This window comes from Bos taurus, chromosome 5, assembly GCF_002263795.3.
Source record: "Bos taurus isolate L1 Dominette 01449 registration number 42190680 breed Hereford chromosome 5, ARS-UCD2.0, whole genome shotgun sequence".
Taxonomy (NCBI): Eukaryota; Metazoa; Chordata; class Mammalia; order Artiodactyla; family Bovidae; genus Bos; species Bos taurus.
The window spans coordinates 45,212,522-45,276,621 of NC_037332.1; the positions used below are offsets into that span (position 1 = coordinate 45,212,522).

General features: G+C 39.2%; 1 long non-coding RNA gene across 1 annotated transcript; it reads right to left on the minus strand.

Annotated features, from left to right (window-relative positions):
- Nucleotides 1–38,768: 38,768 nt before the first annotated feature.
- On the minus strand, nucleotides 38,769–43,009 carry LOC104972428 (uncharacterized). Its single transcript, XR_806694.4, has 2 exons — nucleotides 42,326–43,009; nucleotides 38,769–41,205 (listed from the first exon to the last, which is right to left on the minus strand). It is a non-coding gene; the product is annotated as an uncharacterized lncRNA (long non-coding RNA).
- Between the last annotated feature and the right edge of the window lie 21,091 nt (nucleotides 43,010–64,100).

Genomic DNA, 64,100 nt, shown 5'->3' on the forward strand with positions numbered 1-64,100 from the left:
TGGGAGTCAGAAGCAGGAACTTCCAGTGTTTGCTCTCTCTCATTAGCACAGTTTATGACATAAGCTTGTTGTCTCCTGGAAAGCCTAGAAAGACTACTTCTGGGAAAACACACTTGACAAGCAAGTGTCACCAGTGCTCCAGGATCCCAGCAGGTCTGGATAGGGATCCTGAAACCCACATAATGATGGGGCCGACTGTGGAACCTGGGACAGTGTGGGCCTCAGTCACAGCTGCCTGGGATAATGATGGTCTGTTGGTTGTAAATAGCAGATACTAGCCTGAGGTACCTTAAGCAGAAAGGGAGCAGATTAAAAGAACAGGGAGGTATCTCGGGAATCCTGGAATTATGGGGCAACCAGGTCTTAGGAAATTCCCTTGTGGCTCAGATGGTAAAGAATCTTGCCTGTAATGCAGGAGACCCAGGTTCAATCCCTGGGTTGGGAAGATCCCCTGGAGGAGGGCATGGCAACCCACTCCAGTATCCTTGCCTGGAAAATCTCATGGACAGAGGAGCCTGGTCCATGGGGTTGCAAAAAGTTGGACACGACTTAGCAGCTAAACCATTACAGATCTCAGGAAAAGAGGAACCAAGGAAGGTTCTGATATGACAGTGGTAGTTGGTAGAGGTCCCAGCCTATAGTAATCAGTGACTTTACTTGGCTCCTGATTCCAGTGTATTTTAAGCCTCAAGTTAGAGTGAGAATACTGTGTTCAGCTTAGGTGACTGTTCACAGTTGACTTGATCACCAATGGCTGTGGGGGCAGGAAGGGGCAGGGATCCATACAGTGACAAGTTCACACAACAGAAACAGGAACCCTCCCCGAGGGCAGTTTCCAGAGAAGAGGGGCTGGGCTAACACTGTATTAGAGAACTACCACACATTCCTACAGATGCAGATTTTATCTAGGGAGTCATTCTGTATAGGGAGTTGCTTGGACAGAATAGTGTGAGGTGGTCAAGAGCACTGGCTCTGGAGCTGCATTGCCTGAACTTGAATACCAGCACCGTCACTTCCTGGGCAACTTGCTTACGTATTCTGTGTGTCTGTGTGCTTTTCTCTAGAGTGATGATAGTAATAGTATTTACTACATGAGAACATCAGGATTAAATGAGCTAGTACCAGCAAGGAGCTTAAAACAGTGCCTGGCACACAGGAAGCCCTGGATAAATCACTATCATTATCTAGCTTTTGAGGCATCATAATATTCACTGAAATTACCAAATGGGCTCTCCTCACTTTAAAAATACCCAGTGGGGCTCTTTTAATATGTAACTTTAAGAAAGAAAGAGGAACACAATCAGATAAACACTTCATTATGAAATACCTATTTGGCTGAACTCAGGCATAAATACAGATGCAACAATATCAGATATCAAAAAAAGAAGTAAAACAAAAATAAAAACAATAAAAGAAAAAATATGGATGCAACATCAAAAGCACAATCCACAAAGAAAAGAATTAATAAATTGGGCTTCATCAAAATTAAAAACTTAGGCTCTTTAAAAGGTGCCATTAACTGATTCATGATGTTCGGCAGAAACCAACACAATTCTGTAAAGCAATTATCCTTCAATTAAGAAGTAAATAAATTAAAAAAAGAAAAAATAGAAAATAGGCTAAAATGGTTTAAAAAAAAAGGTGCCATTAAAAGAATGGACAAGCCAAATACTTCTAGAAAATATTTGTAAATCATATATCTAATGAAGAACTTGAGTCCAGAAGAAAAGAGCACTTAAAATTCAATGATAAAAATAATAAGACAAACTGACTAATTGAAAAATGGGCAGAAGATTTGAAAGGTATTTCACCAGAAGCTATCTGAATGGCTAATAAACACATGAAGAGATGCTTGACATCCTTGTTTTGGGAAATGCAGATTAAAAATCACGATGAGATACCAATATAAACTCTTTGGAATGACGGTGATGAAGAGTGACTTTATCAAGTATAGGAGGTGTGGGGAAACTGGAATGCATTCACAGTACTGGTGAGAATATAAAACAATACATCCACTTTGGCAAATAGTTTGGCAATGTCTTAAACAGTAAAACATACATTTAGCATATGACCCAGCCATGCCTTTCCTAGGTACATGCCTAAGCGAAATAAATAACATGTGTTCACACAAAGACTTGTCTAAAAATGCTCACACAATCATTGTTCGTAGTAGCTAAAAAACGTATCAGGTGGCACTGGTGGTAAAGAACCTGCCTGACAATTCAGGAGACGTAAGTGATGCAGGTTCAGTCCTTGGCTCAGGAAGATCCCCTGGAGAAGGAAATGGCAACCCACTCCAGAATTCTTGCCTGGAGAAGCCTATGGACAGAGGAGCCTGGTGGGCTACAGTCCATAGGATTGCAAAGAGTCGAACTTGACTAAAGTGACTTAGCATGCTCACATGCATTGGCTCTTGGCAAAATATGGATACAATCTGAATGTCCATTGACTGGTTAAATTGAATGTGGTATTATTATATAATACTATTTAGCAATAAGAAGAAACATATTATTGATATATGCACAACACAGGTGAATCTCAAAACCACCATGCAAAGTGAAAGAAGAAAGACACAAAAGATTATATATTGCATGATCCTATTTATATGAAATTTCTGGAAATGGTAAAGCTACAGAGACATATAAACAGAACAGTAATTGCCTGGGCTGGGCATGGGAGTGGGGATTAACTACAAATGGGAATGACAGAAATTTTGAAGGTGATAGAAAATATTCTTAAGCTATATTGCTGTGATGGTTGTACAAATGCATGGATTTACCAAAATCATTGAAACATATACTAGTTAAAGGGTGAATTTTATGGTATGTAAGTTATATCTCAATAAAGCTTTTTCTGTCTTCTATTCAGTCATTTTGACTGAGTTACCAGTAAAACCTATAGGTAAAAATAATTAAGAAAGAAGAAATCTCTATTTTAGTCCAACATTATTTGCTGAACCTTGTTTGGGCTTCGTAATGTTTTATGCTCAGTCCCATTCCATCCCCTCACTGATCCACCCTGCTGCTGCTGCTGCTGCTGCTGTTAAGTCGCTTCAGTCGTGTCTGACTCTGTGTGACCCCGTAGACGGCAGCCCACCAGGCTCCCCAGTCCCTGGGATTCTCCAAGCAAGAACACTGGAGTGGGTTGCCATTTCCTTCTCCAATGCATGAAAGTGAGAAAATAAAGTGAAGTCGCTCAGTCGTGTCCGACTCCTAGCGACCCCATGGATTGCAGCCCACCAGGCTCCTCCGTCCATGGGATTTTCCAGGCAAGAGTACTGGAGTGGGTTGCCATTGCCTTCTCCACCCTACTGTAGTGAATTTTTCTTATCAGGACTGGTAAGTCATGTATAGACAATGGAGTCTAAGCATTGGACACTAAGCATTGAAACTTTAGGGAGGGAGTCTTTTAAGAATTATATTTACATAGCTCTAGCTATTCCCCGGAGAAGGCAATGGCACCCCACTCCAGTACTCTTGCCTGGAAAATCCCATGGACGGAGGAGCCTGGTGGGCTGCAGTCCATGGGGTCGCTGAGGGTCGGACACGACTGAGTGACTTCACTTTCACTTTTCACTTTCATGCATTGGAGAAGGAAATGGCAACCCACTCCAGTGCTCTTGCCTGGAGAATCCCAGGGACGGGGGAGCCTGGTGGGCTGCCATCTATGGGGTCGCACAGAGTCAGACACGACTGAAGCGACTTAGCAGCAGCAGCAGCAGCTATTCCCATTTTTATTTGCTATTGTACAAATTCAGGTATTACTGGGGTATAAGAAATCATTCTCCAAGGAAAATGCTGATTTCTACAGTTGCCTGCGAATACCCTGAAATTTTTCTGTCTCTTCAATGTGTCATACTGCAGTAACCGTGACAGGAAGAAAACAACTTTTAGATTGAGTACGACATCAAAAGGCTTCTCCTGATACTAAAAAAAAAAATCATCTGCTTGATAGCTATTTCCTGTGTCAAACTAAAACTATCAAATGTTTCTGCAGCCATCTGGGGGTTTGTTGTTTATTTCATGCCAATGCCAACATGTTAACACAAAGGACCGGAAGGGAACAACATTCATTCATCCTCCCATCCATCCATCCATCCATCCTCCCCCCATTCATTCATCCTTCCATCCATCATCTACACATTCAATAATGATTTCTTGAGTTTCAGCTGTGTATCATACACTCTGCTACTAAAGTTTCAAAAATGAGTAAGAAACATGGTCTCCACCCTCCCAGAGGTTAAAGTCTTTTTTGGATGACAGCTAAAGGCCAGCATGAAGACATTTTTCCACTTTCCAGGTTTTCTTGGGCTGGTCTTGGTTCCTTCATTGGCTGCACAAGTGGCATTTGTGGTGCCTTGGTGATTAGGCAGCACCTCTGATAGTGAATGCAAGGAGACCCCTGTTGCTGGTAACGCTTTTTACGCATTGGCAGTGGTCACTTTGATGGGCTTTGAAAGAACAGGCTTTGAAGCAGTCTGCTTGCTAATGACAAGTGCAGAAGTCTTAGGGGTGGCCACAAGAGGTCTTTGGGTGGTAGCTGTGGCCTCTAGCACCTCTGCAAATTACATGGAAGTCAAATGCAAGTAAGGATATTTTTAAGTGAAAATATGCCTTCTGTACTTACTTGGAAGTGTATTAGATCTGAAGGTAGTGATGAGAATTATTTATTTCTCAAATATTTCATATTTCCATGAATATGTAGTAAATCAAGATCACTCTACAACTCTTGCAGCATTTTCAGTTCAGTGGTATGAGGTAGCTACCCAAAGTCGTTATATAACATTGTTTTTAGAAAGGGAAATTAAAAATAATGTGTTCAGTTAGGGCTCTCCAGAGAAAAAGACAGTAAATAATCACCCAGTTTATAACTAGGACCAAGAGGTAGAGTTCAAACGTTTACTCTGGAAAGAAACAATAAGAAAAAAATATAAAAATGGAACAGTGCTTCAGATAATATGTTAGTTAAAACCTCATAAGAACATTGTATTTGCTGGATAGCCTTTCTGGTCTAAACTGATTCTGCATATGGTAAAGTCTGAGGCTTCTTGAATGAAATAATCTGCAGAAAGCCATAGAGTCTGATCTAGTTAAATACGTCAGTCACATGGAACTGCTATGATAGTTCCTTTTCTCCTGCATCTCTGGAGATTCCCTCTATTGAAAGTACTTCCTTGTGGTCAGGGATGACCAACACATGGCAGACATGCTCACTCCCAGAGCACCGACTCAGTATCCACCACTGAGCCTAGGTATGTCCTGAGCACCCCGACAAGCCCAGCATCCCAGGCCCCACTAACCAACCAGCCGGAATTAACAAGTGAGATGAAACCTACTTGTCATCCTTGGACTAGAGAATGACAACAGTGGCCTGAACTTTAAAAGGTTATAGTAGAATGAAAATGTGTTTCCTGGCAAGGAAGAGATTGCCTTGACCAGGAGTAAGAGCTTCATTTGGAGAGGGAAATGGCAACCCACTCCAGTATTCTTGCCTGGAAAATCCTATGAACAGAGGAGCCTGGCAGGCTACAGTCCACAGTGTTGTAAAGAGTCGGACACAACCGGGGCAATTTAGCCCAAAAGAGCTTCTTCGCTATGAAACTAATTGCTGGTTCTGAAGAATCTGAGTGAGGAAGACAACAATGACAGTGACAAGGTGTGGCAGCATGAGGGGCAGTCATGGCCAGGAAGGCAGCACAGAGAAGAGTGGGAAATCAGAGAAAAGAGCGGCTTATTTCACAGTTCCCTGGGGTCATGATGCTCTGGCTCTGTCTCTCCTTAACACTATCCTGAGAAGTTTGGTGGAGAATGACTCAGGATGAGGGCTCTGAACAGTGAGTCACCTGCAACTTCCTGCCTTACCTGGACTTTTGGGAAGCCTTTTACTAAATACTGGTTAGTGAGCCCAGCCCCTTCCACCTTATGACAACTGACAGCACTGTGCTTTGAGGCAAAATGAGTAAACGGTCTAACCTCCATGTGGCCATCATTCCAGTAAATAAAGCTTTTAGAGACCTCAGAGGTGGTGAGGTTTGTGGTTTTACCATGAATGGCCTGAAGTCATGTGAGCACAGCCAGGCAAATCTGGGAATGTCCCTTTAAAGTCCTCTGATAAAGTAACTCAATGATGGGGATAATTTTCTTGGCCCATTTAATAATAGAATGATAAACACCTTAAGGCTATCTTGAAAATTGGCACTTTCTTTTTTAATCAGTTTGTAGCCCTGGGCAAGTCTTTTTATTTCTTCATTTTCTTTTCTATAAAGATGATACCTTTCATAAAAAGAAAAGTAATAGCAAAATGCATTGAATATATACTGTCTGCAAGACATAGAGGTTGGTCCTGGGGAGTCATCCAAGATGGAATAAGAAGGGCTTCCCAGTGGTTCAGTGGTAAAGATTTAGGTTGGAAAGGTGTTCAATAAGAGTTGTCACAGGATTTTATTCTTTTTTATTTTTAATAGTAGAGAAATAAAAGGCTGATTCCACTTGTTCTCTTATGCATTATTCATGGAAGAAAAAAAACCAATACAGTATACTAACGCATATATATGGAATTTAGAAAGATGGTAACAATAACCCTGTGTACGAGACAGCAAAAGAGACACTGATGTATAGAACAGTCTTATGGACTCTGTGGGATAGGGAGAGGGTGGGAAGATTTGGGAAAATGGCATTGAAGCATGTATAATATCATGTATGAAACGAGTCGCCAGTCCAGGTTCGATGCATGATACTGGATGCTTGGGGCTGGTACATGGGGATGACCCAGAGGGAGGGTATGGGGAGGGAGGAGGGAGGAGGGTTCAGGATGGGGAACACATGTATACCTGTGGCAGATTCATTTTGATATTTGGCAAAACTAACACAATATTGTAAAGTTTAAAAATAAAATAAAATTAAAAAAAGAAAAGAAAAGAAAAAAAAAAACACATACACCACAGCCTCATATGTATTCATTTCAAACTATTTACCAGCTCACTGTTTTTTGTTTGTTTGTTTGTTTTAATTTTATTTTTAAACTTTACAATATTGTATTGGTTTTGCCAAATATCAAAATGAATCCGCCACAGGTATACATGTGTTCCCCATCCTGAACCCTCCTCCCTCCTCCCTCCCCATACCCTCCCTCTGGGTCATCCCCATGTACCAGCCCCAAGCATCCAGTATCATGCATCGAACCTGGACTGGCGACTCGTTTCATACATGATATTATACATGCTTCAATGCCATTCTCCCAAATCTTCCCACCCTCTCCCTCTCCCACAGAGTCCATAAGACTGTTCTATACATCAGTGTCTCTTTTGCTGTCTCGTACACAGGGTTATTGTTACCATCTTTCTAAATTCCATATATATGCGTTAGTATACTGTATTGGTGTTTTTCTTTCTGGCTTACTTCACTCTGTATAATAGGCTCGTTTCATCCACCTCATTAGAACTGATTCAAATGTATTCTTTTTAAGGGCTGAGTAATATTCCATTGTGTATATGTACCACAGCTTTCTTATCCATTCATCTGCTGATGGGCATCTAGGTTGCTTCCATGTCCTGGCTATTATAAATAGTGCTGCAATGAACATTGGGGTACACCTGTCTCTTCACCTTCTGGTTTCCTCAGTGTGTATGCCCAGCAGTGGGATTGCTGGATCATAATGTAGTTTTATTTCCAGTTTTTAAAGGAATCTCCACACTGTTCTCCATAGTGGCTGTACTAGTTTGCATTCCCACCAACAGTGTAAGAGGGTTCCCTTTTCTCCACACCCTCTCCAGGTGTATGTTGCAAAGTGATAAAGCGCTCAACCACAATACATTAACGCTGGGAATGGTAAAACTTCCACCAACATAAGCCAGAGGTTGGGAACTAGTAACGAACAGAACAAACAGAACACAGGTCTGCTGTCTTTAAATCACACTGTCTGGTCATTAGAACCAGGCTGCCAATGTGAAGGAAACTTTCACCTTTTATCACTTTTAGACATTTATTCTTCTTTTGACATGAAGCAGAAAGAAGAACTAAGGAATTTTAGAGCAACAAGCTAAAAATAATCTTATCTAGTCTTCTTTTTTTTAACAGTAGGAGTCTAACCCAATTAACAAACTGACTTAAAGAAAAATAAATTGTGGTCAGTTTGGTTACTTTTTCCTTCTCCCTGCTATTGAATTTCACTATAATTAGCATTAAAAAAAAATCTAACTTTAATCAAGAAAACAAAATTGAGGATGTAGGCTAGAACTTTTATTCTTGATTAATATACCTCTCATCTAATGGACTTCATATTTCTTCAATTTTACACACTTTTCCCCCCGCCTAGAACATGAAGAGTAACCCCAAGAGAAGAGACCCATTAGTAAGAATTCACTATATACACCTCTTCTTATTTGCCATAAACATGAAGCAAATTGCCATATTTGAATCTCACCTGAAATACATTGAAAACAAACAGAAATGGAAGAAATCATGTCGCTGATATTTCCTTCAGACTACTATTTCTAAATTAAGAGTTTCAAATGCACTCCATAGCCTAATTGTGGTTGTATCATCATTTCTAATGCATTCAAAGAGTTTAAACAATTTACTGTAAACCACATAGTAACTTAAATAGCAAGGCTGAAATAGAGCCCAGAACTGGTGATTTCTGATGAGAAAGGGCATGTCTACCCTACTGTATAAGATGTCATGTCACAGTGCTTGTCCAACTGTCCACAGCCACAGCCTGCAGACTCCTTTCCCAGTTCCTACTAAGTAGCTGCATTTGATAGCCAATGAAACCTTTACTTCCTCTTCTCATTTACAGCACTAGACTGGTTCCTTTGTCATCAAAGCTACAGAATGTAAACCTGAATTTTAATGTGTACGATAAATACACAAACAGTATGTTTGTGTCTCACTGTTTCATTTATTTATTTATTTGTGTGTGTATGTTTCATTTAATTTTGCTTTTGAAGTATTTGATGGACGTTATCTTTCAAATTTATTTTTGAAATACTCTCCTATTGATTTGGAGGTCTGTGGCTATATTCTTCTGCCTTAGCTTGAAGCTCCTCCCTCCCTCCTTCCCTCTTTCTCTTTCTTCCTTCCTTTTTTCCCCTTGTTTCCTACCTTCCTTTGTGGGATTTCTATTATTTGATAAAAATCCAGTAACAAAAACTTAGAAATCTAATAAGGGTCTCTAATAATCTAATACTTTCCCTTAAATGTGACTAACCTTGCTTCACATTGCATTCAAGTTCAAGGGTCAAATTCAGGCTAAATTATTTGGTGTCAAAACAAAAACGATATCACAAGTCTATTTACCAAATGTCTCGCGGATAAAGTAGTGGGTGAGGTGCCCTCTCTCTCTCTCTCTCACACACACACACACACATACACTGGTAGCTCACTTGATAAATGGTTGGCAATTTTTGTGGTGAATACTCTAGGGCGTGCTATTTAAAACAGACCTTATTTAAGGCTTCTTTACTCGAAGTAGGTCATGCTATATTTTCCAACATTCTGATACAATATTCTCTACAAAATCCAAGGTTTTTAAGGTTAGAAATTAAATTCACCCCATCAAATAATGTGTTGATCAGTTTCTTACTCTAAATCTTTAAAAATTTTTATAGGTGTGAAAGAAATATGTCTTTATCAAATTTCTCTTCTATGTCAGGCACCTTACTCTGGTCTGGCCCCTGAAGATAGACTTTGTAGATTGAAATCCAAGTGCCACCACCCTCACCTGCATGACTTGGGCAAATTACTTAATCTTACATATCTTGATTTTGCTATCTGTGAAATGGAGATAATGACAGGACATAGTTCAGTTGTAGTTGTGAGCATTAATTAGATAATGCTGCTGCTACTGCTGCTGCTCAGTCTCTTCAGTTGTATCCGACTCTGTGCGACCCCATAGACGGCAGCCCGCTAGGCTCCTCTGTCCCTGGGATTCTCTAGGCAAGAATACTGGAGTGGGTTGCCATTTCTTTCTCCAATGCAGGAAAGTGAAAAGTGAAAGTGAAGTCGCTCAGTCGTGCCCAACTCTTAGCGACCCCATGGACTGCAGCCTATCAGGCTCCTCGGTCCCTGGGATTTTCCAGGCAAGAGTACTGGAGTGGGGTGCCATTGCCTTCTCCGTAATTAGATAATACAGTACAATATTTAGCATAGTACCTGTCCTTAACCGACATTCATTCTTAATGTTGTAGCTACCTATCTCCACTTTCATTAACAGCCTCGGTTTTTATTATTACTCTGTGAGACAGGCATTATTGCATCTATTTAACAGATGAGTAAATGCATAACCAGTGAAGTCTAATAACTGACCCCAAGTCTCAGAACTTTGCTCTGAGTTGGATTTGTGCTTCAACTATCTAGTTCCAAAGCCTATGCATCTCACTGCACTTTCTCCCTCTGCTTATGGACTGTGACTCAATACAGGATATTTTCTATATGATTTTTGACTTTTAGGATAAATTAATAAATTTGAATTTATCAGGCATTCCAACAACTAATTAATTCCAGTTACAGGAATATTTGTGGCTGTCTAAACTTTTATTTTGTAAGAAAGAAACAGATGATCGAAAAAGTCAGTTTACAGAGAAATTTATCTGAAGAAGAGGGAAAAAAGAGAGGAGGAGAAGGAGGAGGAAACACACATAAGCATACACACACACCAGACATGAAAAACCCAAGGTATATTTCCAACTTGGGACAGATTCAAACCAATCTCTTGCCTCATTTACATTTTGCAAACTTATTTTGAAGGCATCACAATGTGGCTTGAAGAACAAAGACTTTGGAACCATATAGAATCCATATAGTTAACTGAATTCCAGCTCAGTTGACTTCAGGAGCATCAGCCTCTGTTTTCTTATCTCTAAAATCAGGGCAATAGTACATACTTCATAGGTTTGTTGGGAAGATTAAATGAGACCGTTTTGTGAAATATCAGGGATAGTGTCTATGATAGACATAACGTCCAGTGGATGTCAGGCTATCATAGCATGTTTGTTGCTCAGTCATGTCCAAACCTTTGGGGCCACATGGACTGTAGCCCACCAGGTTCCTCTGTCCATGGAATTCTCAAGGCAAGAATACTGGAGTGGGTAGCCATTCCCTTCTCCAGGGAACCTTCCTGACCCAGAGATCGAACCTGAGTCTCCTGCATTGCAGGTGGATTCTTTACCATCTTTACCATCCACCAGGAAAGCTCATGATAGTACATGTAGCTTTTATAATAATTTTTCAAGATTGTGTAAGAGTCTCAAAAGTCTTAATAGTCTTAAAGGATACTCAATATTAGTGAAATCACAACATTGTGAAATTCTAGAGATGGATGGTTAATTAGAGAGCTTTATAGTTCATCCTCTTCTTAGGATGGCAAGAAAAATAGACATTTCAACTGCACCTTTAGATTCGCAATCAGGTTGATGGAAACAAATAGCCCCAGGTCATTCACCTTAAAATCTAAGTAAAGAAACAAACAGTCGGCCAACCAGAGGTGTAGAATTGGTATAGAATTTAAAGGCTCAAGAGACAGCTTTCTATAACAGTTAACCTGGAGTATCCTCTAATGCACATTAATGAAGTCTCCTTTATGTACAGTTGGGAAGGTCCCCTGGAGGAGGAAATGGCAACCCACTCCAGTATTTTTGCCTAGAGAATCCCATGGACAGAGGAGCCTGGCGGGCTACAGTCTATGGGGTCGAAAAAAATCGGACACAACTGAGCAACTAATAGTTCAATTACGTTGTTTTATGTTTGAGGAAATAAAGACCCAAAGAGACTAAGGGAATTGCCCCAAATCACACAGCTAATTATAATCAGAGTTGGAACTAGAACCTGGCCTCTTAATTAATGGTTCCCCTAATATTTTTAAAGTTCTGAGTGAATGATCATACCACTTGAGCAATAAATTACCAAATATGAATATCTCTGAACAGTTTAGGATTCCAATCAAAGGACATTTATAATAAAGTTAGGCATATATTTAATGATAGCTATAATTATTATTGTGCTACATGATAACACAGCATAAATGGTAAGTAGTTCATTTTAGAGTATTGTATTTATTTTGTACACCAAGCCAAGAGAGTGAAAAATAAAATGAAGAGCAGAAAACTGCTCTGAGGGCCTTTTTGAAGACTTGTGAATCTGAGGCTTAGGTAGCTGTGGTTTTCTGACAAAAGGCAGAGGGCTGAGAGGTGGTTTTGGAAGGAGAAGGGACAGGAAGCTCTCTTGACTTCTTCTTCCCTTGGGAGGAGTGATAAGCACTCATCTACTTCTGTATCAATGGAGGAATCAGCCAGTGTGCTCCTCCTCTTTCCTCATCAGTTTCTTGCTGGAATCTGAAAGGTTCAACTACCAGAACCAATCCTGGTAGAGTCAGAGTCAACACTCAGCATGGAGTGATGGACAAGCTTTGTTTTAGCAAAACCTGTTTTCTATTATTGCTGTGTCTGGACTCCCAATACTTATATACTGAGGACCTCCAAGAACACGTGGGCCACGGAGCGCTCCCCCACCTCAGCCACGTGGGGAGACTTGGCTGCATAATTACCCCCGTGGTTCTTGAAGAAAACCCTAGGTGCTCCAATTCCTTCTTCTCTTACTCTCACCAGGTGTGGGTGAGACCGCCCTGTCTCTACTCTCCGTCAGGACTCACGCACAGATGTGCTCGAGGGAAAGGCCCTCGGCTCAAAGCTCTTTTCTCCACAGTGCTTCCCTGCTTGCTATCAGACATTCATCTGGAGGAGTCCCTGAAGCAGGATGTCTATTATTTACACTTGGGATACATGAGTGTAATTAAAATGCTTTTCGAATTCTTGAACCAGGGGAAGGGACTTCTGAGGAAAGTGGGGGAAATGAGGGAGAATGAGCAAGAAGTACATTTTGAGTAGTGGGAGTTTCAGGGGAAAAGAAGCCTTTACTGGGGGCCCTCGAGGGAAAACTTGGGCACCAGACAGCAGGGATGAAAGAGAAAGTGTGCGGAGAAACAGGGACGTGCTGACGTGCAGAGAAGAAAGGGAGAGTCTAAAGACAAGATTCTTTCTACGACCTTCCTTTCCCTCCCTTCTGCCTCTTTCTGCTCTTCCTAAGGAAAAATTTTAAAAATCTGATATTTAAATCTGGTTGAGTCCCTGACACACATCATTCCTGGAGGGGTATACAAGTTGCTCACTCAGGGATGATTTGTATAAAGATCTTTGCAGAGACAAGCCCAGGACGGCTCTTGGGCAGTGGGTGAGTCTATGTCTTACAAAAGCGAATGAGGATGTTCTCTGTCTGTGCCTGGGTGCAGTGCAGCTGACTCTCACTAATGACACTTCTTCAGTACCTTGCTATTTGGGTGGAGTTGGGGCTTATGCTCATTCATAGGCATCGACCTAGCTTCCTGATTCAGGTCACTCAGACAGTGTTTAGGTAACTAAGTGGGCCGTGGGGAGAGCCGACGTGAGTATTCACTTTAGCTCTGCACTCTGGGTCCCCTCTGAACTTCAAGACTTGGGCCTGGTGGCAACTCTAGCTTCCCACAGCTAATGTTACTATCCTGGCCACTTGCTGTGACTCCTGTTGCACAGGCTGTCATTTTTACTGTTCTTGCTTTATTCTCCCTTTTCCTGCCACCACTAGCAATGCTGTCAGTGTGAAGGCACTGGCTCAGCTTGGCTGACCCTGGAATCAGAAGAGAGATTTGCCCAAGAAGGTGATGGCTTATCTTGTTGACCTGGGCTAGTCTTTTGAATGAGGGATGTAAATGTAGGTTTGGGAACTGGGAAGACCTAGGTTTGATCTTAGCTTTGGGTAATCCTGTGACCTTGGGCAAATCATTCAAAATTTGGAACTTTCTTTACTCATAAGTTGGAGACATTAATGCCTCTACACAGGATTGTTGAGAAGCAGGAGCACTTTATGAAAAATCCCTGGATGTAGTAGATATTTAGTCAATGGTGACTGAGATTGGTGTTCAAATGGGCATAGTTCTTTTGGCCAATATGACAGAGAGAGCTCAGGGTTCCTGAAGTGGGCATGGAGACTAGGACACTCCTCAATACCTTGTTATGGTTGATTGATGATTTATGGATGGAGTCTAGGATCATCTCTGTGTCCAGGAAATGTAGCTAACTTTAAGATCTTATTTCTAAGTCATTCCAGATAATGGGATTTTATGCAAAAATTTTTTTCACCACTAACAAATTAATAAAACATTGAACTGTTGAACCATTCCTTAATGAGCCCAGCTTGAGCACAAAAACAGCTAGTCTTTTCGGAGCTGGTCTTGTGGCTGTAGGGACCAAAGGCAGTGACTGACTCAGGCATGTTTAGTTCTTTGTCAGCAAGATTCATTGAGAGAGATGTATTGTTAGTGTTACATGGCCCTACTGTCTGAACCCAGAGGCAATGGCACTGAGTCTGTGGCCATGGCTGTATGTAGCCGTGGAATTGTTGGTTTGGAATCCATATCTAAAATATGCCCAAAGAAAGATGGTGGGTCCCAGCCCTCATCTTCTTTGATGCAAGACAGGAAAGGAGTTCCTCAGAACAATAGCATCTTAAGGAGGGGCTCCACAACCTGGTAGGTGTTTGTTTTGGGATAACATCATATACTGATACCAATATTGATATCCAAACCAATACAAATACCCTTACTAATCCTAGTATTTTATTAATGCTGGTGCCAATACCAATTCCAATATTATTAAATTCCAACTTTAATGCTTCTACTATTTCTGACAGAAACTATCTAATACAAACTATCATTTACTGAGCACTAAGTATATGTCAGACACTATGTCAAGAACTTTGAAGTTATTATCACATTTAATCCTCACAAGACTTTTTTGATGATAAAATATATAGTACTTAGAATATACCAGGCATGGTTCTAGGCATTAAAGTTATTTACTTACTTAATTCTCCACACAACTCTAAGAGACAGGTACAATTGTTATTCCTGAGGATCAGGATATTGAGGATCAGATTGGCTAAGAAAGTTGCCCAAGCTCACACAGTTAAATATGTGGTAGAGGAAAGATTTACAATAGGTTTCTCTGACTCTAATGACCTGGTCATAAAACACTCTCTTCCAACAACACAAGAGAAGACTACACATGGACATCACCAGATGGTCAATACCGAAATCAGATTGATTATATTGTTTGCAGCCAAAGATGGAGAAGTTCTATACAGTGAGCAAAAACAAGACTGGGAGCTGACTGTGGCACAAACCATGAGCTCCTTATTGCCAAATTCAGACTTAAATTGAAGAAAGTAGGGAAAACCACTAGACCATTCAGGTATGACCTAAATCAAATCCCTTATGATTATACAGTGAAAATGACAAATAGACTCAAGGGATTAGATCTGATAGAGTGCCTGAAGAACTATGGATGGAGGTTCGTGACATAGTACAGGAGGCAGGAATCAAGACCATCCCCAAGCAAAAGAAATGCAAAAAGGCAAAGTGGTTGTCTGAGGAGCCCTTACAAATAGCTGTGAATAGAAGAGAAGTGAAAGGCAAAGGTGAAAAGGAAAGATATACCCATTTAAATACAGAGTTCCAAAGAATAGCAAGGAGAGATAAGAAAGCCTTCCTTAGTGATCAATGCAAAGAAATAAAGGAAAACAATAGAATGGGAAAGTCTAGAGATCTCTTCAAGAAAATTAGAGATACCAAGGTAAAATTTCATGCAAAGATGGGCACGATAAAGGACAGAAATGGTATGGACCTAACAGAAGCAGAAGATATTAAGAAGAGATGGCAAGAGTACACAGAAGAACTGTACAAAAAAGATCTTCACAACCCAGATAATCATGATGGTGTGATCACCAACCTAGAACCAGACATCCTGGAATGCAAAGTCAAGTGGGCCTTAGAAAGCATCACTACGAACAAAGCTAGTGGAGGTAATGGAATTCCAGTGGAGCTATTTCAAATCCTAAAGATGATGCTGTGAAAGTGAAGCACTCAATAAACCAGCAAATTTGGAAAACTCAGCAGTGGCCAGAGGACTGGAAAAGGTCAATTTTCATTCCAATCCCAAAGAAAGGCAATGCCAAAGAATGCTCCAACTACCACACAATTGCACTCATCTCACACACTAGTAAAATAATGTTCAAAATTCACCAAGCCAAGCTTCAGCAGTATGTGAACCATGAACTTCCAGATGTTCAAGTTGGATTTAGAAAAGGCAGAGGAACCAGAGATCAAATTGCCAGCATCCACTGGATCATCAAAAAAGCAAGAGAGTTCTCGAAAAATATCTACTTCTGCTTTATTGATTATGCCAAAGCCTTTTACTGTGTGGACCATAACAAACTGTGGAAAATTCTTCAAGAGATGGGAATACCAGACCACCTGACCTGCCTCTTAAGAAATCTGTATGCAGGTCAGGAGGCAACAGTTGGAACTGGACATGGAACAACAGACTGGTTCCAAATAGATAAAGGAGTGCATCAAGGGTATATATTGTCACCCTACTTATTTAACTTATATGCAGAGTACATCATGAGAAATGCTGGGCTGGGTGGAGCACACGTTGGAATCAAGATAGCTGGGAGAAATATCAATAGCCTCAGATATGCAGATGACACCACCCTTATGGCAGAAAGTGCTACTGCTGCTGCTGCTAAGTCACTTCAGTTGTGTCCGACTCTGTGCGACCCCATAGATGGCAGCCCACCAAGCTCCTCCGTCCCTGGGATTCTCCAGGCAAGAACACTGGAGCGGGTTGCCATTTCCTTCTCCAATGAATGAAAGTGAAAAGTGAAAGTGAAGTCGCTCAGTCGTGTCGGACCCTCAGCGACCCCATGGACTGCAGCCTACCAGACTCTTCCATCCATGGTATTTTCCAGGCAGGAGTACTGGAGTGGGGTGCCATTGCCTTCTCCAATGGCAGAAAGTGAAGAAGAACTAAAGAGCCTCTTGATGAAGGTGAAAGAGGAGAGTGACAAAGTTGGCTTAAAATTCAACATTCAGAAAACTAAGATCATGGCCTCTGGTCCCATCATTTCATAGCAGATAGATGGGGAAACAGTGAAAACAGTGACAGGCTTTATTTTTTAGGGCTCCAAAATCACTGCAGATGGTGACTGCAGCCATGAAATTAAAAGATGCTTGCTCTTTGGAAGAAAAGTTATGACCAACCTAGATGGCATATTAAAAAGCAGAGACATTACTTTGCCAGCAAAGGTCTGTCTAAGCAAAGCTATGGTTTTTCCAGTAGTCATGTATGGATGTGAGAGTTGGACTATAAAGAAAGCTGAGCACTAAAGAATTGATGCTTTTGAACTGTGGTGTTGGAGAAGACTCTTGAGAGTCCCTTGGACTGCAAGGAGATCCAACTAGTCAGTCATAAAAGAAATCAGTCCTGAATATTCATTGGAAGGACTGATGCTGAAGCTGAAACTCCAATACTTTGGCCACCTGATGTGAAGAACTGACTGATTTGAAAAGACCCTGATGCTGGGAAAAATTGAAGGCAGGAGGAGAAGGGGATGAAACAGGATGAGATAGTTAGATGGCATGACTGATGCAATGGACATGCGTTTGAGTAAACTCTGGGAGTTGTGATGGACAGGGGGACCTGGCATGCTGCAGTCAATGGGGTCACAAAGAGTTGGACATGACTGAGCAACTGAACTGAACTGAGCTGACTCTAAATCTGGCCTTGTGTGGTGCATTTCTGTGTTTAGAATTGTCAGGACACATTTATACATTTTCTGTATGTTTCTGCCTCTATTAATGCAATTAATGACACATTATCTCAACAGAATACATCTTTTATTAAAAGATAATTTTATCCTCAAGTTTCGTTCCATTTAAAAGTATCTTTTAAGTGAGAAATATTTTCTCTTGGTTTTTCTTAATTTCACTGAGTTTACTGAAATTTAGGCTTTCAAAATTTTGCTAAGGCTGGGTTAGTGTCCATTTTTATAAACACCAAGGCTATCTCTTTAGATTTCCTATATTTTTGAAAAAATTTCAAGTGTTTTTTTGTGTGTGTGATGAGCACCTCATCATCTTTTACTTGGGTGTGTCTCTTTAACAGTAGACAAAGATACTACAACTGCTTCTTGAACTGTTCTTATAAAGTACCACTTCATGGCAGAATTTTCTTTCACTAAATTGGATTTTGGGGAAAGCTTAATGTTTATGGCTTCCCAGGTGGCTTAGAGGTTAAAAGCCTCTGCCTCCAATGCAGGAGACCCAGGTTTGATCCCTGGGTCAGGAAGATCCCCTGGAGAAGGAAATGGCAACCCACTCTAGTATTCTTGTCTGGAGAATCTCATGGACGGAGGAGCCTGGTAGGCTACAGTCCACGGCTCCCAAAGAGTCGGACACGACTGAGCGACTTCACTTTTACTTTAATGTTTATGGGGAATTTTTGAAAGAATGTGATTTTTACTATTTTTCTTAGTTTCATATTTGATTTTAATGTTCAGAAGGATATTTCAAAGAAAGTCTTTAACTGCAGATCAGCCAAAACAGAATCTTTCCAAAGTGAATACAGAGACATTTTCCTGGGTCTCAATGCACCCTCAGAGACATCCTCAGGGGCTACCTGGTAACTCATTTTTCCTTTAATCCATACACTGAATCGGGAAGATCCCCTGCAGAAGGACATGGCAACCCCCTCCAGTATTCTTGCCTGGAGAATCCCGTGGATGGGGAGCCTGGGGCCGCAAGAGTCAGACATGACTTAGTGACTAAACCACCACCACCACGCACTGGCCCATCACTGCAATCTGATGTCATTCGTCATTTACAATGGAATTAACATGGTACAATGCAGGCCTCCCCGGATGACAGTGACTGGAATCAGATATCCATATATGACAGCTTTCACAAGGTTCCTGAACTGTGAAAGGAGCTAAAATCCAGGACCAATCCTGTCAAGTGTTCAAAATCGTCTTATAAACCAAAACTCCTGTGTGGTCTCCAATAAAATGCAGAAGTCATGAGGATTCTTTCATGATTTAAAGTAGGGTTCTTAAACTGGGAATCACAGATCCCCACGGTATCTGTTTAGAATTAAGTAGACTTGACTGGAAAAAAAATCAAAACATATATTTATTTTCACTAATCTCTGGCTGAAATTTAGAATTTTCTTCGCTTATGAAGGTAGGCCACAAACCACAATAATATTAATATTACCCATTGATAATACCTGTGATTCTGTCTTGGAAATCATAGGTATTTTCCCTTTACATTACTGTTGTTACCAATGTCACAAAATATCATTCATCCCTCTCTCTAAAGTACAGTAATTGCCAGATATTATTATACATCTTAAAATTGAATGCTTTAATAAAGAAGCACATATCTTAATATAATATTAAATTTAAAAATGTGTTGATAACTGTACTTTGATGTTATTGGCTTATAATCTTATTACTTTAATTTCATAGATTTGAAAATATTTTTCTAAAAGGGCTCCACCAGAGAAAAGGGAACCCTCATAAACATAGGAATGTAAATTGGTGCAACCATTAGGGAAAATATTGTGGAAGTTACTTTAAAAACTAAAAATAGGCACAAAGACAGAAATATAGATCAATGGAACAAAATAGAAAACCCAGAGATAAATCCATGCACATATGGACACCTTATCTTTGACAAAGGAGGCAAGAATATACAATGGATTAAAGATAATCTCTTTAACAAGTGGTGCTGGGAAATCTGGTCAACCACTTGTAAAAGAATGAAACTAGAACGCTTTCTAACACCATACACAAAAATAAACTCAAAATGGATTAAAGATCTCAACGTAAGACCAGAAACTATAAAACTCCTAGAGGAGAACATAGGCAAAACACTCTCTGACATACATCACAGCAGGATCCTCTATGACCCACCTCCCAGAATATTGGAAATAAAAGTAAAAATAAACAAATGGGACCTAATTAAACTTAAAAGCTTCTGCACATCAAAGGAAACTATTAGCAAGGTGAAAAGACAGCCTTCAGAATGGGAGAAAATAATAGCAAATGAAGCAACCGACAAACAACTAATCTCAAAAATATACAAGCAACTCCTACAGCTCAACTCCAGAAAAATAAATGACCCAATCAAAAAATGGGCCAAAGATCTAAATAGACATTTCTCCAAAGAAGACATACAGATGGCTAACAAACACATGAAAAGATGCTCAACATCACTCATTATCAGAGAAATGCAAATCAAAACCACTATGAGGTACCATTTCACACCAGTCAGAATGGCTGCGATCCAAAAGTCTACAAATAATAAATGCTGGAGAGGGTGTGGAGAAAAGGGAACCCTCTTACACTGTTGGTGGGAATGCAAACTAGTACAGCCACTATGGAGAACAGTGTGGAGATTCCTTAAAAAACTGGAAATAGAACTGCCTTATGATCCAGCAATCCCACTGCTGGGCATACACACTGAGGAAACCAGAAGGGAAAGAGACACGTGTACCCCCATGTTCATCGCAGCACTGTTTATAATAGCCAGGACATGGAAGCAACCTAGATGTCCATCAGCAGATGAATGGATAAGAAAGCAGTGGTACATATACACAATGGAGTATTACTCAGCCATTAAAAAGAATACATTTGAATCAGTTCTAATGAGGTGGATGAAACTGGAGCCTATTATACAGAGTGAAGTAAGCCAGAAGGAAAAACACCAATACAGTATACTAACACATATATATGGAATTTACAAAGATGGTAACGATAACCCTGTATACGAGACAGCAAAAGAGACACTGATGTATAGAACAGTCTTATGGACTCTGTGGGAGAGGGAGAGGGTGGGAAGATTTGGGAGAATGGCATTGAAACATGTGAAATGTCATGTATGAAACGAAAAAAAAAAAAAAGACTTTTATTGCTTCTAAAAAAAAAAAACAAAACTAAAAATAGAACTATCATATGATCCAGCAATTCCACTTCTGGGTATATATCCAGGAAAATCAAAAACTTTAATTAGAAAAGATACATGTACCAGTGTTCATAGCATCATTATTTACAATAGCCAAAGAACAGAAGCAACCCAAATGCCTAGCAAAGATGATTGACTTAAGAAGATGTAGCATATATATATATAATGGAATATTAAGTCAGCGATAAAAATGAATGAAATATTGCCACTTGCAGCAATATGTATGGACCTAGAGCAAATAATGCTTAGTAAAAGAAGTCAGACAAAGACAAATACTATATGATATCACGTATATGTGGACTCAAAAAAATAGTACAAATGTGTCTATATACAAAACAGAAATGGACTCACAGACATAGGAACAAACTTATGGTTACCAAAGGGGAGCAGGAAGGTGGGGAGGGACAAATTAGGAGTATGAAATTAAGAGACATAAACTATTATATACCCAATAGAAAAGCAACAAAGATTTACTGTATAGCACAGGGAGTCATACCTGAGGGCGCTTTGGTCAAATGTAGCCTGTAAGCCAAACTCTCTGTGTGGTGTCCAGAGAGCCTCATTTACCTTTCCAGCTTTCAACAAGGATGACTGACCCTCAGTCTAACAGGTCTGAGTCAGAACTCTTGAACATAAGGAAGACCAGCCAGCCCATGGCCAGGGATGTGAACAGGTCCCAGTAGTCAATAGCCAAACAAGATATACTGTGTTTCTATCTACAGTATATCAGGCATGAATTCAGGTAGACTGTGGATTTCTGCATAAGTCCTCCTGTACCAAGATTGAGAGGGATACATAGTATGTATATAGAAAAACATCTATTTCTGCTTTATTGACTATGCCAAAGCCTTTGACTGTGTGGGTCATAATAAACTGTGGAAAATTCTGAAAGAGATGGGAATACCAGAACACCTGATCTGCCTCTTGAGAAATCTGTATGCAGGTCAGGAAGCAACAGTTAGAACTGGACATGGAACAACAGACTGGTTCCAAATAGGAAAAGGCGTTCGTCAAGGCTGTATATTGTCACCCTGTTTATTCAACTTATATGCAGAGTACATCATGAGAAACGTTGGACTGGAAGAAACACAAGCTGGAATCAAGATTGCCGGGAGAAATATCAATCACCTCAGATATGCAGATGACACCACCCTTATGGCAGAAAGTGAAGAGGAACTCAAAAGCCTCTTGATGAAAGTGAAAGTGGAGAGTGAAAAAGTTGGCTTAAAGCTCAACATTCAGAAAACGAAGATCATGGCATCCGGCCCACCACTTCATGGGAAATAGATGGGGAAACAGTGGAAACAGTGTCAGACTTTATTTTTCTGGGCTCCAAAATCACTACAGATGGTGACTGCAGCCATGAAATTAAAAGATGCTTACTCCTTGGAAGGAAAGTTATGACCAACCTAGATAGCCTATTCAAAAGCAGAGACATTACTTTGCCAACAAAGGTTCATCTAGTCAAGGCTATGGTTTTTCCTGTGGTCATGTATGGATGTGAGAGTTGGACTGTGAAGAAGGCTGAGTGCCGAAAAATTGATGCTTTTGAACTGTGGTATTGGAGAAGACTCTTGAGAGTCCCTTGGACTGCAAGGAGATCCAACCAGTCCATTCCGAAGGAGATCAGCCCTGGGATTTCTTTGGAAGGAATGATGCTAAAGCTGAAATTCCAGTACTTTGGCCACCTCATGCAAAGAGTTGACTCATTGGAAAAGACTGATGCTGGGAGGGATTGGGGGCAAGAGAAGGGGACGACAGAGGATGAGATGGCTGGATGGCATCAGTGACTCGATGGACGTGAGTGTGAGTGAACTCCGGGAGTTGGTGATGGACAGGGAGGCCTGGCGTGCTACGATTCATGGGGTCGCAAAGAGTCGGACACGACTGAGCAACTGATCTGATCTGATCTGATATTATGCTACTCAATTTAAGTCCTTATTCTTCAAGATGCATACAGGAGAATCTAGCTTTTACTTTTCCAAATTTAATATGGATCTGACAGTACATCCAGAGGTTGTCTCTGAACTTGGGAATGGCTATTATCTTGAGAAAATCACCCCATTCTCTGATTACTCATGGGAAAAAGCATCTACTTAAAAGACTATAACCTTAAAATAGAAACAATTTGGGAAAATTATAGGTATCAATTAGGATTAAGATCTGCTGCATATAATTGGAAATACCAAATCACAGTAGCTTAAACAAAATAGATATTTACCATATTTTCTCTTGTGTATAAAAAAGTCCCGAGGTAAGAATCTAGGAGCAGTGCATCTCTGTAAAGTTACTGTCCCAGTCTCCCTCTCTTTTTGCCACTCCATTCTTATCGAGCAATGTCTAGTCTTATGATTCAATGCAGATGTTCTTGCCATCACATTTGCATTCAAGTAGCAAAAAGGGTTTGAGGAGAAAGATGTTCAATTTGGGACATCTTGGATTGAGGTGCCTGAAAATATCCAAGGAAACGGTTAGAAATGCAGGCTCAAAGCTCAGAGGAATTGCCTGGTGAGAGGCACAGGACCAGGAGTTGACTGTATGTAAAGTGATGAGCACCAAAACCAGGGGCATGTGAGATGGCCCTGGTTGAGTAATACCACTAAGAGAGGGCCAAGGAGAGAAACCTGGAAATACTAATAAAAATTTTTTTTCAGACAGAAAGATATAAAGTTCTTCTCTCAGCCAACTTAGCTTCTTTTTAGCAGCCTTCTCAATAAGTAAGCCATTCAACATTTCTGCTTATATTTCATTGACCAGAGCTTAGTCACATGGTCCCATGCAGGTTTAAGGCAGTATGGGAAATGTAATCTTATAATATGGTGTCTTGTTGGCTCCAATTAAACTGGAGTTTCATTTCTAAGGGAGAAAAGAGAGTGGATATTAGGTGGCAGCTATGATGACATTATATACCTGGGGACTTAGGTATACCCATATTCAGAGAAAGAGCATCAGACTAGCAGACAAATGCCCTGGGTCCTATCCCTGCATCCACTTTGTATCTGCAACACCTTCAACAAGTGACTGAACTTCCCTAAAGGTTTAATTCTTTTATTTTAAAATGTGGATGTGACCATTCTTTTCCTGGTGCTTCCTGTTTGTTGTGAAATTTAACTGAGGCAATGTTTGTGAAAGCATTTTTACAAGTAACTATAAAAGTATTGCATACATGCAAGGTATGTTGTACCTGCAGGATGCCTGAAGCTATAATCAGAGAAGAGTAAGTGTAGCAGATCCCCCAGCAAACCAGCCATACCTGAAACCCTGAGCAAAGAAACAATCCCATCTCTATATTAACCTGTCAACTTCTGATAATGCATTTTCTAAGTCCAGGTAGAAATTAAATGGTTGTGTCATGGAACCATTAAATGATGCCAGCTACATGTCCTATAATTGTGACATGGGTAAAGAAAGTGATTTTCAATGATGGTATCATGTATGATAAACAAGGCCTTAAATGCAAGTCTTGGTTACTGTTAAGAGGGCAGGGTCAACTCTTACCAGCAGAAGGATTTTAAAAGGCCTATGGAAGCACTGGGGACAGGAAGGTGAAGAAATAGCATAGGCCCAGTTTCCACCAGTACTCTTGCCTGAAAAATCCCATGGGCGGAGGAGCCTGGTAGGCTGCAGTCCATGGGGTTGCTAAGAGTCAGACACGACTGAGTGACTTCACTTTCACTTTTCACTTTCATGCATTGGAGAAGGAAATGGCAACCCACTACAGTGTTCTTGCCTGGAAAATCCCAGAGATGGGGGAGCCTGGTGAGCTGCCGTCTATGGGGTCGCACAGAGTCGGACATGACTGAAGTGTCTTAGCAGCCGTTTCCACCAACAACTATCAAAGTTCCCAGAGAATTTCACTGCTGTTCCTGCCATGATCAAGAAACCATCTGTAAAATCAGCAGTCTTGCTTTAGGGCCTAACTCCAGCATCACACAGCTGCCGCCTATATCAGATCCAGCGTGATCCACACTTTAATGGTGCCCCGTGCTCTTTCTGGCCTTGCTTAACTCCATTCCAAAACCAATTCACACACAGTTGGATCTGACTGGTGGAGCCTCAGTTAACCCAGAACCCTAGCTTCAAGTAGCTTCCTAGGTGGTGCAGTGGTGAGGAATCTGCCTGCAATGCAGGAGGGGCCGGTTCCATCCCTGGTGGAAAAGATTCCCTGGAGTGGGAAATGACAATCTACTCATGTATTCTTGCCCGGAAAATTCTCTGGAGAGACCTGGCAAACTAAAGTCCTTGGGGTCTCAAAGAGTTGGACGTGACTAAACACACACACACACACACATCTAGCTTCAAGCATCTAAGAAATAGAGCTTTTGCCTTTACAACATATGAAGAGAAGCGATGTTGGTATATATTGCTATATGGGCCAACTGTCAATCCAGTGTCTGTCAGAATGTGCACCTGTGACATGAAAATTGCTATGTGAGGTCCCAAAGTACTGGCTACAAGTCTTAGAAATGAAACAATCTCAATGCAACATAATAGAATTAGACCAGAGGAAATTCACTTTACTCAAATATGAATTGAATGAATAGGCAGAAAGCACAGGAAACATTCATGTATCAATACATATATCTGTAGCAAGTGACTTAAGTTAAAACATTTGCACCAGCATTAAATGCAAGTTAAGCATGTGGATGTTTCATTAAGGATATAATTTGCTCATAAGTATAAATTTCTCTTTACTCATTAATTAGGACTAGAACAACTTACTCATTTGAACGTATTTATACATATGGCAAAATCACAATAATTAAAGTTCAACAGGTGCATGGTGATGATCTAATGAAATTTTATGGACTAGGAGATGTCCCAATAAATATCTTTCTGCTTGAACAGCTTAGCTAATGCAACAAAGATGCACAAAAGTAAGAGTGGGCTGCTGCTGCTGCTGCTAAGTCACTTCAGTTGTCTCCGACTCTGTGTGACCCCATAGACAGCAGCCCACCAGGCTCCCCCATCCCTGGGATTCTCCAGGCAAGAACACTGGAGTGGGTTACCATTTCCTTCTCCAATGCATGAAAGTGAAAAGTGAAAGTGAAGTCGCTCAGTTGTGTCCGACCCTCAGCAACCCCATGGACTGCAGCCTACCAGGCTTCTCCGTCCACGGGATTTTCCAGGCAGAAGTACTGGAGTGGGGTGCCATTGCTTTCTTCGAAGAATGGGCTAGAATCACAGAAAAATGGCCACAGTTCTTAATAATTCCAAAAATATTGTGGGAGAAAAATGTATTCATTATAAAGAGAAAATACTTCTGTTGTAGCAGATCAGAGCAGCTTCTGAGGACAGGTTCTCTGTTTGATAATGCAGAGCTTCCTCTGTAATAGAGCCATGACCTCCCACTGAATAGTATATAGGAGAAGCAGACAAAGAAGGCCAGTGGCTCGAAGGACTAGGTTGATGTTTCTACAGATTGCTTAGGCAGGGGTTTGTGTGAAGACAGGAAAGAAGGGAATACTAGAGGGCAATGGGGCAGTGAGGAGATCCTTCTTTCTAAAACCTGCTTTGTTTTTCCCTAAGAGAAGGTTCTCAACCTCTTTAGTCTCAAGTTCCTTTTAAATTCTTAAAAATTATAGAGGCCTCCATAGTTTTTGTTTTTGTAATATTTATCATGTCAATCTGCTGCTGCTGCTAAGTCACTTCAGTCGTGTCTGACTCTGTGCGACCCCATAGACAGCAGCCCACCAGGCTCCTCCGTCTCTGGGATTCTCCAGGCAAGAACACTGGAGTGGGTTGCCATTTCCTTCTCCAATGCATGAAAGTGAAAAGTGAAAGTGAAGTCGCTCAGTCGTGTCCGACTCTTCGAGACCCCATGGACTGCAGCCTACCAGGCTCCTCCATCTGTGGGATTTTCCAGGCAAGAATACTGGAGTGGGGTGCCAGATCTAGATCAGCATAATTAACAAATTATGGGGAAATAATGCTACATTTTAATACATTACAATTGCACAATTCTTTTCTAGGTTTGATTGGGTTTCAACTGGCCTCATCTACCTACCTCTCTTGTGGAAGCAGCATCACATAGTGGCTTATAAAGGGTCCTTGAGCTGGGATGAGGCCAGTAAGAAACTGTCTTCAAACAAAATTTCCTTTTCAACAAGGATGGCCGAGGTACTCCTATGTCGTAGTTTCCAACTGCTTGAGGTAGGCTGGGTAGTGTAGTGTTTGGATAAGGGAAATCTTATCATTAAGCTTAATCCTAGAGAGAAGAGAATCTAAAAGGTGGGGTCCTTTTCCCTTGCATGTCTGGGAAGGCTTGTTGATAGTGCTCTCCTGGAGATCAAGGCATTCGTGATTACCGTGAATGGGCTTCAGGTTGATTTTCATTCTGCTGCTGCTGCTAAGTCGCTTCAGTCGTGTCCGACTCTGTGCGACCCCATAGACGGCAGCCCACCAGGCTCCCCCGTCCCTGGGATTCTCCAGGCAAGAACACTGGAGTGGGTTGCCATTTCCTTCTCCAATGCATGAAAGTGAGAAGTGAAAGTGAAGTCATTCAGTCGTGTCTGACTCTTAGCGACCCAATGGACTGCAGCCTACCAGGCTCCTCCGTCCATGGGATTTTCCAGGCAAGAGTACTGGAGTGGGGTGCCATTGCCTTCTCTGTGATTTTCATTCTATCTGTTCTCAGTTATGGCTGAATCGTAGAAATGAGAGGCAGAATTAGGAATTCTACCAGGGATGGAATGTGACAGCCACGTTTGGGAAAGCTTCTTGGAGACTCAGAAATAAAGTGCATGTATGTTCTAAATGGGGACTTCCCAGGTGATGTTAGTGGTAAAGAACCCGCCTGCCAATGCAGGTAGACGCAGGACATGTGAGTTCAGTCCCTGGGTTGGGAAGATTCCCTAGAGGAGGGCATGGCAGCTCACTCCAGTGTTCTTGCCTGGAGAATCCCATAGACAGGAGCCTGGCGGGCTACATCCATAGGGTCGCAAAGAGTCAAACACAACTGAATCTACTTAGCACGCACGTATACACGGATATCCTGAAAGAGCGTCATTAGGAAAATCTTATAGTCTTAAGTTTTCTCCTGTGAATTCTTAGAAACACACAGAAATTATTTCTAGAGTGTAAAGAGTCTTCAGCGTTTCATAGCCTGATGTTTAGAATTTATTTTATCTGGTTTGGTTTAGCCACAGCAAATTCCTACTCAAAATTAAAAAGCCTCTCTTGTGAAGCAGAGAATTTTGTGTCAATAAGCAATGTTTCTGACTTATCACTGGGAGGGTCCTGGTTGGGTTGACTATGGAAATCTTCTGATATTTCAGAAAGCTTATCACGATCTTTTCTTTGGCCTATTTTTTCTTCCCTCCTCACCCTTAAAAAAAAGTCTTCTTCAGGACAGTCCCTCCTTCTTTATACTTTTGGTCACAGGATGATGAAAATATGTTTTTCCCACACCTTTGTTTACTTGAATACACTATCTTACACAAAGCTACATCTTTCCCACAGTAAATACTTAATTTTAATTCAGGATTTTTGAAAATAAGGTTCCTCTCACTTTCAAAAATAATTAAATTTACTTTTTAACCTTACAATATGTAAGGTTACATATGTAACAATATATGTTCACTTTTGTTGCTCTAGATGTGGTTACATATACAATTTTTTTTTTTTTTTTTTGGCTGTGCTGGGTTCTGTTGTGACACGTGGGATCTTTGTTGCCATGTGTTGGATCTTTAGCTGTGGGCATGTGGGATCATAGTTTTCTGACCAGGGATCGAACCCAGGCTCCCTGCACTGGGAGTGTGGAGTCTTAGCCACTGGATCTGTATATTTTTTAACTCTTTTTTTGGGACTCTTGAATGACTATTCCGTCTATCAAATGTGTTTTTGATGGTATTTTTGGTTTTTGTATAATCACTTAATGTGGAATAATGCCTCACCTGACAGTAACTCTGTTAAATCATGTCTTAATATTATTTTTGTAATTTTACTGAAAATTTTCTTTAATCCCTAAATATAGATTTTGATTCCCCAACACATTTTGTTTTCTGTTTTTTTTAAATTAATTTATTTTTTAGTGAAGAATAATTGGTTTACAGAATTTTGCCGTTTTCTGTCAAACCTCAACGTGAATCAGCCATGCTGCTGCTAAGTTGCTTCAGTCGTGTCCGACTCTGTGCGACCCCATAGACGGCAGCCCACCAGACTCCCCCGTCCCTGGGATTCTCCAGGCAAGAACACTGGAGTGGGTTGCCATTTCCTTCTCCAATGCATGAAAGTGAAAAGTGAAAGTGAAATCGCTCAGTCATGTCCGACTCTAGGGACCCCATGGACTGCAGCCTACCAGGCTCCTCCGTCCATGGGATTTTCTAGGCAAAAGTACTGGAGTGGAGTGCCATAGGTATACAAATATCCCCTCCCTTTTGAAACTCCCTCCCATCTCCCTCCCCATCCCATCCCTCTAGATTGAAACAGAGCCCTTTTGAGTTTCCTGAGCCATACAGCAAGTTCCCAGTTCAGTTCAGTTCAGTCGCTCAGTTGTGTCTGACTCTGCGACCCCATGAATCGCAGCACGCCAGGCCTCCCTGTCCATCACCAACTCCTGGAGTTCACTCAAACTCATGTCCATCGAGTCGGTGATGCCATCCAGCCATCTCACCCTCTGTTGTCCCCTTCTCCTCCTGTCCCCAATCCATCTCAGCATCAAAGTCTTTTCCAATCAGTCAACTCTTCGCATGAAGTGGCCAAAGTATTGGAGTTTCAGCTTTAGCAGCAGTCGTTCCAATGAACACCCAGGACTGATCTCATTTAGAATGGACTGGTTGGATCTCCTTGCAGTCCAAGGGACCCTCAAGAGTCTTCTCCAATACCACAGTTCAAAAGCATCAATTCTTTGGTGCTCAGCTTTCTTTATAGTCCAACTCTCACATCCATATATGACCACTGGAAAAACCATAGCCTTGACTAGACGGACACTTGTTGGCAAAGTAATGTCTCTGCTTTTGAATATGCTATCTAGGTTGGCCATAACCTTCCTTCCAAGGAGTAAGCGTCTTTTAATTTCATGGCTGCAATCCCCATCTGCAGTGATTTTGGAGCCCCCAAAAAATAAAGTCTGACACTGTTTCCACTGTCTCTACATCTATTTCCCATGAAGTGACGGGATCAGATGCCATGATCTTAGTTCCCATAGACTATCTATTTTACATATGGTAATGTAAGTTTCCATGTTACTCTTTCCATACATCTCATGTTTTCTATGTTTTTGTATCTCAATTTGTATAGTATCTATATATGATATGGTTTATACAACTACTTGAAACAAAGTGCTCATAGAACATCAAATAATGTTACGAGAAGAAAATGCATAGAACTAAAGTCCCCCTGCATTTCATTGTGTTATTGACTTAATGGTAATCTCATTAACTGTGCTACTTTCCAAAGTGACCACAAACATCACTTCATATTGCTAAGAAGAGAAACTGTCCTATAGAAATGAGTACAAATAATTTCCAGAAAAGACACAGTCATTGTAAAGCATGGTTTAATTAGAAGCTAAAGCAAATAAAATCTGCAAATGAATCAATAAAAAAGAAAAGGATTTGCAAAATAAATCCTGTGATACACTCAGGGAAGAGCTGTATGACATTTCCTTTTCCTGTAATAATGGTACTCTATTAGGTTGACCAGCTGGCCAGTCAGTCCCTAAAGCCTTCATATCCTGTTTTCCAATTATAGGACTACAAATTAATGCATCTCCAGTGTTGAGCAATGATATTTTGGATCATTTAACTAACTCCTTTGTACAGGTTACCTTCATTTATCAGCACCATAAAAATGAGACTGACATCTGCATTTATAGTCACTGCGAAGAGTAGCCCAATAAGCTGGTTGAGTCATAAACTCATTCTTTTCTGTTGCCCAGCATTTCTAGTGGAGCTGAAAGGTTGAAGAAAAATGAACCATACATTTTATAAACAGACAGATGAACATGGTGATAGATTGACTTTGACAATATCAAAGCTAGGATGAAAAATCATTTGTTCACCATATTTTAAAATTAAGGAAACCATTGCTTAATAGTGAGGCTCAAATTTATATAATTAGGTAGAATCATGATATGTTTCAACTGGCAAATATACTGAAAATTATCTGGAGCCATAAATATTTGTACAATATTTTTCCTCTTAGAAAAATGCCTCATAGGCAGTTTATTTTATATATTTCTATAATATTTTAATAATTTAAGAAAGATAAAGTTAGGTTATTACATTTTTGTGTTGCCATTATTGTAACATTTGTTAAATGAATAATATGAATACACTTGTGCTCTGCCATTGACATGACTGGCATGGTAAAGGCTTCTTTTGTTTTCAGTGTTTAAATCACTGGACTGGCCAGTGTGGGAGAAATAACTGCATGCTGCATAATAAATTCTTCTTGATAGGATGATGTTTTCAAAGGAACTCAGATTTAAGCTCCCCTTTTCTGAGATTTGAATGGTCAAATTGGAAATCCAGAATACAAATATGCCCTTTTCTTCCTTGTTCTAGAAGAAAGCACATTGTCAAATGTTTTTTGTTTTTTGTTTTTTTCCCTCATAGGGAATAAGGTCTTATTATGGCTGGGGACAGTCATATTCACAAATAGTATTAAATTTGGATTTTTGGTATACCACTGCCAAACAATGTCACATGTAGAGTCTCATTGCCAGATGCATTCTACAATGTTAAATGTGTATCTTATCACTGGATTACATTCCCATGAATTATTGTTTTAGAATAAATCTTGCAATTATCTTGTGACTATCACATTGTTCTGTGGGTGGGTGAGGTGTAAAGAGTGTTAAAAGTATGACATTGCCAAATGTTAACATTTATGTAATTTTTGTAGCCTTGTTCAGGTATTTTTTCTATTTTAATGAGACAAGGAACTCTAAAAGAAAAAAGAAAGTGGCTCTTTTTTTTTTTTTAAACCTCTGAGAAATTTCAAGAATAAATACAAAGAAAAGATTGATGACCAAATGATATCCCTAGAAATAGTTATATGTTTTTAGTCCTCATATAACTAAAATATAATTCTATGTTTTTAGAGGAGTGAAGTGATATTTGAGGAAAGGCAATTAGGGAGAAGTTGGAACCAACACAGACACACACACACACACATATATATATATATATATATATATATATATATATATATATACACATACATACATATATGAAAATAAAAAAAAGAGAAAGTACTAAAACTATCAAAGTATAACCACTAGCTAGCTATGATTTCAAGAAGCATTCTTCACCTTTTGATCATCCCAGCACGGCTGAGGACACACCCGAACAGTTTACTCTCCCCTGTTTAACCTGGGAGTGCCCTCTTTCAGCAAAACACAAATGCAATTCATGTGTGGACCCTAAACAGTGATAGTATTCTCAAGTTTAATACCAGGAACGCTATTTTACTTCTTATAAACTGCTTCATCAAGCATCCAAGTTGTAAATTGTAAGTGGTGATATTCTTCTCACAAGTACTTTCTCTCATTGTGCCTGCAGTGTTTCTTATTCTTTTTTTTTGCTGCTGCTTCCTAGTTTCTTTTACATCTACCCTGTCCATGACATTTTGTTTCTTACAGCATATAGCCCATATAGCCCAGCTTGTGGTCCCAGACTTATATTTCCCCCTGATGGCAACAACTGTGGTATCACCCCAGATGTTCAGAACTGATATATACTAAGTTCTCAAAGTGTGGTCCCTAGACAAAGAGCATCAGCATCACCCAAGGACTTGTGAGAAATGCAAAATTGGGGGCTCTATCCTAAAGAATGGGAAACTCTAGACGTGGGGCTTAGAAATCCGTCTTTGAATAAATTATTCAAAGTGATTCAAGGTGATACCAATGCATGATAAAAAGTGAATATTCATGTTTTAATAGGAGGCAATATCTTTGCCCAAAGAAACAAATTTTTTCATAGAAGAATTTCACAGTTCAGGTTATTAAGGCCAAAGGGAAGTTATTCTACTGTCTTCAGATTATAGCACTAACTCCACCTGTCCATAAAATGAATGTTGCTTTGGGTGTAAATGCTAAAATAAATCATTTAAAGCTGCAGTCATTCAGGTGGTAGGCAGATAAGAGTGGATATAGTTGCTTAGAAGTAGGCTGGGAATGGAGAAGGAAATGGCAGTATTGCCTGGTGAATCCCATGGACAGAGGGGCCTGGCAGGCTACAGTCTATTGGGTCATAAGAGTCAGACACAACTTAGTGACTAAACCACCACTAGGCTGGGAAAGACTTGGTCTCTGATAATTGAAGTAGGGAAAAGATTGAAAGGAAATTTGCTACTGTTTTTGCAAACAGGGGCAAGCTTTGTTCTTTTTCTGCTCTTTTTGCTTTTGACCTTGAATGATTACAAGAATGGCTACAAAGCCTCTTAAAATTAAAGCTTATTTTTACTACAAAGAATTTTTATGCAGTAACTTTAATGTTGAACTTAAATTGAACTAGATTCCAGACTGCATACTGTTATTAACTTTCTTGGTAGTTTTATGTAAATGAATTAAATTTTCCCTCAATTTCTCTTTCAACTGTAGATCTTTTCAATCTATGGACATAGCATGGGAATAGAGACTGTTAATAAAAACTATGAAAAAGTGTTTTTTATTACATGGTACTCTTTCTAAGACATGATCATGAATATCAGTGTGTAGATTATATTCACATAAAGCATATTTTCTCTTCTTTTTTTTTACACAGATATCACTTGTTAACTGAAATTGGACAACCTAGGTAACCCTGGGGTTACCTATTACTAGTCAAATGATAACTGTGGTTGAGAGTTTAGGCACTATTTCTGGCTCTGGTTGTGTATTGCAATAATATGTAGATGAAAAAAATATATAAATGCACAGCCTTCTTAATAAGAACAAAATGTAAAGACAACTTCAATGGCTAATTGTTTGATGGGAACCAATCCCTTCTCCTTGTTTTTCTCTGGGAACATGTAACTGGCACACAGTAGTAGGCTTATGAATTGAATAATTGAATACTTTATTAAAATAATAGCAAATTAAACAAAAAGCATTTAGTTTAAAACATGAGTGAGCTCTGGAAGCATATGTTACAGGGACAGAAAAAAAGTGATTACCTAAGCGATCAAGGATATGAGGATCCATGAGATTTTCACATGATCTCCATAAAATCCATGAGGTTTCCATAGTTCCCACAGAGTCCAATTTGATAAGTTATGTGATTGCATTTTTTTACCTGCTTCTGAAAGGGTGTTCAGAGAAAGAACAGTTTGAGAAGTAGGGGAGAATGAGAAGAACACCAAGTTTCCCAGAAGCTGGCAAGGTAGTGACCATGGCTGAACTGCTTTTAATATCTTGCAGGGAAATCTAAGCCAGCAGCTTCACATGAGGACCTAAAACTACTAGCATGTGGGTGACAGAGCAGTCAAACCAGTCCAATTTACCTCTGATTTATCTTGTAGTACAATAATTTTTTAATCTAGCATTTTTCTTCTAATTCTTCCAAAGAAAGAAAGAAAGAAAGAAAGTGAAGTTGCTCTGTTGTGTCTGACTCTTTGCGACACCATGGACTGCAGCCTACCAGGCTCCTCCGTCCATGGGATACTCCAGGCAAGAATACTGGAGTGGGTTGCCATTTCCTTCTCCAGGGGATCTTCCCGACCCAGGGATTGAACCCAGGTCTCCCACACTGCAGGCAGATGCTTTAACCTCTGAGCCACCAGGGAAGCCTAGTGAAAAATTGCTGGTGGATGGATGGTTGTGCTAGGAAACGATTTAATCTTCTCTTGGGCTTCACATCCTCAGTTCTAACTACCTTACGGTGCTACTGATGTGATAACACAAACAGTAGGTGATACAAGGAAGAGAGACTTTCCAGTTCAAGACAGTGGGGTCTGCACCCTAGACTAACCACTTGATTAAACTTGTGGCATTGGATATGTTACTTAACCTTTCTGAACCTCAGCGTCTTCATTTGTAAATCATGCTTAGTAATGCTAGCTTATTGTAAACATTAACAATGCTATGTGTGACTGGTCAGAATGGCTATCATCAAAAAGACCATAAATAATAAGCACTGGAGAGAGTGTGGAGAAAAGGGAACCTTCCTACACTGTTAGGAATGTAAGTTGGTTCAGCCACCATGGAAAATAGTATGGAGGTTCCTCAAAAAACTAAAAATAGAGTTACCAAATGATCCAGCAATCCCACTCCTGGGCATAGACAAAGTCAGAACTATAATTCAATAAGATACATGCACCCCTATATTCATAGCAACACTGTTTACAATAACCAAGACATGGTATTACTCAGCTGTAAAAAAGAATGAAATAATAACCATTTATGAAAACATGGATGGACCTAGAGATGATCATACTAAGTGAGGTAAATCAGATAAAGACAAATATCATGTTTTTTTAAATCATATCATTACTTAAATGTGAAATCTAAAAATGATACAATGAACTTATTCACAAAACAGAAACAGACTCACAGACAGAAAACAATCTTATGGTTACCAAAGGAAAAGGTGGGGAGGTATAAATTAAGACTTTGGGATTAACAGATACACACTACCATAGAGAAATAGATAAAAGAGGATTTACTGCATAGCACAGGGAACTATATTCAATATCTTGTAATAATTTATAATGGAAAAGAATCTGAAAAAGAATGTATATATACATACCTGAATCACTTTGCTATACACCTGAAACTAGCAACACTGTAAATTGACTGTCCTTCAACAAAAAAAATTTTTTAAACGCTGTGTGTAAGGTGTCTGCTGCCTCACAAGCTCTCAACACAATAAAAGCTACAACAGATTTTATTTTTAACACTACCTGTTATATCACATAAAGAGAAAACGCTCACGAATTCTGACCTGGGCATCTGGCATTTGCAGTTTTCAGTAGGATTTCTCTGTTGTGCATGGATCATACTCCTGAGTCGACTTCTTAACTCCTGTGACAAGGCATCATAATGAAAAAAATTCTAATTTTATGTGGAATGTATTTGTTAATCTGTGGTCAGATCTTTTGCAAGATTCCTTTGAAAGTCCTCAAAGAAAGAATTCATTTGGTATTTACATTTGAGCACTTACACTTTATGCCTTTTAAGAGTAAGCAACATCTGGAATCAAGGTCTAGTTATATAGTTTTTTTTTTTTTAAACCAACAGATGACTCCTGCTGGCACTTGTCTGATGTGACTTGATTTAAGCCTACAGGGTGATATCCCGGGGACCAGCCTCTGCCCCTTCACTTCCTCCTCTGGTGCAGCAGGGCCAGCTGACCTCTGCTGGGTGCCCTGGGTCTGGCCCCTGCTTGGCCCTCTTTCTCTCTCTCCTGGCTGTCCTGGCCCACTCCAGCTGCTTCCCATTCATTTCCTGGCTTCACAGCTTGCAGAGGGCTTGGGAATACTTCCCAAGTGAGGCAGCTATCAGTGTTCTTCACAGTGGGCAGTTTTCCTGCCATACGGAGCCTTCCTTCTGCAGCACTGCCCACCTGCATTGCTGCTGGATGTGTCCCAGGCAGTCAGAGCTCAGAGCCCGTGATGGAGCTGAGAGGAGTTCCTGCCATGGGCTGTTGGGAGACCACCCCCCTGCACACTTGGTGTAGGACACTGGAAATCCCCCCTGCCCTGCCTCCCACCTCCGACCCTAGAGGAAGCATCATCTCAGCAGATTTCTACACCGTTCCTCTTCTGCCCTGTTCCTATTTCCCCAAATGAGAGCCCCGAGGAAGGCCAGCAGGGCTGGGAATCAGCTAACCAGGGTTAAAGCATGAGAAACACCAGAGATTCAGACAGGAAATAAGAAACAAGAGTGTTTTCAGATAGTTGACAGAACTCAGGATCGGCTGAACATTCACCCCTGTGGATAAGAGGAGCTAGCCTCTGCCTAGTGATCTTGGTGCCTCTGCGGGTGGACTCTAAAGGCTTCACGCCATGCCTGAAGCTCTAGCTCCAAGCCCAGCTTCCTCTTTCCAGTAAAAGCAGGGTGTGGTGCAGCATTTTCCAGAGTGTTCTGTGGAGGAAGAATCCCCTGAGATACTCCTTGAGGAAAGGTTTCCATGGTTGAACAACATTGTGCAATGCCACACACTGCCTCTGGCTCAGGGAAGATTTGCGGGGCGCCTGCATAGGCTGGAGGCTCTTAGAAGTTCTGCTTTACCCAGAGGTTCTGAAAGTTACTGGACCACAGAAAGCTTCTGTCAGCTAACACCTAATAACCACCCGCAAAATTAGTGTTCCATGAACATGCTGTTCTCTCACCCCACCAAGCACACACCCACCTCAGGGCCTTTGTCCTCACTGTTCCCTCTGCCTGGAATGCTGTTTCTGTGGATATTCACATCACTAACTCCCTCCCCAGACTGAGGTCTCTGCTCAAGAGAGGTCTTCCAGGATGATACTATTCAAAAAAGCCTCCTCTTTCACCCCTATCCAGTCATTTTCATTAATCCCTTTCCCTGCTTCATTCTTTTTTTCATAACACTTATGTCTCAGCACACCAAGTCACTTATTTGTTTTTACATAAGAATTAATTTAATTTGGATAAATCTAATGTAGTTTAAATTAAGCTCCATGAGGGCAGAGGCATTGCTTTGCCTGAGGTAGCTTCAGCTCTGGAATGGTGCTCAGTGCAAAGGTGACGTCACAACAAATACTTGTCGAATGAATCCATGAAGAGTGGAAAAGGGCAAGTTATCTCAAGCAGAAGGCCTGTCATTAAACCCTGGCTATACTTCTTTCTTTCTTGATGTGACCTTCAGGAAATCCCTTCATTGCTTGGACGCTTGATTTCTTTATATAAAATGAGAAAAAAGTAACACTCATCCCATGTATCTTTCATCAGAAGGATCAACTGAGGGTTTGGCTATCATGGTACTCTGTAAAATGTTGGGACTGTCTTTGTTCAGTACAAAAGTACTGCTAGCTGGAATGGTTTATATGGTGGCGGTGGTGGTGGTGGTGGTTTAGTCACTAAGTCATGTCCGATTCTTGCGACCCCATGGACTGTAGCCCGCCAGGCTCCTCTGTCCATGGGATTTTCCAGGAAAGAACACTGGAGTGGATTGCCATTTCCTTCTCCAGGGGATCTTCCCGACTCAGGAATTGAATCTGGGTCTCCTGCATTGCAGGCAGATTCTTTACCGACTGAGTTATGAGGGAAGTCCAAAAAAAGACATATTTGACCACATTGGGTCTTAGTTGTGGCACAAGGGATCTAGTTCCCTGACCAGGGATGGAACCTGGACCCCCTGCATTGGGAGCTCGAGTCTTAGCTGCTGGACCACCAGGGAAGGCCCCACACTTTTGGAGGCTGAGAAGTCTAAGATCAGAGTGCTGGCGGATCTGGTGTCTGGTGAGAACCTGCTTCCTTGTTCATAGATGGCTTTTTTCCCCTGTGTCCTCACAGGGCAGACAGTGGGAAGGAACTTTCCTGGAGTTTCTTTTAGTACACTAATTCCATTCATAAGGGCCCCACCCTCATGACCTAATCACTTTCCCAAGACCCCACTTTCGAATACAATTTCATTTGGGATTGGGTTTCAACATATGAATTTTAAGGGGGACACAAACATTCAGACTATCCTGGCTAAACAGATATGGATTGTTATTATCAAAGATAAAATACAGAAAATAAAAAGCAGGCAACCCCCATGGTGGTGATCAGATTTTCTGGGAGCATGAGGATAAGTCATTTTGACAGAATGGAAGGAGAGAGAGCAGGAAAAACCCAGAAAAGGTAATGTGACCTAAAGAGGAAAGACTCCTTGATATCATTATATATCATAGGAAGCTGTGGGCATTTACGGGGTGGGGGTGGGCAGAAAGATGCACAAATAGAGGCTGGTGAATGCCGCTCTGCTTCCGATACTTTGCTTTTCAAACAAAGTTTATTTAATTCAGATGAAAGCCCTGGTAGGGTAAGTGTGTTTTATTTATAAGGTAACTGAAGTCAAAGGGATTTCACTACTGTACTCAGGGTTATATAGGATGTGTGAGTCCAGATCTAAATGCTGATCTGAGGCTGTGTGGCTGTGCAGTCTCGGCTCCCACAGAGTCTAAAAGGGTCTGCTCCTTGCCCTGTTTGGAGGTGTCCCTTTAAGAGCCAGGGCAAGGGCCACCAGAGAACATCTGTTAGTCTCTTCCTCAGCTCTTAGAAAAAAAATTTTGAACTACAAATCTACAAATGCTGCTGAGACCTAGACCACCCAGTGGAGTTGCTCACTGCTGAAGGGAGCAGGGGCGTGAAAGAGGAAGGTAGGAAGTTGTTAAGATGTAGCACTGGTCTGGACTTTGTTTTTAGCGGAAGTGTGCATATGTTCAGAAAGCGGAAATCAGTGAGGCTGGGGTGTGTGGAGGTTGAGGCTTGCTTTGTTTACTTGTATTATTTTCTGTCGTTAGGGCTAATTTCTTCTCGTATCTTATTTCTCTTTATTTTTTAATCACGTGGGGTTATTAATGTTTGCATTAACTAGTTATCTGTGTGTCTCCATCTGAGTCAACCTAAAAATCATAAATGACTACAGTAACAATCTGGGAATGGAAGTGACTGAAAGAGATCTAATATTCTTCTCTGTGTTACCAATTTACCTAATCAGGATTTAAATCTTTGAAAAACCTTAATGCATTTGGGTATTGAAGTTTTCGTACAAGTGAAGTTTTCCTATAAGTCCAGCTGTTAGACTTGATGGGTGAAACTTGCCCCCACTGATGATGCTGGGAACTTTGCCCATAAAATTGGGGACCATGGTTGGAAATAAACTCTCAACATTTTTAGAACATGGAATAAAATGAGTATGATTAATGTAGTCATTACTCCATGGAGCTCATTTTCCTTATGAAAGTTGTCAGAGTGAGTCTGGAGGGACGATTTGATTACATGAGTAAAGGGGCAAATCTAAGCAATGATCGGAATAATTCAGCCCCCAAACTTCTCACTTGAAATAAACAGGGAGCTGATGTTTAGAGGTGAGACCGGGCAAAGGGAAATGTTTTTCTCTCATCTTTTGATTTTTTGGTTTCTTTTTTTTTCTGAATAACACTTTTAGTTTTCTCAGTTCAAGTGAATGGACATTCTGTGTGTATTGGGTTGGGGGGGTTAGGGGAAGTTGGGGAGAGAAAGAAGAAGCATTCCAAGCTTTGCAAAGCTTTTCTACTTTATGTAATGGACTCCCCCTTTCCTGGAAGGCCCCAGGCCTATTCTGTCTCCCTGTCATGATCCTGATCAGGAGCAGAAGGACTCGGGTGGGATCCCTGGCAGCAGACTCAGAGTTTGGACCTCGACTTCAGCACTTTCTTCTGGCCTTGATGCAGTTATCTATTTTTGGCAGCGCGAGGTGTGCGGAGGTTACCCTCTAGTTTCGGTAGGCAGGCTTCTCATTGCACTGACTTCTCTGGTTGTGGAGAACGGGCTCTAAGGCACTCGGGTTTCAGCAGCTGGGGCGCGTGCGCTCAGTAGTTGCCGCTGGCCTTGGTGCAGTTTTTAACCCATCTCAGTTTTCTCATCAGCAAACGGGGATAATGACATTCCTTGTATTTCCAGGTTGTGATGAAACAAATTTCTAGGCGCAAGATGAAGCTGCTTCTACCTGGATGTCACCTCAGCAAACAGAAATGGAGATAACATCCTTGTAAATGTTCCTCTGGACCAGAAATGCAGGATGTCCAGTCAATCAGTCCCCAGACGCCAACCCAAGTCTGGGCCTTTCTGTCCAAACAAGACAGACTATGAGGCTCCAGCCAATCAGATATTTTCTATTTGTCTTTCCTTGTTCTTTTTTCTTTATCCTATCAGAGCTTCCTGCCTTCTGCCCCTTTTTGCACTTCTTGGGATAGAAACTGTCCACTTTATGAAGTGTTAAATAAGGTTTGTTTGTATCACCTAAATTGTCTTCCTTAATCATCTTTTCTCACGATATCCATACACTGTTACATCCACAATGTGAATGGAATCCACATTTAACAAGATATGAGTTGCAATCAGCCCTCCAGCTTCCTGAAAATACGCCTGTTATAATCTGCATGTTCTCTTTGCAGGTATTGTCCAGTGTTAGAAAGAGTATTTGAATGCTCTTAAATTCATGGTATATTTCTCAAAAGCATATCCTTCACATCTAAACATCACCCTATTTTTTTGAACCCACACTTAGATTGGATCCTACTGTTCTGTGGTCTTCCCTGGGAGCCTGATTTTTATGGAGCTGGTAGGGGTCCTGGGCATATGAAGAGATTCGCAGTTGTGGAAACCAGACAGTTGATGTTCTAAACAGCTTGGCTGAGAAAACAGTCATTTCTGTTTCTTCTGGGTTACATTCTTGTCACCTGCTTTTCCACGAGATGGTCAGAGACAGAGGAAAATTGATTAGGAGGCTCATCGCTATTATTATTAATATCTTTGAAAAGCTTTGTAAATTGGATATTTGCAAAGGAGAACTGCTTAAGAAACAGGACAATCATTCACTGTCTGTCTGAGACAAATATTTCTGTGGTACTGACTGCAAAAATCATTTAGGTTGTACAGATCAAGCTCCATGAACAGCATTTCATTACAGAAAGATGGCAAGAACTGTCTTATTAAGAAACAATGTGATGGAAAAACAAGATTAAAGTGAGTCAAAAAAGAAATTACCAAGCAGGGATCAAAAAAGAATAGAGGGAGGCTTGAATATGGATATATAGGTCCAGATAAATTAATTCTATGGGCATTTGTTTGTAATAATTATGCATAAATATTTGAATAATAACCACACCCCCAAATTAACTGAAAATTATATTCCATTCAATTGCATGAAGCAGTTTACATGTCCATTAACAACTGAGCCAAGGAACATGTAATGATGTGAAAAGGAAGAGCCCCATGAAATGTTTCCATAAAAACTGAGTTTTCCTTTCACTTACATTTACTTGTCAATTTCAAAGGAATCAAATTTCATTAACCATATAAATAAAGTATCCTGAAGGCACTAGCTACTGCTGTTTCTGAAAGCTACCCTATATTTAGAAACTTTCTGTGGCTTTCAGATAAATGTATTTCCTTTAGAAAAGCAATTCTCACAACCTAACCTAAGTGGACAGAGCAGGGGCTGTTTCTAATGAAACTAAGGAATTCGTGATGTCATCTGGTGTGTGGCAATCCCTCCATTAAGAGGGGAGGATCAGAAGACGCAAAACCCTATGATTACACCAAGCAACTTGAAATGCATCAAAAGCTCATTATGCGTGATCAGTTTGCACCAAAATACAACTCTATAGAAAGTGAAAAGGTCTGCTCTTTTTATGTAACTTAGCTTTGGAAGCCAGCGGTGACAAACTTCACAGATCAGCAGCCTCCCCTTTGAGCAAATGTAGAAAACCACTTGTTAGTTCCTCCCCTCTAAGCAGCCCTCCCCGTGGCTCCACTTTGTTTTTAAACTTCTTTATTTTTGGTAAAAGTCAGGCTTACCAAGCTCTAAAGTACACGGAACCTCCTGCTGTCCATCCCAAGCGGCCCCAAGATGAAAAGTGGTGCATCACGTGTAACAAAGCAGAGGAAGGTTATTTTAATAGTTGGCACCAGAATTCCCCCTAGAAAGGGAAATGGATTTACTTTGAAAAATACCCTGATAAGAGCTGGGAGAGTAGGAGAGAGCCCCGGAGGGGCTAGGGTGTGGGCGGAATGTTTCTGAGACAAAGGGAGCAATTTGGCATAAGTTCCCAGCGCAGCGTCAGAAGAGACAGGGGAGGGGCCGCAGCCACCAAGAGGGCCGAGAGTCGCTCTCCTCTGCTCACGTGACTCTTCCTTGCCTCCCTCCCGGACACAGCTTCGCTGAAATGACTAAACTGATTAAATATTTGATGCAAGTCTTTTTAAAAAATAGAATCACGTATAAAGTAAGGATTGGGTTGTGTCAACTGAGTAGAACACGAGATAACTTGTGTGGACCCGAGTGGAGGCAAAGAACAACCTCTCAGAATAAGTGTTAGGAATTTTTTAGATGCTCACAGATTTAGATGGTTTTTTGAAATCTCTGAAGGGATTAGAAAGCTCCTCATGGCAACTTGGTTAAACCAGCTACTTTATGGGCAGAATCACTACTTTGTGATACCCTCGTCACTGACGGGAAGCAACTGTCTTAAGCTACTTCGTGGAGAGGTATGTGGAAATGTGATGCAGTAAACACTAAAAATCATAGTTGATTTTGCAGTCTTTGAACTGGCTAGACTTCAAAATAATGCTAATTTAAGAGGCTGGCAGAGGAAAATAATGCTTTTAGTAGAATATCAAAGAAATTTAAGATCCCAGCCTTACATTTCATAAATGTCCAACACCACCAGTTTTTCAAAATCAATTCAAAATCCTGAAGAATGAGAGATAAATCCAGAACTGGATAAACTGGGTATCTAATAGTCCCAGGGAATTTTTTATTACCCACGTTGCTAAGACGCAGGTGAATATGTACCAACAAATTGGTACCTTTGTACAAGATCATCATATCTGTTCTAGGATCATATCTAGAGGACCACAGTATAAACCAATGGACAAAATATATTTGATCCTGGCTCAGCGTGTCTTAGGGCTTCCCTGATAGCTCAGTTGGTAAAGAATCTGCCTGCATTGCAGGAGACCCCAGTTCAATTCCTGTGTAGGGAAGATCCGCTGGAGAAGGGATAGGCTACCACTCCAGTATTCTTGGGCTTCCCTTGTGGCTCAGGTGGCAAAGAATCTGCCTGCAATGTGGGAGACCTGGGCTCGATCCCTGGGTTTGGAAGATCCTCTGGAAAAGGGAAAGGCTACCTGGAACAGTATTCTGCTTTGGAGAATTCCATGGACTGTATAGCCCATGGAGTTGCAAAGAGTCAGACAGACTGTGTAACTCTCACTCACTTAGTGTGTCTTAGCACTTTTGGGATATAAAAATAATAGTAGTATATCACCTAAAGAAATGATCCAGTGTCATTATTTCTTCCAAATGGAATGACTGGACTCAAACTTTAAGATGGCATCATCTCCTGAGAAATGCCTTATCTGACCATCATTTACAAAGTTTTACCCTGCACATCACTCGTTGGATTTTCTTCAGGATACTTATCACCACCTAGAGCGATCCTGTTCATTTAATTTTTAATCTGTTTTTGGTCTGTCTGCCAACCATTGTAATGTGAAGACCATGAAAGCAGGGAACTGACAGTCTTTATTCATTTCTGTTTCTAAAGCTCCAGGATAATGCCTGGCATGTAATCAGAGCTCGATAAAGTATTTGTTGAATCATTTAATGAATTTCACTCAGCATCTAATCTGTAGAGATTATCAGAATCCTCATATGCCACTACAAATACAATGTGATTATTATTGTAAAGACATACTGAAGGATTCAATGACTGGTATTTTGATCTAATTCTTTTTGATTATCATCCTAATCTTAGATCATGTAAATGATCATCACATTGTACCCATCAGGATACTTTGCAAGAAAAAAAAATCAGAATTATGGTTGCTCTGCACTCGAAGTAACTAGAGGTACAATTAAGTGATATAACTGTAGAGTTCAGTTTTCAAATAGAGGGATGATTTGATGTTCAGTTTTTGCTTTTAAGTTAATAGCAGTGTTAGATTATATTCTTGGGTCATTAGAAGGTTGGGTTCACTTTTTTTAAATTAAAAAAAGTTCAATAGTGGAAGTTGGATAATACTGACTATGAGATTTAGTAAGATTTAATATTACTTTTGATGTAAAATTTATTTGAAAATATAATTGTAAAAAGAGAAAATATAATTGTGAACAGGGAATGTATAAATTTATTTGAAATGACAGCAAATACCAAAAACGTTCTTTGGTTATATATTACGGATAATTAAAAGAATATACAGTGGCCCCTTGGCCCTTGATTGTGGGGATTGTTTCCAGGATCCCCTACTCCTGTGGTTACCAAAATCTGAAGATGTTCAAGTTCTGAAAGTCCATAGATACAGAGGGCTGATTGTATTTCAGAATGCAGATGCATTGTTTTTAAAGAATTGAACATTTTTTGGATGATCTTACTTGTGATACACTGTCATATGGGATTTCTTTTTTTAATGTAACTAGGCTCATTAGACAAAGAAGTTTAAATTTTCTTCTATGTATACTATTTTTTTCCATTTTCATATGAAAAGAATATCAAAGTACTCCTGAATTAAGCTAAGTGCATAAAAGAAAGTTCCAGAAACTTTTAAAAATTTCCTTTCCAGAATTGGTGAGTATCTATTTATTACTGGTGGAGTAAAGAAAGAACTGTTTTCAAGAGTTTGCTGCTGCTGCTAAGTCACTTCAGTCGTGTCCGACTCTGTGCGACCCCATAGACGGCAGCCCACCAGGCTCCCCCGTCCCTGGGATTCTCCAGGCAAGAACACTGGAGTGGGTTGCCATTTCCTTCTCCAATGCATGAAAGTAAAAAGTGAAAGTGAAGTCCCTCTCTCAGCGACCCCATCGACTGCAGCCCACCAGGCTCCTCTGCCCATGGGATTCTCCAGGCAAGAGCACTGGAGTGGGGTGCCATTGCCTTATCTACACACAAATTATTTTGGGTTTGTGTCTGAAAGAGTACTGCAATCATTTTAGTTATCTATTTCTGCATAACAAATCACCACAAAATTTAGTAGTTTAAGATATAATAGGCATTTATCTCTCACAGTTTCTGTGAGGAATTAGGAGCAGCTTAGTTGAATGTTTTGCTGGAGGGGTGTTTTCAATTGGTTTCAGTAAAGATGTTGACCAGGGCTGCAATCATCTGGTCAGGGACATAAGGCATAACAGGGACAGGAGGCTCTGCTTCCAAGATGGTGCACTCACTTAGTTGGCAAATATGTGCTGGCTGTTGACAGGAAACCTCAGTTCCTCAAGCTGTGTACTGCTCCATAGGACTGCTTGAGTGTCTGTACAACATGTAGTTGACTTCCTGCAGAGCAAGTGATCCAAGTAAGCAATGTGGAAGTTGCTATGTTTTTTAAAATCACCTAGCCCTAAAAGTCACACACCATCATTTCCACCATGTTCAACAAGTCACACAAACCAACCCTTATACAACAGGTCAAGGGACTACAAAAGAGCATAAATACCAGGAGGGGGAATCAATGGGGAAAAATCTTGAAGGCTAACTAACATAGTGAAAATTGTTAGCGTTATCTTAAAATCCTCCACCAATTTTGAATTGGTTACCAACGTGCACTAAAAAGTGTTTTACAAATTATGGAGTAGTGTAAAGTTGGAAATAATATTTAACAAAAAGTCCTGATAAGTGTGTAAATATCATTTCTCCCATGTATTTGAACAAAATATGTCATCATGTTGCATAAAGCAAATAAGTAAATATTGTCAAATCTGTTTCATACGATTATAAACATCCTCCATTTTTGATGGGGAATAAGGTCAGATAATTGAAGAAAAAAAAAAGATGGAAGAAGGGAAATATTGGAGAATAGAACAATAGGGCCCAAAGAAAGAAAAAAGTAGCAGAAAAAGACAAGGGAAAGGAATGGGGATAAAAGGGATGAGAGAAGACAAATGGGAGAGATAATAGCAGAAAACACAGAATACAAAGATATGGAAATAAAAAAAGAAGTGTAGGAAAAAAAGATGCTCTGTAAAAAAGAGAGAAGAAAGAGGAAAAAGATCATGAGGAAGGGAGAGAGAGTTTTAAATAAAAAAGCAAAATAGAGATGAGCTTTCTTATTCTTTTCCTCTTTCAGAACCTTTTCCACCTCAGAACAGAGCCAGGGATTTGTAGCTTCTTTCTTAGTTTTTCTCACTGTTTTTCCTGGCTTCTCTGGAGTTCCTTTTAAGGCTTGGTTTGCTTTAATGCTTGATTTTCAGCTTGTCACTCAGACTGGGTTGGCTAAGGGTGTCTGAAGAGAAGAGAGGAATGACCAATGTATTAAATATCCAACTGGTAATTCTTAAGGACACATTATCTTGTTAGATAATATTTTATCTAAAAGTATTAAAAATATATCAAAAAGAGAAAAAACAGGCACAAGAAAATGATTTTCGGAGAGAATTTTGGTTCTGTAAAGAATTATTACCATATTTGGCTTTGGTTCCCTTTGTGTATTTTCTGCAGATTAGTGTAGTTCATTTTGAGTTTTTCATTCAGGGTTCATTTTAGTTCAGGTTTCTGATTCAATTTATGTTTCTGTGATTGAATCAAAATTCCAGTTAAAAAAGTACTCAGTAGGCTAGATTCCTTAGCCAATACTTTTATTTTTTTAAAAAAAACATGAGAACATTCCAGAATATGTACTTCAATAATGTTTAACTTCTAGATTTAAGGGAAATTTGGATAAGCATTTTTCATATATTAAAATGCTAAATAATTAGATGGATTTTTTTCATTTATTTTCAGTATACTTTCTGATGTACAAGTTAATTCACAAAGGGAAATTTAATCAAAGTAGTTCATAACAACATGCAATCTACTTTGTAGACTCTTTGTAGTCTCTTGCCCCTCTCTTCCCAAAGTTGTTTGTTTTTCAAAAAAGTGTTTAAATTACAAAGTTTTTCAAATATGTAATACATTCACAAAGTTCAAAATTCATCCCTCTTTGTAATTTACTTCTTGAGTTTGTGGTTAGGATCCTTCACTTGGGAAAATTCTCATCTTGTTATGTCTTCAGATATTGTCTCATTCTCGCTCTTTTCTCCTTCTGGAATTCTGATTTAGAGGCATGTTGCTTTCTCATCTTCAATGTCTTTTAACCTGTCTTTCATTGGTTACATCTCTGCCTCTTTGTGCTTCTTTCTAGACAAGTTATTCTGATCTATCCTCCATTTCAAAAATGCCTTTTTTTTTTAACTTTTATTGAAGCATAGTTGATTCACAACACTGTGTTAATTTCAAGTGTACTGCAAAGTGAATCAGTTATACATATACAAATATCCACTCTTTTTTTTTAGATTATTTTTCCATAAAGGCCATTATAGAGTATTGAGTAGAGTTCCCTGTGCTATGCAGCAGGTTCTTATTAATTATCTATTTCGTATATAATAGTGTATATATGTCAGTCCCAATCACCCAGTTTATCCCTCCCCCTCCCCGCCCATGTTCCCTGGTAGCCATAAGTTTGTTTTCTACATCCATGACTCTACTTCAGTTTTTACCAATTCTTTCTTTAGCTGTGCCTAACATGCTGTTAAAACCATCCATTTAGTTTTTAAGTGATTATAGTTGCCAGCTTTTGAGGTTCTATTTGATTCTTTAAACATTTTTTGCTTGGTTGTTTTGTATAGTTTCTTAAATATTATCTGGATTTATTTTCACGCTTGACTTTAATAGCGTAATCATAGGCATTTTGTAATCTGTGTCTGATAATTCCTGTATCAGAGGTTTTGCTGCTCTGTCTCTGTTTTCTGTTATTTCTGCTGGTTTTGCTTTAGTTCTTTGTCTCCTACATGACTGTGAGCTGCTCATTTTCTTTAGAAAATTATTTGTGAGCATTCTTTGGGGCCCTGGATGATGGTGAGCTTTTCCAGTGTGGATTTATGTTTGCTTTGGTTGTGTGCCTGGGACCACTATCAGTTCTTTACTTTTTCTTGGATCATCCAGATTGTGTGAATTTGTAAATCCTCATGAGGGCTGGCTTGTCATTACAACTCATCAGGGGACTTCCTTTCCTTTATTCTTGCTTTCTCTAGGCCAGGAATTGTGGGACTTATTTTTGATTTATTCTTACACCAGAGGTTCATCCTTTTACCAGCCCTCTGGGAAATGAGTATTCTATTTGATTCCCCATGCAGGCTCAAGGCTTTGTCTTCTGTTCTTCCACATTTCCTGAGGCCATGGAAACCAAGGCTGAAATAGACTAGGTTTGGCAAGTGCCCTCAGTGTCCTATTCACTTCTGGGTTCCCATCTTAATAATTTCTTCTTAACATTCCTTTGATGCTTTTAAGATTTTACTAATTTTTTTTTGGGGGGGGGAGATTTTGCTAATACTTTATCTAGTATTTTCAGTTGAAGGATTGTTCCAGTTATTTAGCCCTCCTTAACACTAGAAATGGAACTCCTGATAAAAATTCAACAAGTTCAAAAGGGTATACGTAATAAGTTTCTTGTTATTCCTGTCTTTCTGATCACCATCTCAGTAGGTGCATAATAAGCATTTGATGAAATTCAGAGCTCATTTATACACTCACCCACTCACATATCCAGACTGTTAGAAAACTAGAAATAGAAGGAAAAGTTTAAAATCCTGACAATAGTTTACATCATATTTTAGTGGTGAAAATTTGGAGGTATTCATTCTTGTTCAAGTTAAGAGCAAGACTAAGAGGCCTCTGGCACTTCTATTTAGTGTTATATTGGTAGTCCTAGCAAATGCATTAAGAAAAGGAAAAGAATTAAGATATTGAAAGGGAAGATAAAAATTTATTTGCAAAGGATGTGATTGTCTATAGAGAATTTAAAGACCATTGAAAAATTCAGCAGGTTTGTAAGACAGAATCGCATTCCTATATTGGTAATTATTATTTAGAAAATTAGTAGAAAAGTATATAATATGTAACAGCAACAAAATAATAAAGTATGTTTGAATAAATCTAACAAAATAACCTTGATGCTTTATAGAGAAAATAGAACATCACTGAATCGCATTAAAGGAGATCTGAATAAATAGAACTGCATACCATTTTTTGTGAGAAGGAAGATTGAATATTATAATTCTGTCATTTTCTCCAAATCAATCTACAAATTCAGTGCTGTCTGTGAAACTTGTCAAACTGATACTAAAATTCATTAGAAAGAACAAAAGCTAAGCCAAATTTTGAAGAATAATTTGGGGAACTCACACCACCACATATCAAAGCTTGTTATAAACCTGGAAAAGTGAAAATGTTAGTCACTCAGTCATGTCCGACTCTGTGATCCCATGGACTGTATAGCTTGCCAGTCTGTTTTGTCCATGGGATTCAATAGGCAAGAATACTGGAGTGGGTAGCCATTCCCTTCTCCAGGGGAATCTTCCCAACCCAGGGATTGAACCCAGGTCTCCTGCATTGCAGGCAGATTCTTTATCGTCTGAGCTACTATAAACCTAAGGCAACTAAAATAATATCATATTTATGCAAAGATATACAAATAGAGTCATCCCTCAGTATATCATGGGATATTGGTTCCAGAATGTCCCCAATACCAAAATTCACAGATGTGCAAGTGATTTATATAAAATGGCATAGCATTCGTGCATAATGTATGCACATCCTCCTGTGTACTTTAAATTACTGTAGATTACTTATAATACTGAATACAATGTAAATACCATGTAAATAGGTGCTGATGAATGACAAATTCAAGTTTTGCTTTTTGGAACATTCTGGAATTTTTTCCCAAATATTTTTAATTTGTGGTTGGTTTAATACCTGGAATTGTACGAATATAGAGGACCCACTATACATATATGTAACAGAAGAGTGTAGAAAAGAGCCATATGCATATAGAGGTATAGCATGTGACATTACAGATAATTGGGAACAGAACTACTCAAAATATTGTCATGGAACAGATGGCTATCCACATAGAAGGGGAAATTATCATACCATATACTAAAATATTAATTCTAGGGGGCAATTTAAGACCTAAATATGAAAGCCCTTAATATTTCAGGACATTTTAGGAGAAAATGTACGAAATATGTTTTTAACCTTGGGATAGGAAAGGATTTGTTGAATAACACTATCAAAAGCCTATAGCATAAGGCAAAGATTGATAAAATTAAAAGAACTTTGCTTAACAAAAGACACCATAATCAAAGTTGATAGAAAAGCTCAGAATGGGAGAAAATGTTTATATCACATACAACTCATATAAGATTTATATTCTAACTATACAAAGTACTCCTACAAGTATAAAATAAAAATGCCAGCAAATCTACTAGAAAAATGGGCAAAGATATGAACAAGCTGTTTAGAGAAGTGGCTAATGTAGTGGGTAGTACAGCTCTAAGGAAAATCTATGAATGTGTACAGAGTTTTCATCATAGCCCCGTGTATAATAGGAAAACATTGGAAATACCCTAAATGTCTATCAGCATAAGAATGAACAAATGGAAGTGTAATATATTCATAAACTGGAATACTGTACTCCTATCAAAATAAGTAAACTAGAACTACAGACATCAGTAATTATAAATTTGTTTTGAGTCAAAAAACAAAGCAAAACCAAGCTGAAGAATGATAATATAGTATCATACGTTTTATATGCTGGTTGAAAAATACTGCATAGTGTTTCATATTGCTTGTGAGTTCTTCATAATTAATATTATAAACATGTCCATGCTAATGATAAACCTTTAACTCAGGATAATGGCTATATCTGAGTAGGGAGCAAGGGAAGGGCCTAAGGGCCTATACTGATGAATTTCTATCCTCCCTCCAGTTACTTAAGTGTAGCAAAATGTTAGATTTGATAAGGATTAATGGTGAATAATAGAGGTGTTTAATTTATACTATATTAACTGTTAATTATTGGAGAAGGAAATGGCAACCCACTCCAGTGTTCTTGCCTGGAGAATCCCAGGGGCGGGAGAGCCTGGTGGGCTGACGTCTATGGAGTCACACAGAGTCGGACACAACTGAAGTGACTTAGCAGCAGCAGCAACTGTTAATTAAATATAAGATGTAAGTATAACATAGGCTTCCCTGGTAGCTCAGCTGGTAAAGAATCCATCTGCAATGCAGGAGACCCTGGTTCGAATCCTGGATCTGGAAGATTCCCCTGGAGAAGGGATAGGCTATGCACTTCAGTATTCATGGGCTTCCCTGGTGGCTCAGATGGTCAAGAACCTGCCTGCAATGTGGGCGACCTGGGTTTGATCCCTGGGTTGGGAAGATCCACTGGAGGAGGGCATGGCAACCCATTCTAGTATTCTTGCCTGGAGAATCCTCATGGACAGAAGAGACTGGTGGGCTACAGTCCGTGGGGTCACAAAGCATCGGATATGACTGAGCAACTAAGCACAGCACAGCATATGTAATACTTTTTTGTATGTTTGGCATATTTCGTAAGAAATCATCAAATGGAGCCCCATAGTCAATTAGGATGATTCAACACTGGAAAATATATTAATGTAATTCATTAATTAGTAAATTCAACTGGTAAATTAAAGAAGTGTTTAAGAATATATGAGCAAGAAATGGGTAAGATTTATAAAGGAAACCCACAAAACTTTAACCAAGGACACAAGGCAAGATTGGAATAAACAGAGAAACTACTATGTCCTAAGATAGGACAACTCATTATAAAATTACCAATCTTCTCCAGGGTGATATGGAAATAATGCAATTCCAGTTGGAACTTTGATGTACTGAGTATTTCAAATTAATAAGTAGAAGGGGAGCAGGACAATTGGCTATCCATGAAGAAAAGAGTAAAGTTTGTCCTATCTTACCCAGCTTATAAAAATAAGTTTTGAATTGATTAAAGAGCCCAATGTCAAAAAAAAATTATAAAATCATTGGAAGGACATGTGGAAGAAGTCTTTATAAAATCCTGGAGTGAGAATTACTTTTCTGAGCACGATACTAGAATCTTTGTCTAACAGACTCAGAGATAGAGAACAGACTTAGGTTTCCAAGGAGGGCTGGCAAGATGGATTGGGAGGTTGCAATTAACAAATGTAAAGTATTATATATAGACTGGATAAACAACAAGGCACTACTGTATAATATATTAGGACTATATAGTATTGTGCTGTATAGTACAGTAACATATTCAATATCCTGTGATAAATCATAATGGAAAAGAATATGAAAAAGTAGGTACATGTATGTATAAATGAATCACTTTGCTGTACAGCAGAAATTAACACAACATTGTAAATCAAATATACTTCAATTAAAAAAAGAATCATTTTCTATAAGGAAAAGATTGACAGATTTAACTCTATAAAAAGGAAAAAATTTTAGTACACTTTAAGACAGATTAACCATGACCAACCTAGATAGCATATTGAAAAGCAGAGACATTACTTTGCCAACAAAGGTCCATCTAGTCAAGGCTATGGTTTTTCCAGTGGTCACATATGGATGTGAGAGTTGGACTGTGAAGAAAGCTGAGCGCCGAAGAATTGATGCTTTTGAACTGTGGTGTTGGAGAAGACTCTTGAGAGTCCCTTGGACTGCAAGGAGATCCAACCAGTCCATTCTAAAGGAGATCAACCCTGGGTGTTCTTTAGAAGGAATGATGCTGAAGCTGAAACTCCAATACTTTGGCCACTTCATGCAAAGAGTTGACTCATTGGAAAAGACCCTGATGCTGGGAGGGATTGGGGGCAGGAGGAAAAGGGGACGACAGAGCATCATCACCGACTCGATGGATGTGAGTTTGAGCGAACTCTGGGAGTTGGTGATGGACAGGGAGGCCTGGCGTGTTGCGATTCATGGGGTCGCAAAGAGTCGGACACGACTGAGCGACTGAACTGAACTGAAGACAGATTAAAACAAAACAAAATGAAAAAGAGTAGAGGTAGAGTGGAAGAAAATAATCACTGCAGATAAATGATTCCTGTCAGTCCTGGTCAATAAACTCCTATAAATTGCTAACATTTATCAGGCATTTCTCTCTGTGTCTGGCATTATTCTAAGTGCTTTTTAATTTTAAGCCATTCAAAATCCCACAGTAGCCTTATGGGATAGGTTCTAGCCTTATCATTTTATAGGTGAGGAAACAAGTACAGAGAGCTTAATTAACTTCTCCAGTGTCATGTATCTGCTAAGGGTCAGAGATGGGATTTGAATCCAGTTGGTTGGCTCCAGCTTCTGTTCTCTAAACTACTCTCCTGCTTATAAACCAAAAAAAAAAAAAAAAAAAAAAAAACCCAAGAGAACAATAAACAAAATAAAAAAGTAGAAATTTCACACAGGAAAAATACAGTGGTTTACAAATGTGTGAAAATATGCTCAACCTCATGAGTCATTCAAGAAAAGAAAAATAAAAGAACATGAAATGTCACCTTTTGCCCTCTGGAGTGGCTAAAAAGAAATTTTTTTTAAGATTGTAATATGGAGATAACATGAAAACTAAAGAATTAAAGTATGGTAATTGGTAAGGATTTGTAAATATTGACACATACTTTGGTGGTGCGAAACAGGTGGCTTTGATGTTTTAAGGAAGGCGGTTTGGCAGTATTAATCAAAGTGAAATTCACACACCTTTAGATTAGCAATTTACTTTTTGGAATTTAGTTAACTGTTCTTTCAGCAGTATACACAGATGTGATACAGTTATACAGTAGTGTGACTGAAAAATTAGCAATAGTGCAGTAGATCTATACATTATGGGAAAATATCCAAAGCAGAGCATATATTTGGGTTAAAAAAATGCACATGTCTGTGTTAAGAGCAAGCCCATCTGTATACTCTCTCGGACCAGTACTCTCCTAAGAGCCTCTGTGGTGGCTTGCTTGAATGCCCCTGACTTTTCTAGTCTTGCCTTCAGTCTTAGTCCCTCCTTGTGAGGAATTAGTATTAAGTGGCTGCTGGGATCACCTGTTCTTAAGCCCCTCTGGACACAAGGGTTCCTTCTTAAGCGCATATTAGTCTGCCCCATGTCTAGCAGATTGTCTTGAATGTTGCTAGTAAATGTTTGTACCTTTGCCCCAGTTCCATTCCCACTGCTGATGTAGGTTTGCTCACATAGATATATTTTTATTTCCTGGATTGTTTTGATAAGATAATAGGAGAGAGACAGCTGGAAATATGTGTTCAAGGCACCATATTTCGTCTAATGTTTTTCACACCTTTTCCCCTCTTCCATTTCCTCTAATTACTTAGGGATATTTTGGAAAGTGTAGTGTCAAATAATTAAGCATTGGGAAGAGTGTATATCTGGAATTTTGCCAGAACCAATTAAAAAAGAAAAGTTTTTTTTTTTTTAAAGCAAAGTTTTGATAGAGAAAGTGATAGTGTGTGATTAAAATGAATGAAAACTTGTTTAAGGAACACAGTTTATTTTGCATAGTTAAATGGACTTATTTATCTGTCCACTTAGGACTGTGCAAGGATTTTAATTGAATACAGTTCTTTTACTGTACCTGAGGGGACAGTGTGCACTAGAAGAATAAAAGGTTCAGACTGTGATAACCAGTGGCTAAAACAGGTCTATTTTTAAAGAGCATGTGGTTTGTGGTGATTATCATTCAATAAAGCCAGCAGGAAGCAAGGAGATGGAAATGGTCCTAATGAAGACAAGAAAGTGTTGTCACTCATTAATGGGGAGCATAACCATCAACCTCACAAATAATCAGAAATATTAAAATCATAACTGAAAGAGCATATGGGGAACTCTGCATTAAAAAAGTAAGCTCATGTTTGTATATTTCAGCTGAGTTTATAATGTGCTTTCACATACATTACCTCATAGGATCCTTACAACCATCCACGTAAGGTGTAGAGTGTATTATTATCCCTACTGTGTAGAAGAAGAAATTGCTACTCAAGTGGTTAAATGATTTGAATAAGGTCATACATTTAGTTATTAGAAATTCTTATATATAAAAGCTTTTACCTCAGATAAGTTTTTTTTTTTTTTTTTTACTAAGAAACCTTCAGCAGCTTTAGGGCTAGATTAATACTTGGTGATATTTTTGCACATTACTAATTTTTTTTAACAGAAAAGACCAAACTAATGTAATTAGTTGAACTTTCATAATATTTCCACTGATAACTCAGTCACAATGACAGACCCTGAAATTGGCCATCAATTCTGAAATTCCTAAAAAAGCTAGGAGACATACCATACTTCTTTTCCCCAGCCTAAGAGAACCTAGTAAAGTGAAAGAGAGCATAGGCTTATATGCTAATTCAAAGTGTGGTATTTTATTCTTCACCTATTTATTTTGCATTTTGTTGATTTTCTTGGGAATATGTGTTGGTAGGTGAACAGGAGTAAGCTGGGAACATTTGGTTAACAAGCATTTATTGGAGACCCATTATGTACATATCAAATAAAGAAATGTACATAACACTTAATAAAGTGTGTGGGGTGATTTAAGAGAAAAAAGAAGTAGTCATGATTCCTGAGAAATGTATAATATAAATAGGTAGAAATAAAATGAAGGAGAACAAACACGAGATGATATATGGAGAAGTGTGAAATAATTTAGAACATATACATCACTAATAAGAGAAATGGTAAATGATTAAAGCAGAACTTGGCCAGTCTTAGAATGTTGAACAAAAATTTCAAATTGGTTTTAGTCTAGGATTAATTGAGATGAGAGAGATTGATTTCTTTGGTGCGGCAGGAAGCATGGGGGACTGGGGAGGGATGGTAAGTACAAAGGGATTGCCAGAAAGATAAACACATATCTCTAGTTACTTGGAAAGTGATTTAAAGAAGTGAATCTGGAAAGACAAATTTAAATACACAATCTGTAACTTAGTTTTTCTTTTTAAACAAATCCTTTAAAAATGTTAGGGAAGGCTTGTTATTTGAGAAGAACCATGTATCTGTTCTTCATGAAAAAGTTTGGAACTTGTGTTTTGGTATTGATGATAATGGGGACCAGAGCTTAAATAAAACATGGGTAGCCAATATTTATATATAATATATAAATAATCACATACTTAACAGATTAGTGAAAAATACGAATGTCTTATTTCCCTAAGTTGACAAGTAGTTGAATCAGCATGGACACTTTTTGGACTATATGTATAAATACTCCGGATATGCAGGTGCAGGTAAAGGAGGCAGTTATGATAAGCTCTTGACTTGGAGTCAGTGGCCTACATTTCATATCTTGGCTCTAATACTTAATATTTATCTATAACTTTGGGTAAGTTGCCTAGACATATTCAAAGTCGACGTTATAGGTTTCTGTGAGGATCAAATAAGATAATGCATGTAAAATTACTTGGCATATTGTGGACACTCAATGCATTTTTCTGTTTTTGTTGTTTTCCGTAAGAAATGATGGGTCTTTATAGAGAATGTTGTAAGACCTGGGTGGGACCAGAGATGAATATGGAACATCTCTCAGGTATGAAGCATGTCTTTTTTTATCCTTTCCATAGAAGCATTCAGTATGCTCCAGACCTCTAAACATTTCCTATTTTCTGGAAATAGTGTAGGTGGAAATAGGCCTTCTCAGAGCCAATCACAAGGATTGACTTTTTACTGCACAGGGCAAACATTTATAGAAAATAGCTCCTTCCCCCTATAGAACTTAGTTTATTGTAGAAAATTTTGAATATCCAGAATGTGAAGACCATCTGTAATCACACTAGCCAGAGAAAACTATTTTGGTGTATTTTCTTCCAGTCTCTTTTATATCTAAATTGGAATCAACCATACATAGTTTTTGTAACCTGATTTTTTTCATCTTGCACTATCCAAAGCATATTCTTATGTCATTGTACATAAGAATTTTTAAAAACATAAAAAATTTTGTTTCTTCAATGGAAGAAAACCCAAAGGAAACCATTTTTTGAATGGTTATGTAGTTTTCTGTAGTACAGCTCTATTAATAATTCATCTAATCTTTTCCTTTATTTCTGAGGCTATTTAGAATATTTGCCATAATACATATCACTATAATGATATATAAATCCCTGATTTCTTTAAAATAGTTTTAAAGAAATGGAATTATTATTTCAAAAATTAAACCCTCCCCCCCAAAAAATTAAAACCCCTTTAAGCCTCTTAACTCATATTGAAAAAAATTATCCTATAGCAAGGTTGTACTCCTGTTATCAATGAATGAGACTCAATATTTCCTAGAACCGGAAGCATTTCTATGAAGGCTTCCTTCACAAGTGATTGCCACACCTATCTGTTCTGAATAATTTCTGGAGACCTTTACTAATGGTCATTTACTAAAAATCATCATCATTGTAGACTTTTCATTTCTTGTTTATTTTCATTATAATTTGCATGTTTTCTTTTTAAAAACAGCAAACCAGTAAAAGTGCTAATAAAACTAAAATGGAGATTTAATTTCTTAGGCAAAATTGAGACAGGCTGACAAATTCAGACTTGTGGGAAGAAACTGGATGGACAGTTGCCTGGGAAATATTTTATGAGTCATTGCTTTTAAAACCTTCCAAGTCAGGAAGAAGGCACTGATTAGTTGGAATGGGCGATCATATTCCCATTTCATATATTTCTAGAAATAGCACAATTTTGTGCATGTGTTACATGGTCCAAAATTAACTGATGATAAAATCACAAGATGAACTGCTTTAGGCAAATTTGGCCCCCTGACCTAGTCATGAACCTCTGTTAAGTAGGGTGAACACTTCTTTGCCAATCTTTTACATGTTTGTTTTTACCTGTGTATATGTCTGTCTCCTTCATTGTCTCGTGGAGTTCCTTGAGATAGAGAATGAATGTTTTCATTTTGTTTTACACCTAGGACTGGAGAACAATATCTGTAATAAAATCACGCAGAAGAATGATTACTTGATGGCTGACTAGTAAAGAACTTTTTGAGCATAATAGAAATGGAAGAAAACCCAAAGGAAATCATTAAAAGATTTGAATATAATAAATTTTAAAATGTGTCTATACTACCCTCTCCTCCATAAACATTCAAGCTCATAAACAAACTTACATGAAGAGAAACTAATAGGGAAAAATAGTTTCAATAAATTTGACAGCAAGAGATTTAATGCCTTTACTGTATAAAGGACTCATAAAAATCAATAAGAAAACTATTGAGTCCAATAGTTAAATGGACAAAGGACAAGAATACATATTTCACCAAAGGGAAAGTAGAAATTAATAAATATTAAAAATGCCTAACCTTACTTTTTTCAGTTTTTTAAATTGTGGTAAAATACACATAATATTTATCATCTTAATCGTTTTTAAGTGAACAGTTCAGTGATCAACAGTTTTAATTGAAGAAGTGCAGAACAAAATCAAATCTCATTTTTGATCATTAAGTGAAAAAAATTCTTTTTAAAAGAAAATGATAATGAATCTAGCAAAAGCAGAGTGTATAGGAATGTATTTTAGCACAAGCTTTCTGGAAAGCAATTTGGTACTATGTATCAAAACCTTAAAAGATGTTTATACTCTTTGACACAAGAGTCCCACTTTTACAGATTTATTCTAAGGAAACAATCTGAAATGTGAATAAAGATGTTTATAATACTTGGTGCTATTTATGTTAACAAATTACTAGAAAAATTAAAAAAAATTCAAGTGAGAGGTAATTAAATACATTTAAGCCAGATAATAGATGCTTTATATATCGTTTAACATAATGTTTATGGAAAAAAATTTTAATAACATGGCAAAACATGTAGAATTTCCAGTGAACATATTTATAAAGTAGACATTCATGCATACTTGGTTATATGCACAGAAAAATTACTAGAAAGAAAGAAATATACCAGTCCATTAGCAAGAACTATTTCTGGATAGTGGAATTACAAATGATTTCTCCTTCATATTCCGTGTATTTTTGAGCTTTTAACAATGATAATGTATTGCAAATGTAACTTGAAGTTAGCAGTGGAGATTTATCTTAGAGAAGAAAGGTGAAAGAAAAGCCAGGATTAGGAACTGTCCTGGTGGTCCAGTGGCTAAGACTCTGTGCTGGGGGGTCTGGGGTTCGATCCCTGGCCAGGAAACTAGATCCTACATGCCACAGTTAATAAGAGTTCACATGCATCAGTGAAGACTGAACATCCTGAGTGCTGCAACTAAGATCTGGCCCAGCAAAGAAAGAAATATTCTTAAAAAGACAAAGAAGAAGAAAGAAAGAGAAGCAAGGAATAAGCAAAAAGGTAGAGGATTTGAGTACATTTGAAAGCTATGTGCTGCGGGAAAGAGTTAATGAAGGAAAGGGAAAGGTTCCGAGGAGAGACTCTCACTGGGGCTGAGGTCCAAGGGCATAGGGTTGGGTGAGACCCGAGGGGGCAACCTCTTCTACTGGGGTGTGAAGGAAGATACAGAAGAGCTAGTCAGTAGGACTAAGGAATAAGGAAATGGAGAGATTCTTGCTTGATGACTTCTTTTTCCCTGAAGGATAAACAAGTGAGATTCTCTGTTGGGCTCTCCTTTGAGACTTGAGAAAAGTGTGAAGCTTTGAATTTGCTACTGAGCAGAAAGGAAGGAGTGTGTGTGTAATTTCCCTCCAAAACCCACTCTTTACTCTTATTCTTCTGATCAATGGTTGGCCCCTGTGAACCAAGACAAAAATATGGAAATTATCTTCCCCACTCCCATTGCTCAGCGGAGTTCTCACACTTCAACCTCTTTCGTGTCTATGGAACCAGTCTTCTCTGCAACTCTTCTCCATCTTTTTGCTGGGGTTGCTGCAGTAGATTCCAAACTAGTCTGTCTAGGCTCATTTGTCTCTCCTCATTCCCAATGCATCCATCATTACTGTTTCCAGACCCATCTTTCAAAAACCCAATAATATATTTTGTCATGACTATTCAAAATACTTTAAGGTCTTCAGTGGCTGAGGAGCACTCACCTACAGGACTTGGTGACTGAATAACATGGAGTGGAAGGAAGGACTGTAAGATGATTCTTAGGTCATACAACTGGAGTGGTAGCTATAGAAAGTTACAGAAACAACCATTTTTTAAAAAGATGGTAAATTCCCACTTTGCTGTTGTTTTGGGTAACAGTTGTATTTTAAAAAATGCATTTGAGGAAACATGTCATAATTTTTTAATCCTCTAGGTTTTTGCATGCACCATTTCCTCTACCAGAAACATTCCTCACTCCCTTCTTCACTTGGCTGCTGCTGCTGCTGCTAAGTCGCTTCAGTCGTGTCCAACTCTGTGCGACCCCATAGTTGGCAGCCCACCAGGCTCCCCCATCCCTGGGATTCTCCAGGCAAGAACACTGGAGTGGGTTGCCATTTCCTCCTCCAATGCATGAAAGTGAAAAGTGAAAGTGAAGTTGCTCAGTCGTATCTGACTCTTCACAACCCCGTGGACTGCTGCCCACCAGGCTCCTCTGCCCATGGGGTTTTCCAGGCAAGAGTACTGGAGTGGGGTGCCATTGCCTTCTCTGTCTTCACTTGGCCAATACTTAATATAAAGGCAAATGTTGTAAAAGCATTTCTGTATCATCAACTTTACACTAAATGCCTTACATTTATGATTACATTTAATCCTCACATGTGTATGTTTGTTGCTTCCTTTTCTTTGCTAAACTGTGAGCTCCCTGAGGGCAGAAAGGATTCCTTACATTCCTGAACCCTCAATCCAGAGCACAGTGCCCAGTATTCAGTAGGAGCTCGGTAACTGTTGAATAAATGGAGGCATGAGAAAACCTAATGTGTAATATGATGGTTGAGGCCAGAAAATAGAGGATCTGGGCTAAACCTGTGCAGGAAGATTGGGGTCAGATCATGAAGACTGCTATATGCTAGGTTTAGAAATTTGCAAGCAGCAGTCACAAAATCCTTTATTCTTTTCACAACCATGAATATTACATTCTTCAAGTCTCAAACTCTGTAATGGGGACACTAACCAGAGGTGTGCTAGTATATATGTTTAACACCTTCTTCCTTTCCTTTGCCTGCCCAAAGCTCTGATTTGTTTTGTGTTTTGATTCCCATGGTATACATGTTTCTGTCACAGCCAGTCTTTAAAAAATTATATATATATACATATATAATTGAAATAGTTATGTACAATGTTATATTAGTTTCAGGTATGCCACATAGTGATTTGACATTGGCATACATTATGAAATAATCACTACAATAAGTTTAGTAAACATCTGTCTCCATACAAAATTATTACAATATTATTGACCATATTTCTTATCTGTCACAACCAGTTTCAAGCTACCAGTGTGATGTTACTACTGAATATGGATGTAGAAAGAGATGCACAGTATTATACCATTAAAAAATATTCTCCCCACACATTACAATAGACACAAATGACTTGATGAGCACAGTATGTAAATGTAGTCTGTATGTATTTACACAGTATGTAAATGTAGCAAAATAATTAGGAAATGATGAATTTTGAGTGTTTATTACATTTGATTTTAATATGTCTTTAAGTTTATATACACAGAAAGACTATACAAAAAAGAACTTCATTACCCAGATACCACGATGGTATGATCAGTCGCATAGAGCCAGACATCCTGGAATGTGAAGTCAAGTGGGCCTTAGAAAGCATCACTACAAACAAAGCTAGTGGAGGTGATGGAATTCCAGCTGAGCTATTTCAAATCCTAAAAGATGGTGCTGTGAAAGTGCTGCACTCAATATACCAGCAAATCTGGAAAACCTCAGCAGTGGGCACAGGATTGGAAAAGGTCAGTTTTCATTCCAATCCCAAAGAAAGGCAATGCCAAAGAATGTTCAAAGTACTGCACAATTGCACTCATCTCACACGCTAGCAAAGTAATGCTCAAAATTCTCCAAGTCAGGCTTCAACAATGCATGAACCGTGAACTTCCAGATGTTCAAGCTGGATTTAGAAAAGACAGAGGAACCAGAGGTCAAATTGCCAACATCCGCTGGATCATCGAAAAAGCAAGAGTTTCAGAAAGACATCTACTTCTGCTTTATTGACTATGCCAAAGCCTCTGACTGGGTGGATCACAACAAACTGTGGACAATTCTTAAAGAGATGGGAATACCAGATCACCTGACCTGCCTCCTGAGAAATATGTATGCAGGTTAAGAAGCAACAGTTAGAACTGGACATGAACAACAGACTGGTTCCAAATCGGGAAAGGTGTACGTCAAGGCTGTATATTGTCACCCTGTTTATTTAACTTATATGCAGAGTACATCATGTGAAACACCGGGCTGGATGAAGCACAAGCTGGAATCAAGATTGCTCGGAGAAATAGCAATAACCTCAGATATGCAGATGACACCACCCTTATGGCAGAAAGCAAAGAAGAACTATAAGAGCCTCTTGATGAAAGTGAAAGAGGAGAGTGACAAAGTTGGCTTAAAACTCAACATTCAGAAAACTAAGGTCATGGCATCTGGTCCCATCACTTCATGGCAAATAGATGGAGAAACAGTGGAAATAGTGAGAGATTTTATCTTTTAGGGCCCCCAAATCACTGTAGATGGTGACTGCAGCCATGAAATTCAAAGATGCTTGTTCCTTGGAAGAAAAGCTATGACCAACCTAGACAGCATATTAAAAAGTAGAGACATTACTTTGCTAGCAAAGGTCCATCTAGTCAAAGCTATGGTTTTTCCAGTAGTCATGTATGGATGTGAGAGTTGGACTATAAAGAAGCTGAGCACTGAAGAATTGATGCTTTTGAACTGTGGTGTTGGAGAAGACTCTTGAGAGTCCCTTGGACCGCAAGGAGATCTAACCAGTCCATCCTAAAGGAAATCAGTCCTGACTATTCATTGGAAGGACTGATGCTGAAGCTGAAACTTCAATACTTTGGCCACCTGATGTGGAGAACCAACTCATTGGAAAAGACCCTGATGCTGGGAAAGATTAAAGGTGGGAGGAGAAGGGGATGACAGAGGATGAGCTGGTTGGATGGTGTCACTGACATGATGGATATGAGTTTGAGTAGGCTGTGGGAGTTGGTGATGGACAGGGAAGCCTGGCATGCTGCAGTCCATGGGTTGCAAAGAGTCAGACACAACTGAGCCACTGAACGGAACTGAACTTTGTATAATTTAATTTTTACTAATAACTGTTTAACAGTTGCCTTACAGAATTCCTTACATTTTAACAATTGGCTGTCTTGAGCAGATAGGAGCCAACTCCTCCACACCATTGTCATTACTTCCTTTCCCTACAGGTCCTTCCAGCCAAATCTCCTGGGACCAGTCTTTCTTTTTCCTAAGCAGGGAACTTATTAGAAGCTCTGGGTCAGTAGCTTTCTGAGGTAGCATTAGCTCTCTCATTATGTTACTACGTTCTAATCTTTGTGATCGAAGTCGTCAATACTCAAGTTTGTACTTTGTTTGCAACAACCAAGGAGTCATGGATACAACCATCCCTCCAGACAGTGCTTTTTGTCCTGAATACTGGTTTCTCTCTGATACCTTCTTTACTCAGGGTTGTTTGAGTTATATAAGTTCTGCTCTTTAAAATGGGGCACCATTCATATATGCTTGCCTGGCAATCACATGCTATATTGCTTTCTGTTGCTCACCTGCCCCGCTACTGCTTGAATATGTGCCCTGGCATGTGGACTTGCTTTGGCTCTACTTCTTGGTTCTTCTATCCTGCATATGCTCTTATTTTGGGATCTACCTTTGGACTCAAGGTTCCTTTTGCTTCAATAACTGAAA